At 62.2% G+C, this 60,948-nt stretch overlaps 7 protein-coding genes across 7 annotated transcripts; 2 read left to right on the forward strand and 5 right to left on the reverse strand.

Moving 5' to 3' along the window:
* Window positions 1-8,396: 8,396 nt before the first annotated feature.
* KAZALD1 (Kazal type serine peptidase inhibitor domain 1) lies at window positions 8,397-12,053 on the reverse strand (the record flags this gene model as incomplete). Its single annotated transcript, XM_084264526.1, has 4 exons — window positions 8,397-8,482; window positions 8,681-8,828; window positions 10,161-10,321; window positions 11,552-12,053. The coding sequence occupies 4 exons, from the start codon at window positions 12,051-12,053 to the stop codon at window positions 8,397-8,399; spliced, it is 897 nt and encodes a 298-aa protein (XP_084120652.1).
* Window positions 12,054-20,344: 8,291 nt separating this feature from the next.
* On the reverse strand, window positions 20,345-24,526 carry SFXN3 (sideroflexin 3; the record flags this gene model as incomplete). Its single annotated transcript, XM_084264780.1, has 10 exons — window positions 20,345-21,251; window positions 21,573-21,620; window positions 22,069-22,118; window positions 22,274-22,323; window positions 22,432-22,559; window positions 22,938-23,023; window positions 23,440-23,515; window positions 23,741-23,839; window positions 23,999-24,169; window positions 24,363-24,526. 10 exons carry the CDS (start codon window positions 24,524-24,526, stop codon window positions 21,155-21,157), a joined length of 969 nt encoding a protein of 322 aa, XP_084120906.1. The 3' UTR covers window positions 20,345-21,154.
* Window positions 24,527-27,450: 2,924 nt separating this feature from the next.
* On the forward strand, window positions 27,451-33,967 carry PDZD7 (PDZ domain containing 7; the record flags this gene model as incomplete). Its single annotated transcript, XM_084264835.1, has 16 exons — window positions 27,451-27,643; window positions 27,826-27,966; window positions 28,376-28,550; window positions 28,868-29,044; window positions 29,195-29,342; window positions 29,583-29,643; window positions 30,018-30,473; window positions 30,900-31,103; window positions 31,299-31,340; window positions 31,534-31,691; window positions 31,876-31,967; window positions 32,114-32,205; window positions 32,309-32,380; window positions 32,774-33,268; window positions 33,564-33,664; window positions 33,818-33,967. The coding sequence occupies 16 exons, from the start codon at window positions 27,451-27,453 to the stop codon at window positions 33,965-33,967; spliced, it is 2,757 nt and encodes a 918-aa protein (XP_084120961.1).
* A 268-nt stretch (window positions 33,968-34,235) lies between these two features.
* Window positions 34,236-38,074, reverse strand: LZTS2 (leucine zipper tumor suppressor 2). The gene is made up of 4 exons (XM_084265447.1): window positions 37,631-38,074; window positions 36,738-37,253; window positions 35,930-36,199; window positions 34,236-35,839 (listed from the first exon to the last, which is right to left on the reverse strand). Exons 1-4 carry the CDS (start codon window positions 38,057-38,059, stop codon window positions 35,159-35,161), a joined length of 1,896 nt encoding a protein of 631 aa, XP_084121573.1. The 5' UTR covers window positions 38,060-38,074; the 3' UTR covers window positions 34,236-35,158.
* Window positions 38,075-42,976: 4,902 nt separating this feature from the next.
* On the reverse strand, window positions 42,977-47,368 carry TWNK (twinkle mtDNA helicase; the record flags this gene model as incomplete). Its single annotated transcript, XM_084265774.1, is given in 6 exon segments — window positions 42,977-43,524; window positions 44,190-44,331; window positions 44,577-44,684; window positions 45,356-45,596; window positions 46,077-47,331; window positions 47,333-47,368. Coding segments are annotated over 6 exon segments (2,040 nt in total). The 3' UTR covers window positions 42,977-43,266.
* Window positions 47,369-47,509: 141 nt separating this feature from the next.
* On the forward strand, window positions 47,510-48,434 carry MRPL43 (mitochondrial ribosomal protein L43). The gene is made up of 3 exons (XM_084265775.1): window positions 47,510-47,699; window positions 47,931-48,037; window positions 48,204-48,434. The coding sequence occupies exons 1-3, from the start codon at window positions 47,569-47,571 to the stop codon at window positions 48,416-48,418; spliced, it is 453 nt and encodes a 150-aa protein (XP_084121901.1). The 5' UTR covers window positions 47,510-47,568; the 3' UTR covers window positions 48,419-48,434.
* Window positions 48,435-48,460: 26 nt separating this feature from the next.
* SEMA4G (semaphorin 4G) lies at window positions 48,461-56,144 on the reverse strand (the record flags this gene model as incomplete). Its single annotated transcript, XM_084264636.1, has 15 exons — window positions 48,461-49,278; window positions 49,361-50,973; window positions 51,071-51,132; window positions 51,322-51,473; window positions 51,818-51,933; window positions 52,019-52,241; window positions 52,320-52,464; window positions 52,620-52,789; window positions 52,918-53,084; window positions 53,282-53,395; window positions 53,618-53,711; window positions 54,692-54,790; window positions 54,871-54,933; window positions 55,527-55,675; window positions 56,123-56,144. The coding sequence occupies 14 exons, from the start codon at window positions 56,142-56,144 to the stop codon at window positions 50,117-50,119; spliced, it is 2,433 nt and encodes an 810-aa protein (XP_084120762.1). The 3' UTR covers window positions 48,461-49,278; window positions 49,361-50,116.
* Between the last annotated feature and the right edge of the window lie 4,804 nt (window positions 56,145-60,948).

Raw genomic sequence — 60,948 nt, forward strand, 5'->3', positions numbered from 1 at the left:
CCCGTCCCAGGATGCACAGTGCCACCCCAAGCCAGACTGCCATGCCCTCAGACATCAGTGCCCAGAGGGTACTCACACCTCGCAGAGCTGCCGCCCCCTGCAACGTGAGCCCTGATCACCAGGTGAGATGAGACCCAGCAGCTCGTTACATTCAGAGTGTAGCTTCCTCTCATACCCCAGGGTATGAGACAGCCAAGGACAAGGGACCCCTTCCGTGGGTCCAGACCCACAGGGGACCACATCCTTCCGCATCTCTGACCTGCGGCTACAGAGGCCACTCCGCAGCCAGGACACCATGGTCACGGCCTCCCAGAGCCTTGTTCGCAGTCAGTGCTGGCTTCCGCCTGTCGCCAGCTCTGGTCCTTGTCAGCCCAAGGAGGGGAAATGCCCTGCTCTTGCCCAGGGCAGATAAGGGAGATGGATAAGGCTAAGGGCAGAGGGGAGGCTGAGCACTTGGGTAGCCTGGCTGGCTCTTAGGAGAGCACTTGCTTTGCTGAGACCTGCAGCTTAACCCTTCCTTCCCTGAGGCCAGGGCAAGTTGGTAGTGGGGGATAGCTGGAGTTTGGGATAACTCCTGAAGACATCAGCCTAGCATGCTCAGTCCTTTCAGCCATCTCCCCATGGTTAAGGTGAGCCCTGCTGAGCTGGCATCAGCAGTACTTATTTCTGGCTCTTCCATCCTTGTCCGGGACAGACAGCATCTTCCCTCCCAAAACATTTGAGGGAACAGCTGCTCCCATCCTACAACTGCAGCAGCCTGGTGTCTGATGGTTTTCTATCTACAGACATGGGGGTTCAATCCACTGGCTGCAGCTGTGCTTGCAGGACAAACCAGGGCTTCCAAGACCCTCTTGGTCCCACTGACCTCAGTCAAGATGCAAGAACCTATTCCCCCCTGCTCCCTTCACTGCCTGAGCTCTCCTAGCAGAGAAGGGCTGGCTCCTGCAGATACCCTGGGGAGATGCTGAGCAGCCACCCCATCCCTCCACTGCATACAGCGATACATGGCTGTGAGCAAGAAGGGTGCTCGTCTCCCACCGCTCCCACCTCTCCTCACAGCCATGGCTGCAAGAGTGAGGTTATTAAAGGGGAGGGCTTAGGCTGTGCTTTGGGTGTGGGCATCCAGCCAAGTGAATATTTGGGGTGATCACTAGTAGCCCAAAGTGGCTGGCCCACGGTCCCCTCCCACGTTCCTAAGCCAGCTGAGCCCAGGCAGCCGGGGAGGCTGCTGATGGGTCCAGACACTTCCCAACCCGCTGGGGCTCAGGGGCTGCTCTGCAGAGACCCCATCACTCACACTTCCAGGCCTGCCAAGTCAAAGGCACAGTAATTGCAAGCCAGATACCCCTCCACTTCCGAAATAGCATGCTCCGGCAGGGACCAGGCAAAGGGGCTCCCATTTCCGCCTGCCTCCGGCTGTTACAGAGCAGAGAAGTGACAGAGAGCAGCCCTGGGGCAGAGAGGGATGCGAGGAGAGACAGCAACCAGCGCTCAGATAAGGCAGGTCCCTGCTGAGCTCCTCCTTGCTTCCAAGATAACCCGCCCCAGGCACTCTCCAAAGGGTACCTGTGCTCTCTGCAGGTTGTGCCCCAGCACAGGTTGTTACCTTGCTCCGGCTCATGCCCCTGTCACCATGGGGTCAGACCCCAATCCCACACTCCAGCCCCTTGCAGAGGGGAAAGCCCGGCCCAAGGGGAGCTGAATATCAGATGGGCACAGAGATACAACCAGGACCACTATCCCCACATAGCACCGAGGGCAGGCCCTGCCCCCAGTTGAACATGAGTGAAGGCCAAAAAGCATCTGCCTTGCAAAGTCCTCATCTCCCACCCCCCTGCCTCCTTCACAGGAAAAGCTGCTGGGTCCCCCTCCAGTCCTCCCTGGGTTGGTGCCACTCCTGGTGGCCCTGCCCAGGGATAGTCACCTCAAAGGGACAGGAAAGTTACCATGTCCCCTCACTGGATCCAGGTTCAACATCTCACTCACAGCCTTGGTAGCAGATGCACGGAGAGTCATTTCAGCAGCCCTTGGGCTTTTAAAGCCAGAGGCAGTGGAGTTTTCAGCAAACACAGGGAAAAGAAAAAAAACACACCGAAACCAAAACCCAGTGCCAAGTTAGCCTTTTACAGGCTCCAGCGAGGCACCAGTGCTAGCAGAAACCAGAGGATATAACCCACCATCAATCCCAGCATGAACCCTCTGCTGTCAACACCAGCTAAAGGGCCTGTGAAAGCTGCCCCATGCGCAGCCCTGCCAGCACTTCAGCCAAGCTGGAGGAAGGAGGCTGCCTGCATGGCTTTATCTGGCTGGAAAGTCATCCTTAAGATAAGGGTATGAAGGAGCTACAGGTGCCCTGGAGCTCCAGGCTATCTCTTGGCTGGACTGGTACAAAGCCCCTCATCTCTCTCAGCCCTCGGGGGGGGGTCTCAGCTGCCTAGTACAGCACAAGCAAAGTTTGCATCCAGGGACCTGCCTCTCCTCAAGGCCAGGGCAGTCATGCAAACCCCATTTCCATAGGCAACCAGCATAGGTAGCCCATGCAGCTCCTCCCAAGACACTGTGCTGGTTTCTCTGGAAGGAGGCACGGTGGTTTGCCAGGACCCTTCCCAAACAGAAATGGTACTGGTAGGAGGCAATTCCAAGGAGAAGGAGCAAAAAGCCACATCACTGGGATAAGTGTCAGCATTCAAACATCCAAGGAAGCCCTCAGCAGGGACAGCGAGAAGGCAGTGCCCAACTCCTGCTAGGTGAGGAATGTGCGATGCTACAACCTTCTTCACTCCTCAGTTGTGCCCAGAGGTATCTTTCCAGCCCTGAGGAGGAGAGAACCTGTTACCTCACACGCAGCTCCAACCTGAGCCACCTTACCACAGAGCAGCTGCCTGTCACCAGCTCTTGAGCAGGCCCAGAGCCTGAGAGGACAGCCATGCAGCCCAGCAGGCACACTTACTGCAGCACCAGCAACTAGCCCCAGACCTTCCACAGCAACACCACCCCCTCACAAGCTCAGCCTTTAAAGGTGGGCCCAGGGGTGGTGAGGGTGGAGGGGGGCAGGGCTGCCCAGGTGGCTCTCAGTTAGGGAGATGTGGGTGAGGACGACTTGCGGGGAGAGGGACTAACCCCAAGGTTTCAATCTGCCCTTACAGGCACACTGCTGTGCCAGGGCAGAGTTCCGCTGGGCTGCCCTGGCTGGCTGGGCAGCTGGAGGGGATGTAGCAGGCAGGGTGCAGGCAGCAGCCTGGAACAGGTAGCGTTTTGTGCCTTACCCACTGCCCATGCAGCAATCCCCACTCCCCCTGGCCTGGCTCACATCCCCGTGCCCTGCCCCAGGTCCCTGCAATCCCAGCTCAGGGGGGGTACAAAGCAACCCGGCTCTGCAGACCCCTGCAGCTGGCTCGGCCAGCGTCCCTCCTCAGCGTGTGCACACCCCCCCTGCTTGCTGTGACTGATACAGGGAACCTGGTGCTTTTATTAAACTCTTTGCTTCCTGTTTTAAGCTTAATAATAAATTGCATGTCACATTATGGCTGTGTTTATTAAAACCCATTGGCGTGGGCTCTGCTCGGCAGCAGCATTTGAATTATTGAAAGCAGCCCCCCGTGGAGACCGATTTGCTGCAAACGCAGGAGGATTTATTTCCATTTTGTTTATCAGATGGCATAAGTGCTGGGTGGAGGCAGGGAGCCGGGCTTGCTCTCTTTATTTTCTCCCTGAACCAGTACAGCAGTGCGAAGATGTGCTGTGCAAAGGGCACAAGGGAAAATGTCACCCTCCCCTCTGAGATGGGGATAGGTTAGGGACAGAAGTTCTGAGTGTAGCTGGCCACTCTGCCCCTTTTGTCTCCCTAGCTCTGGTTGAGTTCCCCATGCCTGGCTGTTCCGTGCCTCAGTTTACCTGTTATCAGAGTGAGGTTACAACCCTCCAAGTTTCCATCCAGGAGTGACCAGCTCAGGCTGTCCAAGGCCACTGCCAGACGTCCCCCATCTCCCATGGTACAGGGGAACCACACGGCAGCCACGAGGGACTTGGACCTTTTTGCAGCCCTGGCTTAAAGCACACACTCCAGGACAGTGGCTGAACATCTCCAAGCTCTGCCCCATCCCACCTGAGCCTGCTACAGCCACCCAAAGTCGGGGTGAAGAGCAAGCTCTGGCTCCTGTGAGCATCCTGAAGGAGTTTAGCACTCGTGTCGCTTGGGTTGGCATCACCCTTCCCAGCAAGGCAGAGCTGCTGCCAGGGGCAAGAGGAGGACATGAAGCAGGCAGGGCTGGATTCGGGGTGTCCGGGTGCTCCAGGGGTGCCCAAGGCCCCGTGTGTCTGCCCAGCGCGGTGGCAGGTCTCGGCGTGGCCGGTGGCTTTGCCAGGAGATGGCACTGTTTAGCGGCTAATCGCACCGGTAGCCCAAATCTAGACCCTGGGATGGAGGCATGACGTGCCTCCTGCCCAGATCCAAACTGGGACAGGTCCCGGCACCCCCGAGGGCAGGGAAGGACAGGGACACCTTGTTTTCGTGTGCACCTGCCCGGCCCGGAGGTTTCCCTGCAGACCACAAAGCCCCGAGGCTCTGGGGCTGCTCGGGGTGCCGGGGGCCAGGAGATCTCTGGGCAGCATCAGGGGGTGCAAGGGAGGGGTGTCAGGTTGGTTGCTCGTGGAGCAGGGCACTCTGGGTCAGGCATCAACAATCTGGATGGCCTCCTGGCCCATGGTGGTCCCTGGAAGGGTCTGAGGACCTGGATGGTGTCCCTGCACTGGAGGCTGGAGCAGTGGGAAGAGCTGAGGTCCCAGTGGGCTGGGTGCAACTCAAACCACGGGTTTGGGGCAGAAAGCAACTGCTTTGGAGGCAGCACACACACACGGGGGATGGGGATGGGGGGTGTGGGGTGTGGGGTGTGTGTGTGTGGGTACTTTACCTGAATTTCCCCCCTAGCACCCAGAGCTGTGAGCGCAGAGCAGAGGTGGCCAGAAAGCTTGATGGTGGCAGGTCAGTGTCCCCACAGGGACTGGGGTCCAGTGGCTTTTTAACTGCAGTTTTGGCTACATTGTCCTGTGTCTTCAGGGTCTTTTGGGTGCCAGCAGGATGAACCCCTCTTTCTTTGTCCCCATCCTTGTGGTGACCTCCAGTACCCTGGGAGATGCCCACACCTCTGCTCACCCTGGGCAGCCAGGAGGTGCCAGGGCCGGCGTGTGCTTGGATCTGAAAGCCATGTTAGTGTTTCCCAGTCCAGCTGACCCTGTCCCTGACGTCAGCCTAAAATTTTGGTCCGTGCTGCTGCTCTGAGCTCAGGCAGCTGGGCTGGCAGGAGCTGCTGGGGCCCCTCCACCCCTGGAAAACAACGGCCCCAGGAATGGTGTGGTGAAGAGTTTTAGTGCTGCATGCTGCTGTTGCATGATCTCTGTCCCCAGGGTGACACTAGGTGAGGTTTGGCTGGGTCCCTGGGACCTTCTGTGGGCCCCCAGGACCCTCTGTGAGCCCAGAGCTAAGCAGAGCAGAGCATCTGTCGCCAGCAGAGACCAGGGGGGCTCTCCTCAGGACAGGGGCTGTGGGAAGCATCCAAGCAGCCGGTGGCAGAGCTGACCAAACGCTTTTAGAGCCAACAAATAACCTCAATTAAGCTCTGTGGCAGTGACCGATTCCAGCCGTGCAGCGATATTGGCCCCTTTAATTTTTAAGTGGCTGGAAATGGCAATGCTGGGAGCTGGGGGGGGGGGACGGGACATGACACACCAGCCCCCCTTGTGTCTCTGGGGCTGCTCTGCCACCCCTTGTCTCGGGGGGAGCAGAGCCCAAATACTGCCCTGCTGAGGACTGAGCTACCAGCCTGCGATGCAGACAACCCTTTCCCACACTGGGGTGCAGGGAAGCTGGGAGATGCAGCCCCCAGTGTGGTTAATTTTGGCCAAGCTCTCCTCCTTTCAGCCACCATGTCCCCACTGCCCTCCCTCCAGGGCAGGAGCAGGGGCTGACAGCACTCCCTGCCAGGTACCTGGGGGGTTACCAAGGGACTGGGTGCAGAGCTGATGGGGGAAAGAGGACTGAGGCCAAAATGCCCACCCATGCACAGGTAGGGCATCTCTCTACAGAACAGACGGAGAACCGAGGATGGGGATCCAACCCATCTGACACCCCTCTCAGTCAGCCCAGCGCTGCACCCACACCCAGTGCGACCTGGATTCGTGCCGGCGCAGGCAGGGTGGGCAGGGTGAGCCAGCCCTGGGGAGGGTTGGCATGGCAGCCCTGGCCAGGGGCCAGCCCCAGGCACCGGCAGGGAGCCCAGCGAATGGCTCTCATCTGCAGGAGCGCTGGGATGCTCTCGGGTTTCCCCACGGCAGCCTCAGCCTGAGCGTGGCCCAGTTCCACCAGCCAACTTGTGTGTGAGGCGGGGCGGGGACCGGGATGGGTGAAAACGCCCTGACTTCTCTGGGAAGCAGGTTTTTCACCCCAGAAAAAAACAAAATGAAAGCCAACACCACATTTCTGTCCCTGGTCCTTCCTGAACAAACTCCAGCTCTGATGTAGCAGCCTCAGGAGGATGCCATCACGATGTAAGACAGAAGGAGAAACTGAGGCACGGGTGGCTTTTGCATTTCCCTTGCCAAGAAGGGGCTTGCTGACAGAGAGGACAGGCAGCCCAGCAGGCAGAGCGGCAGTGCTGCCGGCTGTACCCTGTCAGGCTGCAGCACAGGGGCTGGGGCTGGCCCAGCTTCACTGGCTGCAGGAATTTTGCTCTGCTGCCAACTCTAGACAAATCCCTTTTATTTGCCTGTTCAGGTTTCAATGTCATAATTGCATGGCCTGAGCCAGCTCTGGAGAGAAAGAGGAAGACAAGAAAAAAAAGCTGGGGGGGTGGGGTGGTGGGGGGAGATGTGGGGGGGAAGCAGCACAGCGCCCAAGCCAACAGCTCCCAAGCCAACAGCCTCATCGCATCCTTGCCTGGGGACAAGCCAATTCCTTCCTCCTGAGGTCTGGCTCCCTGCCACAGCTCCAGACCTCCCTGGAGATGAGACTGAGTGACCAGGGATGGTTTGGTCCACAGGGAAGTTTTAAGTCTCAGAAGCCCCGTAAATGTTGCTGGTTTGGGTGGCAAAGCACCCCTTGAGTGTGAGCTCAGCCCTGGGATGCTCATGGGAAGGGTCCTGCCAGCCTTCTCCAGCCACAGAGCAGCACAGCACAGGTCTGGGCTTCCTTCCCACCCTCACCCAAAATGACAGCTTGCTCCAAATCACCTGGTCTGGGAGGCAAGTGGGTTTTCTTTAAATATTGAGCATTTCTGGTGGAAATGGGAACCTCCCTGTCCTCCCCCAGCCAGGCACAGAGCTGCTGTGCCCTCTCTGTGCTGGCAGAGCTGTGGTCACCTGGGTGGAGGTCGGGGGGCACAGGACCCTGGGATAAAAATGGGCAGAGGCAGGATGGGACCCAAACTGACAAGGCTGCAAAGAATCAGCCTGATGCATCCCCACCACACAGGAGATGTTTGGTTAGAGACCCTTAATCCCATGTGAGGTGAGAGGGGCAGGACCCACACCAGGACCAACTGTGAGCACCAAGATGGGCAGGAGAGCTCTTCAACCCAAGCATGCCCACAAAAGACAAAGGAGCATCCACAGTGTTTGCACCCCCCTCATCTCCAGAACAACCTTTGTGGATAGAGGACAGTCACCTGGTCTGCATCAGCTTTGACCTATGTGTGTATTTTAACTAACATCAACTGAAAGGGCAAAGGAAAGAGCTGCTTGGTAGGGAATGCACAGAGTCAGCTGGAAAAGGCTGTGGGGGTGGTTGGGCTGATGTTGTCCAGGGGAGCAGAGATAGTGCTGAAAACCATGTGTTTGGTTTCCTCAAATTGCTACTTTTCTATCCAAAAGCAAACTGAGGATGAAGGGTGTATGGGCAGCAAGTTCCCCAGGGCCCAAGGAAAAGACTGGCTGTCCCCACTTTGGGGGACACAGACCGGCCCTGAGGGTGATGAACTGGGTGTCACAGCCAGGTCCCAGTCCTCTGCTCCAGCTCCCCCCAAATGCTTTGCACACGGCAGAGATGCCCCTGCCCTGGCCTTCCTTCCCCAGAGGCTGCTTCTGCCCCCAGCACCAAGTCATTATCACACATGGCATGGCTGTCCCCACAGCGTCCCACCTGCCACTGCATCCCTGCTTCATACTGGAGGACAAATTTCCCCCCTGCATAACTGTCCCCATTCCAGCCAGTGTCCCCTCCCCAAGCACCCACAGCTCATTCAGACAGGATGTGTCACCCTGTCCCCCAACCCCAAAAAAAGAGGCTGCTGTGCCAGGACTGTTCAGAGAAGGAGTTTTAGGCTGGCAGGTGCTTGGTCCCGAGATGTCCCCAATCCTTGGAAACAGCCACGGTGATCTCTGCAGCCAGACATCCCACCTCTGGGCTAGTAATAGTCCTCCTCACTGTCCCCGTAGTCCTCGGGCACTGTGCGGGGCTTCGGCAGGGAAAAGCCTGTCAGGTTGAGCTGATCTGAAACGGCAGTACAGGGACGCTGTGACATTGCCCCCTGCAGCGCCTGTCCCCTTTCCCACCAGGGCCAAAGCCAAACCGTGCACAGCAACTCACTGAGGCATCCCCAGCACAGCCCTGTGCGCCAGCAGCTCACCCTGCCCAAACCTCCCTGCCCTCGTCCTCGTGAGAGCGCGGGCACACGGGCAGGGTACTCACCCGGCGTTAGGACGGTCAGGCTGGCTAATGCCACCACCTCCCCCACCTTGTTCCGGGCAAAACAGCGGTAGGTGCCTTCGTCCGTCACTCGCACGCCCTGGATCTGGAGCCAGCCTGTCACTTCGTATTTCTGGGGGCCACCTCTGAACTGTAAGGTGGGGGACTGTGGTTAGCAGTGAAGCCAGGAGAGCCACGTGTGGGACTGGGATGAGTGGGAAGGGGGATACAAGCCCAAGGAAACTCTTTGTTCCCCCACCTAAGTACCACCCCGGGGGTAGGCACAGACCACACAGATGTAAGTTCCCTCTTTCCCTGCTACCCAGGGCAGGTAAGGGCATCATCCTGCCTCCACGAGGGCCCAGGGAGCCCTGCTTTGGGCAGGACCCTGCAGCCATGCCCCAGGCTCCCAGCTGTGCCCCAGTGCCACCATGATCCCAAACAGCAGGACGATGCTGGGGGTGGTGTTTTGCAGCATAGCAGAAGCAAGAGGGTTTCTGTGCCATGGGTCCAGCCAGCCTGGAATGGCTCAGAGGAGCCCTGACCTCCCTGTTTCAGCAGGCAGAGAGGTCCCAGGACCACTCTGACACCAACCATGTTATTTTCTCTTTGTCCCCAGAAAGAAATAGCCTTTTCCTGAGCCAGCCAAGCTGCAGCTGTGTTTGCAGGCTGCAATTGTGGTGCAGTGGCTAGGGGTGGAGGACAGCTGAGTCTTCTATAGCCAGGCAGGGTAGCCCTGCTTGGGGTGAAGTTCTTTGGCAGACCCTGTGACAGGCTATGGGGGAATGTGAAGGTCAGAGAAATGGAGGGGGACCAGCACATCACCTTGCAATGGTGCCATGTCCCACCTAGTTGTCTGGCTCCCCCCCTCCATCTCACAATAATTTCCTTCCCACAGTCCCTGTGCCTCTGCCCACGCCCTCTAATAGCTGGGTATGCCTGGCTGGGTGCTATATTTAGGACTGGGTGCTATATTTGGGGCTGAGCACAAGCAGGATGCAGACCCCTGGGTCTACCATGTCTGAGAGGGGAACCCCGCTCAAGGCAATGAGCAGAAAAGGGCAGAGTCTGCTGGTGGGAGCAGAGGATGACCCGGGCTGGAGGGCACCTCAAGAGCTGTCTTCTCCTCCAGGCCTGCTGGTGGTGCTGCTGGTGAAGCCAGCAGGCAGAGCAACCTAAAGCCAGGCAGGTGGGAAACTCCCTGCTGCAGGGCTCTGCACATCCTAAAAAATACTCATACATTCAAAAGCTACTAGAGAAAATTGCAGAAGAGAACTAGGTTGATGGCTCCTGCCACCAAGACACCAGCCCTAGCTCAGCCAGTCCTCATGGTATGCAGGCTCAGGTCACTCCTCCTCACCCCCAGACAGCCAGGCTTGGCCACCCCCTAAGGATGACCATCCTCAGGTCTGGTTGCCCACAAGCTTTGGGAAGGGCTGGGTCACCCTAGGGCCATGCCCAACGTATCAGGCACACCACTCACCTGAACAGAGATGTGGGGGTCATCTCCAGGCAGCAGCATCTCCATGCCATCCTTCCTCCACTCAATGGAAGCCATGGGGTAGGCGAAGACCTCGCAGCCAAAGATGACGTCCTGCCCGGTGACGTTCCATGTGTCATAGGGAGGAGAGGTGATCTGTGGCTCTGGGAAGGGTGGACAGAAGAACAGGGTTGGCTTATATGAGGTCCCACAGGCTCTCCTGGGCTGGTCTGAGCTTATCCCCTCTTGGGTGGAAGCATTTGCCTTCACATAGAGGTACCACGATCATTCCCACACCCCTCTCCTTTCCAACCCATGGCAGACCCTCCCTCCCCAGCCCTCTGGCCCATGGGGGGCTGCCATCCCCCCTGGTCTCGCTTTCCCACCTGCGCAGTGAGGCTCAGGGACACACAGGCAGCAGGAACTGTTTGATAACAGCAATGCTACAAAGTAAAGCTCTCCTGTGCAAGCAGAGCATGCCCCTCCTGTGCAATCACAGGAGGAAAGGCCATAGGGCACTCATCAGCCTGAGCCTGGTGGGGATGGATGGGAATGGGTGAGGTGGATGGATTAGGCCTCTACTCTGGCACCAGGCTCATGCCAGCAGTGGAGACAGCAGTTCCCTGGATGCTGTATGGACCCAATACCCCCAGGTCCCACATCCCTTCCCTGGAGGGATGGAGTGAGGATGACCCTTCCTAGCCACACCTGCTCCAGGATCTGGCCCGTAGCATGAGCCAGCAGCCAAAGGAAAGTCTCCACCTCTGAATACCTGGTGGAAAAACTCAAGGATATGCTGATCTACAAAAAAAATAAAGTCAACCTTGATGCCCTGTGGGCTGTAGGTGCAACTCCACAGGGCAACCTGCGCAGACCGGACAGGCTGGGGCAGGGACACTCTGCCACCCCCCCTCCCCGGCCCTGCCTTCCACCTCACCCCAGCCTCCTCCTGAGTTTCAAACAGGAGATGGAAATCGTGCAGCCAAGACAAACCGACCCAGGTTTCCATTTGCAGGAAGCAGTCACATTTCTCAGGAGCGCCAGGCCAGCATGAGCCCAGCACGGCCGCCAAGAATTCGCTAACAATTCCCTGGAACTTCCCCATCTGCTCCAGCAGGATTTGCTGCTTCCCATAAACCCCACTCCCACTTGGCAAAGCTGTTTCCAGACCTCTCCAGGCGCTGGAACTGCAGGGGCTGACACAGAGCAACAAGGTGGGGGGACTGGGGGACGACCTGCACTCTGTGATGCAGCCTCCCCCAGTGACATGTCCCTGGGGATGCCATGGGTTTGGTGCCAGGCAAAGTAGTTACAGCCAGACCCCACTGCTTGTCCCCTCCCAAGAGGTACAAGCCTCCATCCTGCCGCCTGCACGGCTGCTCTGGGGGCACTACCTGCCTCGCAGGGACCCTCGTGGGCCACGGTGAGATTGGTGTCAGGGTGAGCACGTGCAACCTCCAGGAACCTGCAGATCTGGGCGTAGGTTTTGCCATCGGAGCCGCAGAGAGCCAGGTGGGAGAGGCAGGCACACTGGGGCTCGGGCACCTCTCCGTGCTGCAGGTCCCCGGTGTCCAGTCGGCACTCCAGGTGCTCCCCACACTTGCCATAGAAGTGATTGGTGTTGTCCAGGTCGCAGATCTGTCCCTCCAGGTTGGCACACTCCCAGCAGCAGTCGCAGGCATCCCGCACCGTGCCAGCCAGGCACCCGCGCGGCGCCGGGCACTCCTCCAGCCGGCACTCGGCGCAGCCCTCCCCTTCCTCCAGCAGCCGCTGCCAGCCCCTTTGGAGGTAGTCAGAGGTGCTGGGAAAAGCCTGGCCCAGCTGGAGCAAACCCCAGTGCAAGGAGAGCAAGGAAAGCACGAGGCAAGAGGAGCTCAGGGTCTTGGCTTCAGACATCCTCACTGCAGCTCCTCTATCCTAGTCCCACCATCACTTGGACAGGGATCTCTGGAACTGCCCTGGCTTCCCCGGCTAGATTCAAGGAGCCATCCTGACCTGCAAGGAGGGAGGACAAGTGTTACCAGGGCAGGGAGTTTCTCCCACCACTCTGGCTCCCAGCTGGCTTGCCCCAAGCTCAGTGCTGTGTGATTTGTAGGGATGGGCTGGTCCCAGCCTGAGCCCCGCTGCCATGTCCTTTCCCACCCTGGGGGTCCCCAGCTTCTGCCAGGCTCCTTGACTAGCCCCCATCCTGAGCTGCTGAACATCCTCCAGTGGGATGGGACTGCTGACCACAGACCCACCGGCTTCCATCCTTTTTCCCTGGCAGGAGAGCCCAGCCCCTGGGCTGGGAGCCATCGGGGCTGCTGGGGGCCAGACAGGCTGCTCCCCACTGTCATGGATCAGATGGTTTGTACCCCAACTCCTCGGCTCCTCTCGGGGAGCCATTCTCCAGCCAGATGCCCCTTTCCTTTCCCCATTGCTTTGCAAGAGTCACGAGCCATTTTTTCCTCTGTCACCATCCAGACAAGCGCAGCAGAGCGGCTGATCCTGCAGACAAGGGGCTCTTTCCACGCTGGAGGCAGCCAGCCGAGAGGAGCCGGGCCAGCAGGATGCTCCCAGTCATGCCTGGCTTTTATCCTCCTCCCCTCCCTGCTCTGTAACCCCTCTTTTTAGGTACCTCTACACTCAAACAGGAGCTGAAATACCACCCCCCCCCCAAGAGAGCTCCGTGACCCCTCCAGTTATCACACAGGCAACTGGCTGAGTACAGGGGAACTCAGTGCACAAGTCAGCACACTGGCAGCAGGCCCAGCATGGTCAGCCTGTACTGGCACAGTGGGGTCCCTGTCCCCAAACCTCAAGCCCACATTACCTTCCAGGTAAACGAAGAGGCTGATTTATCCCTGGGTTTCCCATCCCAGCTGTAAAGATCCGTGGGGTCTTGAGGCCCATCCCCAGAGGGGTGATGATGAATTCAACCCCTTTATTGAGGGCACCCCAGCCCCCAGTTACACTCTGGCTGCCTTGTCTGAGGTGGAGTAAGGTTAGTGTGTGTGTGTCCCCATCCCGTCTCTGGGCCACCACCCAACAGCCTGGCTGCCCCCTCCCCTCCTGCTGAGAGCTGCGTGAAAGGACGGTCTGCAGTCCCCTCAGCTGGACCCTGCAGACACCCCTCACCCCCCCCCACCCCTCCCCCCACCCCCCACCGCACACCCAGAGTTAAGGTGATGGGGATGGCCAGGTCGGCGGATTTGCAAGGTTAAACACACGTGCACCCCCCGGCTAACGAACTGCAAAGCTCTGCCCCGTTCAGTGGAGACCACCAAGCATCCCGGGGTGGAAATGGTCCCGGTGCCAGAGCCCCCTCCCTACCCGGGGCTGTACAGAGCAAGGCTTCAGCCCCGGGGTGGGGGATAACTGCAGAGCTGGCCTCTGGCTCCCCAAGTCCGGGATGCAAGGGCTGGTTCCCGGGGCGCAGAGTCCTCCGGGGTGCCCCAGGAGACCCCTGCGGGAGCCACCCCGCTGTAAGCCGCTACTTACCGGAGGTGCCGGGGCCAGGGAGGTGCCGGGACCAGGGAAGCCGCGGTTTCGGCGGTCCGTGCGGCGGGGCTGCTGGCCCCCGGCTTCTCCGACACCCGCCGTGATGTCAGCGAAACGTGAGTCCTCCCGCCCCTCTCCGGCCCATCCCTGGACCGGGACCCAGGCTGACGGGCACCCCTTCCCTGCCGGGTCCTGCCACCCTCTGCACCCTGGCCCCAGGGCTCTGCCCTCCAGTGCCCGGCACCGGCACACCTTCCCCCCCCCCGCCCCCCCCCGCAGACACTGGGGTCACCCTAAGTTGGGATGATTCCCCGGGGGTAGGAGGGTAGCAGGGGGCGGGGAGAGGGGAAGGGCAGAGAATAGCTCAGCTTTGCAGGGATCTGTGAGGACAAGTGAACGGGAAGGAAAAAGCCAGGGGCAGGCATGCATGGCTAGGGAAGTGAGTAAAAGCATCCTTCAACCTGTATTTCGGGTGGGAAACACAGGCTGGAACACTGAGAAGCTGCTGGAATTAAACGGGGGGAGAATTCCTGGGGATACCTGTGATCACCCCACCCCAGGAGCCAGGTACAAAGAGGGAAATGGGGTACAAGCAACGGCATTACCTTGACTGGAGCGGAGCTGCCAGGAGCAGTGTTGGGGCTGCTCCATGTCACAGCAGTGCAAAGCCTGAGTGCATGGAACTGGGGGTCCAGAGCCCTCTGACAAACTGCCTCACTGCTCCTCACCTCAGTTTCCCAAGCTCTGAGGAACAGTGGATCCAACATGCCTTTGCAGCAAAAACACATCATGCATTTGCATCTTGCTCCTGCTGCGGTGCCGGGGGAAACCCACAGCCCACTCCCTTCCTCCAGGAGAGGAATTTGTGGGTTTTACTTCCCCGGTAAAGCTCAGGCAAAGCAAAGCTGTTGCAGGACCCCTTGGAGGATCTGGTTTCCTTCACCATACTGCAAAAATCTGCTTTTGCTTTCCAACACCCTCCTGCAAATTCATTCCGGGCTCCACAGCTTTCACTCAGTCACACTGTGAATCTGGTCACAGCCAACGACAGAAAATGTGCCAGGTTTCAGCCCCCCTAAATCCACCTTTGACAGCCAGACCCCCCTCCAGCCCCATGCTGCAGAGGGGGGTTTCCTGTTGGCTCTGCCTTTGGCCTCGTCTTCTGCTCCCTCTCCGTGGCCCCCAGCTCCCCTCACTCACTGCAACTGGCTGCAAGCTCTCAGACCCCACAGCGATGAGCTGCAGAGCAGCTGGGGGCTGCAGCTGCCTTGAGCGTGGGGGAAAAGTCAGGGAGGGCTGAGGTTCCCCACCTGGATCTCCCAAAGCTGGTTCAGAGGCTGAGCAAGGAGGAGATCAGGCTGTAGGTGACCCAGAGGTGGGTGCTGAGTACCCTAGGCTGCTCCTGCTGTGCCCTGCTTTGGGTCAAGGCATCACCCATGTGTTTGGATGTCCTTGTGCCAAACAGGGGGCAAAGCAGTGGGATGAGCCTGGCCTCAGAGGCCACCTTCAGCACACAGAAATAAGGCCAGCACTTAAACCTCAGGCACCTCTGAAAAGTGGGGCCAGTGATGGTCCCTGTTTATTTGCTTCTTTTGCCCTTGACAGAGGGACAAGGGCGGGGGGGGGGGGCAGGGCAGACCCCAATGCTGCTGGGCCCCAACCCTGGCTCCTTCTCCCTTCTCCCAGGCACCTGATGTGTCCCTGTCCCCACGTAGTTACCATGACCTCTGAGAGGCTGAATTCACCCAAACACCACTGCAGCATCTACCACTTGCAAACTGGGGAGACACCACACATCTGGATGGAGAGTCCATGGCCAGAAGTGAAATCCCACCACAGATCTGAGCAGGGGAAGCTCCAGCTATCATGCAACACAACTCAGCACCTGGAAGCCATGGGCTGCTCAGCTAAACAAGATGGAGCTCCAACCTGGCAGGTAATTAACCTCCTGCTTAATGAGACTATTGAACACGCTGGTAAATAGTGACAGCTGAGAGTAAGGTGTGAAACTTTAACCTGTGCTGAGCAAGGGCTGTGCTCAGTCACCCCTTGATTCAATCAGCATCCCCAGCTACATGGGAGACAGATCTGCTGGGGACAGATCTGGGGAGAAAAGGGTGGTTGCAGCCCTGCATGACCTGGCACTGGAGTAAATCTTGTTCCCAGCTCTTTCCCTGTGCTGGCCAGTTATCCCTCCTTTCTCCTCACTTGTCCCAAGCCCAGTTTGCTTGGGCAGCAGGTCTCAAGCATCAGAGTCCCCTCCTCCTTTAGCAGGTTGCTCTCTGACACCATTTTCCCCTCCTATGATGGTCCCACTGCAGCCAGGAGTCTGTGGATGCTCCCAGCAGACCCACGACTGTGGCATCCCTCCAGAGCTTTGTCATCAGATGTGCCCTGATGGCAGAGCTGTTGTGGCCAGTCTGGGGTGCCTCACTGATTTCTTCCTCCCTCCTGTCAGCCCTGGGCTGGTCTCCTGGACCACCCCACAGGGATCTAGGGCTTCCAGCGGTCAAGGCCAAGGAAAAAAAAACACCCTGGAAAAAAAGCCCTGAGCCAAGTGACTCAACACACGTCATATCAGGGAGGGTTGGCGAGCGGTGTCAGTGCTGGTGAAGATGGAAATGTGGGTTATGTCACAGCAGAAGCAACTTCACCAGGAGATGCTGGGACAAGGGTGCTTCCAGCACACTGCCTGGGGCTGCAGGGGTCTCATTCTGCTAATAAACCAAATATTCCTAGTTTCAACTGAAACCTGCTGCTCCTCTCCATTTCTTGCTGTTCCAAGCAGCCTGACACAGCTGGGCTCTGGCCAGCACAGCTTAAAGCTGTGTGGTTCTCAGTGGGTCCCATCCACATCCCGAGGGTCCTCTGTGGGGACAAGCTGGGCAGCAGGCACACACATGCCAGGCAGGACCCGCGCTGGGAAGCGGCCGGGCTTAAGTTTCTCCAGGATTTCCCAGAGCAAATTCCTCCCTAGAACAAACCCGTCAGCAAATTCTTGGGGAAACAGTGGCAGCTGCGAGCAGGAGGGACGGGGGGAGCTCTCAGGCCGGCCCCGAAGAGTGGCGGCCGGGTGGCGAGGGATGACCCGGTCCCCGGGCTGCCGCGGGGTCCCCGGCCCCTTCTCCCGTAGGAGCTGCGGCTCGGCGGGGCGGGATGCGGCTCGGCTCCTTCCCCGCAGGAATCCCCCCACACACACACTCCGCTTTCGCTGGGGTTTTCCAAGGGGCCAGGAACCAAGCGGGAAGCGGGGGCTGCGTTCCCGGGGGTGCCGCACCTCCGCCCGCCGCCCAGCCCCCCGCCTGACACGGCCGTGCCGACTTTGACACCCCGGGGGCCGCGTTAGCGCCGTTCCCACCTCTCCGCGACATGCCGCGCTGCCCTCCAAACAAGGGCACCCTCTCAGCATCCTTACCCCTTACCCTCTAACCCCTCCGCCCGCGGTCCCTGCCCGAGAAGCCGGCCCGGCGGGGTCTCTGCTGCCACCTCCAGGGCGCTGCGGGGCTCGTCTCCGTCCCGCTGCCGCCACGCTGTCCCTGCACAGCCCGGAGCCACGCACAGGACCGTAGAATCACCTGGGCTGGAAGAGACCCTTAAGGGCATCGAGTCCCACCGCAGCCTAATCCTGCCTGGCCCATCTCCAGGTCGTGTCCTTAAGCACTTCATCCACGCGCCTCCTAAATACCCCCAGAGATGGTGTCTCCACCGCCTCCCTGGGCAGCCTGTTCAAATACCTGACAACCCTTTCAGTACAGAAATTCTTCCTGATATCCAACCTAAATCTCCCCTGGTGCAATTTCAAGCCATGCCCTCTCATCCTATCACTTGTCACTAGCGAGAAGACCAACCCCGACATCTCTGCAACCACCTTGCAGGTAGCTGTAGAGAGTGATAACGTCTCCCTTCAGCCTCCTTTTCTCAAGACTAAAAAGCCCCAGCTCCCTCAGCCGCTTCTCACAGAACTTGTGCTCCAGACCTCTCACCAGCTTCGTCGCCCTCCTCTGGACGTGCTCCAGCATCTCAGCATCCTTCCTGTAGTGAGGGGCCCAAAACTGAAGACAGTACTCGAGGTGCATCCTCACCAGAGCTGAGTACAATGGCAAAATCACTTCCCTACTCCTGCTGGTTACACTATTCCTGACACAGGCCAGGATGCCCTTGGCCTTCTTGGCCACCTGGGCACGCATGGCCACCTTAGCCATGTTCCACCCTCTCCCCCCACACACACTTCAAAACAAGCCACCCCTCCATGAGCAGGCCCCCACCACAACATTGTGTCCTGAGGGGCTTGGGGACCCTCCTGAGCAGGAATCCCCTGCTCAGCCATCCTGGCTGCACGGGGCTGCTCAGACCCCCAGCCAGGATGGGTGGTCCTCAGGGTGCTGCTGGCTGGGTGGCACGGTGCCTTGTGCCCTCTGTGTCCATGTCTCCCCAGTCTCCAGCAGCACCAGCAAGGCTGGGATGCAGCTAGGGAAGGTGACCCACTGCCAGCGCCCCAGCTTGCTCTGCCACAGGGGTGGGCACTGGGGAGGGGAAGCTTGCCCACCCCCTCCCCATAAGAGGCTGCCCATTTCCAGGCGTCATTAAAGAGCAATTAGCTGGAAATTAAGCTGAGAACAAGTATTGATTAGCTCATTAAGGCTGGGGGAGCCGTCTGTGGCAGTAGGAATTGCTGCCGCTCGCCCTCATTATGGGCAAGGTTAAAGCTTGCGGTCGGGCAGCTCATTAAAAATGCCAGGGACCAATCAATGTCCCCGGCCTGGTGCCGCCCAGCACCCCTGGGGGACACCCAGCCACTGCTTTTCAGAGACTGGCCCATGACCTCTGCGATGAGCTAGCTTGGGAAGGGACCAAGCATCCTTGCTCCTCTGCATCCACAGCTGCATCCTGTGCTCCCCTGCAGAGTCAGTGGTGTTGCCTTTGGGCTTGTCAGCACCCCAAAACTCACCAGCCAGGGGGTCGTCTTTTCCTCCAACCAGAGAACTCATGGGGACAGGTCCCCTCTAGCCCAGCAAAGAGACCAGGTCCATGGGGTCACAGCAGTGCTGTCAGCACCAGGAGAGAACAGCCAGTGTAGCTGGTTTGCAGGGCAGCATCCCAGACCTGCTCCCCACCAGAGCTGAGTTTGTCAGGTCTCATCCTAGCAGTGCCAGCTTGTGTGGGTGAGGGACAGACCAAAGGGGATTGCAGGGATGGGATGAAAGCAGCTGAAGACATGAGAAAGACACCTGAGTGCTGCCATGCCACCCTGCCCTGCACTGTGGCCCTGCAGCTCTGGAGCTCTTGGGGCAAGCCCAGACCCTGCCAGGCCATCCAGCCAGACCCAGCCACCACTGTCCCCTCCAGTGTCCTTCCCATCCCCATCTCTGCTTCTGGCTGCTGCCAGCATTCCAAGGCCAGCTCTGAGATGATGCACACACGGGGGGTGTCCCTGCATAGGCTGGGGAGGGGGGAGGGGGGGGGCAGGTGTCATCATTATTTTTGTTTTCTTTGCACTGCCCTGGAAATGTATTGTATTCTCAGCTAATCCCCTTCAATTACACCACAATAAAACACATAATAAAAACGTAATTCATTTTTCCCGAGCGCTCCATCTCCCTGTGTCTTGGCAAGCTATTAAAAATTTGTCTTCATTTTTCTGGCAAGAGCCTTGTACCTTTTCATCTTTAATTTATGAGAGCAGAATAGCTACTGACAAGCCCTTATTGCACGGCGAGGGGCTGCATTATTTATAAGCCGCCAATGGCTGGCTCAGGGGAGATATTTGCAATATGCCGGGGCCGGCAGAAGGAGGGGGGCAGATACCCAATGCGCCCATCCCAATCCGCTCCCCCACCCTGGGTAGGTGCTGGGTGCAGGTGTCCTCCTGGCTGCCCCCGGGGAGGGAGCACCCCTGGTTGGAGAACACACAGCCTCTGCCAGCCCCTGCCTGCCAGGGAAGCTGCTGCACAGGGTGGCTCCTGGCTGCCTGGTCCTTATCTCGCCTGCTGCTGTGTCTGCCCATGTTGGGCTTTGCAGCAGCTCTCATGCCTCCGTCCTAGCTCAGTGCATGGGCTCTGCACAGTGTGCTTGCCTCCGTTCCTCCTCTCCTTGCATGGACATTCATTGCTCCTCCTGGCTGCCCTGGCCTGCGGGTGACACAGCTGCTGCCTTGCAGCCTTGCCAGTGTCCCACAACGGTGATGTGGGACGACAACACGCTCTCCGATAGCCATGCATAGAGAGTGGGATAAAAATATCCTTGTTGGAGAGGCAGGCACAGGCCTGGGGCCGGGGACAGAAGCAGGGCGCCCTGTGAGTGGGCTGCGAGAGGGGGTGGGAGTGTGGGCAGAGCTGGGAGCGGGGAGATGACGCTCCAGCCTCTCCAAACCAGCTGCATCCAGGGCAGCAGCTTAGCAGAGCCCTCTGCGTGACTGCGAGGTGCAAAGCTGGCTGTGCTAAAAAAAGCCCTCCCGACAGCTGGATGAGCTTAGCCACACGCCAGGCCAGCCAGAGCTGCTGCAAAGGCAGTGGGCTGGGAAATGGGAGCAGAGCCCAGCCCCGGGGGGGCACCGAGGCACCCAGCAGCCCTCCCCCCACTCCCATCCCAACCCCCCCATGGCAGTCCCTCTCCACCATACACAAATTAGCAAGCAACACACTTCTCTTTGCTTTGGGTTTCGTATAAACAATCTGCCTTTATTATCTGGTATGTATAGGTACGTACTATGTATATCAAAAATAACTAGAGGAAACCAGGGTGCACTTAAAGCTATTTGAGAAGGTCCACCTGAAAGCAAGCGCTCCAGGAGAGGGTAGTGACCCCTCAGGGGGAGCCCAGCCCTGAACAGAGATGACATTAAAATGGGAATAAAAAAGGGGAGCTCTCTGCTGGGATTAAAATATGCCCTTTGCTCTGGGGCTGGAAGGAGCAGAAAGCCAGATTAAATCCCCAGAGGAGAGCTGAGGGTGAGCTGAGAGCCCCCGCCCTGGTTCCAGCTGCTGCGTGCGCTTGAAATCCCTACACTGGGTATGGGGAGGTTTCCTCTGGGAAAGCTGCTCTGTCATCCCCCAGCACCGGCTGCTGAGCCACTGGAGTACATGGGGTGCGTGGGGTGCCTGTGGACAGTGCAACCCTCAAACACCGTGATTGTCTGCTGCCTCCTAAAGCTGGGGAGAACCTTCTCTTCCCCGCCCCACATCCCTGCTTGCAGGGTGGCTGGTGCTGCTGCCCACACTCCCCCCTGCACCGCACACAGCTATGGGCACAGGCAGGGTGAGCACAGGAGAAACACACAGGGGTGCCAGCCAGGTCCCCAGAGCAGGGCTAAGCCCAGGCGTGGGGACAGGGCGCGGGGTGGAGCAGTGCTGCGTGGCTGCAGGCATCCCGGGCAGCGGGGCTGAATGCCTGGGACCTACGGACACGCGACAGCCAAGGGAAAGCGGCATCAGCCCCAAGGGGATCTGAAGGGCGAAGCTCCGCGATGCGCTGGCCCGGCGGCTCCGCTGCACGCATCTCAGCTGCCCTGGGACCCCCGCTCAGAGCCCTTTGTTGAAGTAGACAGTCTCCAGCTGTGGGTCTTTCTCCCGGATCCGAGCTTGGACTTCAGGCTCCAGGTGGCTCACGGGCATCGAGCTACCAAGGGGACACGGATATAGAGGATGGAGGGGGTGTACCCATTGGCAGTCTCAAGTTGGGAAACCACCTGCTGCCACCCCTTCCCCATCTTCACCCTACAAGGACACTGTCCCAACAGCCCAGCAAAGATCTTTGCGTCTGCACCGCTGCCTGTGCACAGGGACGTGCATGTGCACCCCTTTTCAAGCCTCTGACTGCTCTGGGAAGCAAAAGCATCTCTTGGGAGTCAGAGAGCACAAGGAGCCCAAACATCCCCCACCTGCACCCCACACCCTGCCCCACAGGAGCCACACGTGTGTGTGAGATGCTCATCCTTACCTTTTCTGTGGGAAGAGTGCACAGCACAGCGGGGTGGCAAACACCAGGCTGCAAGGGGAAGACAGGGCTACATAAATCACCCACTCCCACCCATGGAAAGAAGCAGCCCAGAGCTGTGCTGGGTGCTCAGCCAGGAAAGGGGTAAGGAGATACCCTCTCTAAACTCTAGACCCTGCATTTACTTCCCAAAGTGGGGTAAAGCCTGTCCCTGTCACTGTGGGGGAACAGCAATACTGAGTAAAAGCTCATGGCAGGCTTGAGAGACATCAAGATGGAGAAATACAGCTCCCAGCTGCAGGACCACGTACCCCATCCCATCTGCCACGGGGACACCAGCCTGGGTAAGCTCTGGCATACACCTGAGGAGCTCTGGGATGGCTCTTACCCGCCCCCTCCCCCCCCCCCCCCCCCAAGCAGAGCCCCCTGCAGCACTGCCCTGTACCCAGGCTCGGTCTGTGCCCAGTGTGACAATACCCCTTGGCAGAGGATGACTTACCAGAGTCCCACCAGGCCGACCTGAAGAGGAGCGTTCAGGTACGGGTACCGCTGCGGGGGACAGGGACAGGCTGCATGTCAGTGGGGCAGGTGGGGCAGGAAGGTGCCTGTTCCCCAACGGGGTGCTACCCGCGTGGGGCCCCAGCCCTGTGACAAGTTAGAAGGGTGTCCCCTTGCCCACCCTCCCCTCCCAGGACCAGCAGTACCTTCAGGAAAGCTCTCTTCTCCAGCGCATTCATGATCACCGGGGGGATGGCTGGGACAGAGGGGAAGGAGATGAGCTCCCAGTGCTCACAGCCCCCCATCCCACGCTGCTGGGCACCAGCTGCAGCTCCCAAATACAGGTGGAGGAGAGGACACTCACCCATGGCTGGGGCAGCCATCCCAATCCGGGACACCACCACCTGGAAAATGGCCTTCTGGGCTGCAGCTGTGGATTCACCCAGGCGGTTTCCATTCTCATCCGTGACAGGGATCCCCAGCTTGAGCTCTCTGTAGGGAGAGTGGGGGTGAGGGGACCCCCAAGGCATGCAGGTAGGGGGATCGAGGCAGAGGTCAGGGACACTGCACAGGGGCACATCTCCAAGGGAGGTTGTTGTCCTGTATTCCACATACGCTGCAAGCATATGGGGGTCTCAGCTGGACCCACATTCACACTTGGGGGGTCCTCAGCAGGGCTGAGGGAGACAGAGAGACAGCCCTTTGGGATGCAACCAGGTGCTTCTACCCTTGAACCAACCCCACAGTGTAAGGGATGCCAGCAGGACCAGGAAGGAAGTCCCCTGCAAGCCCAAAACATTGCTCCCCCCACCCCCACCAGAGTCTGGTGAACACCAACACGAGCCCCAGCACCCCAGCCCAGGGGCTCACCTCTGCCTCATCAGTGGGATGTTGATGCAGTTGGCAGCAGCCACGGCCGCAAAAGGCACGTACCGGCCGATGATGGCTGGCAAGTGCTAGAGGGGAAGCATGGAGCATGTCATGCAGAGCTCACTGTCCCCAGGTCTGCCACCATCTCCCTGAAAGACCCTGAGGTGTCCCAGCCCTGCTGAGGAAAATCATCCCTCCCCCCCTGCAACTCCCAGTCAGTGAAAGTTGTAGAACCCAGGGGATTCGGGGGGTCCCACATCCCCTCCCAGCCCTGGAGGGAGGCCAATGGGTGAAAGAAGCCTGGAGAGATATAGCTGGGGGTGGACTGGGGTGGAGGGACAGGCCACCTCTGGAGCCATTGCTGGGGAGAGGGGCTGCCTTGTGTGGGTGTCCCCTGAAAACCCCTTTCCTCCACTTTCTCCCCAGCTCAGCTCAGACCTTGGGGAGACCCCATGGGGAGGTCCCAGGTGCCCCAGCCAGTGATGGCCAAGGGCTGCCTTACCTTGGTGAGAGATTTGAGCCCCAGCGCTGTGACAACTGCCCCTGTGGTTGCACTCACATAGGCCGTCCCCAGCTGGCTGCAAGAGCAGGAGGTGACACCAGTAAGCCAGGGTCCCCCTGTTCCACCATCCCCACAAAGGAAGGGACAGCCCTGACAGCCCCACTGGTGAACATCTCTGGCTGCACCAGGTCCCCCTCATCTTGTTTCACACACACACCCCACACACATATTAAAGAAGCTATTCAAGGCAGTCCCCTGGCATTTTTGGGTGCCCTGAGGATCTGGTCAGAGGGGTGCTTACCTGGGGGTGATGGGTGCATCCCCGCTGCGGTTGGTATAGTTGACGATGGCGTTGAAGGACTGGTTGACCCACTGCCAGAACAGCACAGCCGGTGTGGTCCTACCAGAGAGAAGAGGTGCCGGTGGCACCAGGGGAGGTGACACGTGCTCCTATTGTATGGGATGTGCCCCCTCTTCACCCAGAGCCAGGAGGGTGCTCAGACAGGGAAGAACCACCCCAGGCACCCTCCTGATCCTGGGGTGAGGAAGGAACAGTTACCTGTAGAAGGTCAACATGCAGCCGGTGATGGTCATGTTCATGGGGACCTGGGCGGACATGCGTCCCACGAGGAGCATCTTCTCACCCGTGTCAGGATGGAAAGCCGAGTCATAGATGTACTTCGCCCGCCACAGCTGGTCCTCTGTTAGCCCAGGGGGTACTGTGCCTGCCCTGCCAGGTAAGGGTAGCACCCATCAGGAGACCCTCTGCCAGCACCCATGCCACACCTTGGGGGCCAGCCAAGACATCTGGGAGGCTGGCTTTTGCCAAGGAAGGCCAGTGCCGCTCCCATTCCCACTCTGGGGAATAGCCCTAAGGCCAAACCCTGCCCTGGTACGGTGCTGGGGGTACCTGCCCTAAATACCTGTAGTCTTCCACCACCCGGCGGGCCTCCTCCAGCGTGGCCCCTGACAGCAGCAGGTTTCGGGGGTCGGTCACCATGAAGAAGTGCTTGGCCCGGCCCTGGAAGGTGCTCTGGTCCCAGCGGGGCTCCCGGATATTGATGGTGGCGGGGAGGGATGGTGGCATCTTCTGGAGGTGGGGGCAGTTATGAGGGTGCAGTGCCTGTGTGTGTCCCCCCACATCCCTGCTAGGGCAGCTCTGGCGCTCCCCCAGCCTGGGGGAACAGGGAGGGGGGCGGGCACAGGGAGCCCCCTTGCAACGGAGCTGAACTGGGACCCCTGAGCCCACCCAGCAAAAGGGACAGCTCACGGGTGGGGTGACCCCAGCACGATGGCCCCCTCACCCTGCAGCCTACCAGGGAGAGTCTCACGAATCTGGCTTATACCAGGGAGTGGTTAGCCCCCCCCCCCCCGCCCCGCGCTACCCAGCACGGCCCCCCGGGAGGGAACAGGGACCTGCCGCCTCGCGGGGAGAGCTGCTGCCGGTAACGGGGGGCGAGGAAAAGCACGGGAAGGAGGAGTATCCCCCCGGGAAGGCACTGACACACACGGCACGGCCCCGCGTCCACGCCCGCCCGTGCCCGCGAGGAGCGGGACTCTGCTCCCCCACCCCGGGACGAGCCTCCCTCCCCCACGCGTGACACCCCCACCCAATAACGACGCGCCCCCCCCGCACTCACGGCTTCCCGGGCAGCGCCCTCCGTGCCCGCGCCTCCGCCGCTGCCACCGCCCCGCTCCCGCCCGGCGCGCTGACGTTCTGCCTCGTCACGGGGGGGGGGCCGGCCCCGCGGCGGGGGGAGGCCGGGCGGCGCCGCACGGGGGGCGGCGGGGGCCACTCGGGACCGGGCCGGCAGCGGGGGGGGCCGGTACGTGCCAAGCCGCACGCGGCATCTGCCCCCCCGCTCCTCCCCCCCGGTTACGCGCGTGGGGGCGGGGGCGCGGGCGTACTCGAGCGTGGGCGCGCGTCCTCACGCGGGTGTGCGCGCGTGTGCTCACGTCGGTGTGCGCGTGTACGCTCCCGTGCGTGTCCGTGTCTGTGTCCGCGCGCGCCGGCCTCGCGGGTGCGCGTGTGCTTTCACGTGGGCGTGCACGGGCGCGTTTCTGCGCGTGGCTGCGCGCGCGAGGGTGCCCCCCCCTCCGCTCCAGTCGTGTGTATCCGGGGAGGGGGGGGAGAGGGGGGGGCTCACGCGGGGGGGGTGTGGACGCCTGTCCCACGCGTCGCGTCGGTGTTCGCGCGTGGCACGGCGTCCCGGCACGCGTGGCTGCGTGCTCGCGCGTGCTCGCGGGGGGGGGGGTGGGGAAGGGGGGGGCCAGTGCGTGCGCGCGAGCCGGGGCCGTGTAATCGCGCGCCGTGGGTGTCCGTTAGCGCGCGCGCGCGCCCGGGCGGCGCGGCCGCGCTTGCGGTGCGGACACGCATGTCGTGGGCGTGCGGGTGCATGGGGTGTATGTGCGTGTGGGTGCGTGTCCCCACACCCGCCGTGCCCCCCCAGCCCCTCACCCAACCGCTCCCGTGCCCCGGGGGGGCTGCCTCGGCGCGCGGCGTGGACCCTCACCCGGGGGGAGTGGGGGGACACCCCCGCTCCCGCCGCCCGGCCTTAGCCCCCCCGAGGCCCCCCCGGCCGCCGCGCATCACCTGAAACCGCCGCGGTATCGGGTTCGCGCTGGCGGCGCCCGGCCCCGCCGAGGGATCGCGGCCAGCCCGGGGCGTAGGCGATGCCCCCCGGGGAGGGGGAACACGGGGGGACACCGGCTTGCATCACCGGAGTGAGCGGGACACGCGTACACCCCCTCCCCTGGCCGTGCCTCAGTTTCCCCTGTGATCCCTCGGAGTGCCCCGCTCCGATGAGGGGCTCGGGGCCGGGGGAGCACCGCACCGCACCGCACCCTTCGCCCCACGCAGCCCCGCGGAGAGACGCGCCTCCCAGAGCCCCACAACGCCGTGCCGGTGGGGGACACACGCAGGGCTCCCCCCCGCCGCCGCAAGGCCAGCCCTGGCCGCTCTAGATTGACGGCTCCCGCGCCCGATGGCCACGCCGGTCCCGCAGGGGCAGCCAATCCCCGCGGGCGAGGGGGCGGGAGGCGGTGCTGCCCCCCCTCGGCCTCTCCATCCCCCCCGCACTGCCGGGTGTCTCTTTCGCAGGTGGCACCATGGGGACAGGTGAGGAGGGCACGGGCCGGGGTGGGAGGGGAGCGGCAGAGGGGTTCCCAGCGCCCTTTCGGGGAGGGGGTACCACCGGCTGATAACGGGGGGACAGCGGGGGGCGCGCAGGAGTGGGGCTGGCAGGCGGCGGGGACACCGACGTGTCCCCCTGGCTGGGGCCATCACTTATTTATTGAGGTCAGGCTGGGGCGAGCGGGGGAAGAAGCGGGGGGGCGGCCGTGGTGGCGTTTCACCCACACCTGGAAAATCCCCCGGACACCGCGGACCCGTCCCCAGCCCCACGGCGGCTTCGGGCGGTGTAAGTCTGGAGGGGGGCCGGGGCGGGTGGGGGCAGCTCACCCCTCCTCTTGCGACAAATCCTCCCTCGAGAAGGCCGGCGGGTCCGGGACCTGCTCTCAAGCAGAAGCAGAGGTTCCCCTATCGCCCCCCCCCCCAGCCCTTCTGGACGTGTGCCGCCAGCCAAAGCCCCTTTGCACCCCCTATTCCGGATTTATGCTGCCAGGCAGAGCCCCTTTGCACCTCAGCATCCTTGCCCACGGGCAGGACAGACGGTGCCTGCTGCCCTTGCAGCGGTACCCAGGGACACTGGAGCAGTTTGGCCCCTAGGACGCGATTAGGACGGGAGGGGACAGGGCTGGAGAGGGGGGCATGAAGCTTCTTGTGTCACCCCCCCAGGCTGTGCTGCTGTGCCTGGGACCTGTCTTGCCAGCGCCGAGGAGTACCCACGCCAGCCGGCCCCGGCATCGTGCTAAGAGGGAGCAGTGTCCGAGCCCGGGCATGTGCTGCTGGACTATGCCATGTCCCCCCGCGGCCGGCCGGCAGCCCCGGCCCTGTGAGGACACGGCCAGCCCCGACCTGGACGCCAGGACACCGGGGTGCCCAGCGCCGCCATGGCCCAGGGCTGGGATGCGACGCTGTCGGGGATGACGACAGGCAGCCGGTCGCGGAGCTCCAGCAGCGAGGCCAGCCTGGCTCCCCGCTGCCTCCTCAGCAAGCAGAGCCGCCTGCTCAATGGGACCACCCGCGTCAGCCGCACCGCCTCCCCCATGGGCCGCGTCATCCTCATCAACACCCCCATTGAAGGTGCGTGGGGTGCCCTCCTGTCCCTCTGCCCACCCACGTGGCCTGGATGGGCCGGGACGCCTGGGTTGTCTGGGTCTGGGGACAGGGAGAGTTGTTCCAGGACGAGGGGCATCCCCAGCAAAGACAGACACCTCTCCCTTGCACTCAGCCTGAGTGACATGTCCCATCTTCTGTCCCCACAGCCAGCAGCAATGAGAGTGATGTCATCAATGCCATCACGGTGGAGAAGAGCATGGATGGCAAGCTGGGCTTCAGCGTCCGTGGTGGCTCTGAGCACGGGCTGGGCATCTTCGTCAGCAAAGTGGAGGAGGGCAGCGCTGCTGGTAAGTGGGGCAGGGTGAGGGATACCAGTGGGAACAGGCAGGTGCCAGCAAGACCCTCTTGGGGAGCTCCCAGTGACATGGTACCACAGCAATGATGCCACCCTTCACGGTGGCAGGCCAGTAGTTGCTCCCAGCCACCTCTGGCCATGGAGTTTTCAGGCTTCCCCAGGAAAAAGGTGGTGTACAGGAGTGGGCAGCCCCATGCCAGTGGCTCGGAGCTCCATCCCCAAGCCACAGTCAAGTGACCAGCTCCCTGTGCTTGCTGCAGCCTCAGTGCAAATGCCAGGCTTCCCTGCCTCTGTTCCCATGGGGTTGGGATCAGGTTGGGGGCACGTTTTGGGAGGGAACACAAAAAAAAAAAGGCATCAGTGCCAGCTCAGTGCCCAGCCAAGCTGTACACCCCTTGCAGAGCAGGCTGGGCTGTGTGTTGGTGACAAGATCACGGAGGTGAACAGCGTGAGCCTGGAGAACATCACCATGAGCAGTGCTGTCAAGGTCCTCACTGGCAACAACCGCCTCCGCATGGTGGTCCGGCGGATGGGCCGTGTTCCAGGCATCAAGTTCTCCAAAGAGAAGACAGCGTGGTGAGCAGGGTGTCCCCCATGTCAGCATCCCAAAGCCCAGCTCCATGGAGGACACAGTGGGGAGACCTGGTGGAGGATGGTGGGGGACGTTCAGAGTGTGGGGACATGGGAGTTCCTCAGTGAGGGTGGGAAGAGCCCCAAGGTGGGGCACAGGATAGGATAGGAAGCTATGGATCAGGCAGGGTGGGTGCAAGCCCTATCATGTCCATCCGCCATCCCCATCACGCTCATACACTGGGTGACACCAGTGTCCCCATCCTACTGGAGAATGAGAGCCGGACCTGCGAGTCCTCCCCAACACTGTACCCATGCTCCAGGGTGGATGTGGTGAACAGGCGCCTGGTGGTGGAGAAAAGCGGCTCAACACCTTCGGAGAGCGGCTCCGAGGACGGGCTGCGGCGCATCGTCCACCTCTACACCACCTCTGACGACTACTGCCTGGGCTTCAACATCCGTGGCGGCAGGGAGTTCGGCCTCGGCATCTACGTCTCCAAGTACGGCTGGCCCTCCCTGGCTGAGCCCCCCACCCTCACCACATCTCCTCCATGGGTGCTGGGGCACAGGGCCACCCGGGAGGAGGTGTGGGGGAGGAGCAGGGCTCCGGCAAGGGCTCAGCCCCATCCTGTGTCCCCCTGCTCCCCTAGGGTGGACCCCGGGGGGCTGGCCGAGCAGAACGGCATTCGGGTGGGAGACCAAGTCCTTGCAGCCAACGGAGTCAAGTTTGAAGACATAAGCCATAGCAAGGCAGTGGAGGTGCTCAAGGGGCAGACGCACATCATGCTGACCATCAAGGTACCTACCTCTGCTTGGCTCTGTGGGACCCCTGGGTGAGGTGGGGAGGGGGGGGGTCGCGTGTCCCCGCGCTGGCGCAGCCCCAGCTCGGCCCAGCGCCCACGGGGCTGGCACGGCTGCCAGCTGGTTGGGTTTCAGGCAGGTGGGAGGGGGATGCATTATTCATGGCTGGCACTGGATCGGGTTTGCCCGGGGCAGCCAGCGCACACTGACCCCCACGTCCTCTCCCCCTGTGCCTAGGAGACCGGCCGGTTCCCTGCCTACAAGGAGATGGTGGCCGAGTACTGCTGGCTCAGTCGCTGTAAGGGCAGTGCCTCACCGGTACCGGCAGGGACACGGGGCTGATGGGCAGGGACATGGGACACTCCCACGCAAAGGGCATCCGGCCCCGGTGGGGAGGGGGGAGGTCCTAATGCCATGGGCTTCCATGACATTGGAGGGGGCATAGAGCTCCCTGTGCAACGGTCAGCATCCCCACAGTCCCCACGGCCTCGCAGGGTCCCGTTTGTCCCCATCCTTGGAGGGTACATGAAGAGCCCCATGCCATGGCCAGCAGGCCAGCAGTTCCCCTGGCCCTATGGGTTCCCGGGTTCCTATGTCCCCTGTCCTTAGCGGGGGGTTATGGAGCTCCCCATGGCCCCACAGTGTGTCACCCTGTGTCCCTGACCTTTGCAGTGACCAACGGGCAGCTGCAGCAGATGTCTCAGGCCTCGGAGACCAGCTCCTCCATCTCCTCCTACTCCTCGGGGCCAGCGCCAGGGGCAGTGAATGGGCTGGGAATAGCCACGCTGGGGACAGCCACACTGGGGACAGCTGCTCCAGGGCCCCCAACTCGCACTGTGGATGTGGCGATCTCCACGGAGGATGGGCCACGGCGGAGCTGGGCACGGGAGCGTGCTGAGCGGGCCATGCAGACTGAGCCAGCTGCTGAAGGGCTGCCGGAGATGCGGCGCACGGTGCGACCCCCTGAACTGCTGCGGGACACGGCCATCCGGGGACAGGGTGCCCGTGAGCCCCCCGGCACCCACCCACGCCGGACCTTTGCCCACTCACCCAAGACGGCGCTGCTTCTGGCGCTGAGCCGGCCCCGGCAGCCCATCACGCGCTCCCAGAGTGACCTCACTGTTGCTGGTAGGCACCAGGGCATGGCCCCATCTGTGGGACTCTGGGGTTCCACTCCAATCCCATGCCCCCCAGCCCTGGGCATCCTATAGCTCAGCCCCTACCCCACATGAAGCCTCTGCCCCGCACAGATACCTGCCTTCACCCCCCATAGCCAAGTCCCTGGGCCCTACCCCAGCACCTGATAGCCCCCACCCAATACGGACACTTGGCCACCAGCCCTGGGCCTCCTATAGACCTGAACAGTCCCAGTCCTGTCCTCAGGGCTTTCAGGCACTCCAAAGCCTGGCCCCACAGCTGCACACCACAGCAAATATCTTTTCCAGTCAGTGCCTCCCAGTAGCCTATACCACACCCTCAGGTTCCCAGCCCCCAAGCACTATTTGGGGTGGCATCCCCTGGCCCCTCCATTCCAACCTCCAGCTCTATCCCCAGAGGAGAAGCGGAAGAAGGAAAAGCCGGAGGGACAAGGGGCACAGGGGGCCCCCCCAGGGCTGCACCGCTCCAAGACTCTTGTCAACCTCTTCTTCAAGGGGGGCCGTGCCACCAGCCAGAGCTGGGCCCCCCCGAGCCAGGAGCCCCCTACCTCCGACCGCCAGGCACGCGCCAAGTCCCCGGGACGCCCTGATGGGGACAGAGGTACCGGGCTGGGGGACAGGGCAGGGAGGGACCCAACCTGGGACCAGTTCCCCCTTCCACTGGCACTGCAGCCCTCTCATGGCATCCCTGGCATGGAGGTGTGATGGGGAGGGGGTTCCTGGGCATGCCATTTGGGCGATGAGCATTAGTGCCACTCACCCCTTGGGCACTCACCCCTTTCCATCTCCCTTGCAGTAGGCGCTGTGCAGAAGTTTGTCATCCGGAGCCTGAAGCGGGGTAACGGGGGTGCCCGTGTGCCCGGTGGGGGGGCTCTGGGGTAGGCTCTGCATGCGCCTGGCCCCACACTGCATGAATCTGTCTGACTCCAGCGTGGAGCAAGCTGGTGGGGTTGGGGGGCGTGAGAGTGTTTGTGGGGTGCAGGGGGTGGTCCTTGCCCTGCTGGCCACAGCTCCTTGCTGTGCCCCCCCAGAGAAGAGCCGGCGTGCCAGCATCCTGGGTCCCATGAGCATCACCGCCCTGCAGCCCAACAGCAGCAACCCCGAGTCCCGGCTCCCGCACATCCAGGACACGGCTGCACGCCTGCTCAGCCCCGATGAGGTGACGGCTGTGCTCCGCCACTGCTCCCGGGTACGGCACTGCGGGCAGGGTACGGGCAGCGGGTGGGCAGGACAGTGCTGGTGCTTATCCCTGGGCAGCTCCTACAGCCTGGGGGCACCATGGCCAGCAGTAGGTGCCCACATTAAGCTCTGGGAGGTAAACGGAGGCATGGGGGGTGAGCACCCATCTGCTGACACCCCTCTTGCACCCGCAGTACCTGCATGAAGGCAGCGTGGAGGATTTGGTGCGGCCGCTGCTGGCCATCCTGGACCGGCCTGAGAAGGTTCTGCTGCTGCGGGATGTGAGGTGAGTGTTGCAGGGGGTACCATGGGGTACCCGCATACTAGCCAGCTGGGTGGGATGGCTGTGGAGCTTCATGAACCCCTTCAACCCTGGTCATGCTCCATCCCAGGGGTTGCCGCAACCCGATCCCCCCCTCTTTGCCTCCGCAGGAGCGTGGTGGCCCCCACGGACCTGGGCCGGTTTGACAGCATGGTGATGCCCCTGGAGCTGGAAGCCTTTGACGCCCTGAAGAGTCGCTCAGGTAGAGCCTGGCACCCCCCCCCCCCAGGGACCTTGGTCCAGGGGGCAATAGGCAGGGGTGGGCACAGCTTAGGGGGGTGACCGGTGGCTCTCCCTGCCTGCAGTGCGCTCGCCTGCTCTCCGCCCAGCCCACCATGACGTCACCCCCAAGAGACACCTCATCACACCAGTGCCTGGTGAGTGCCACCCCATGGGGTCTGCCTGGCCTCAGGGCTGCCCTGTGCGGGAGGAGGCACCAGGAAGGGGTGGGAGGTGGAGGGGTACAGGGGCAATCTGGAGGAGAAGAAGGGGAGATGGGATACCTGGGTACAGGGAGAGGGGGTCTGGTGTCATTGGGTGTTGGAAGGTCCTGGAGTAGCAGGATCTGTGGATCCTGGGAGCAAGGGGGGTGGAGGACCTGTAGTCCTTGGAGAGAGATGGGGTACCTGAAGGAGGAGGAAGATCTGGGGCCATTGGTCCTGAGGAGGTGAGTGGGGTTCTGGAGTCCTGGGGGGAACCCTGGATTGCGAGGATCCCAGGGAACAGGGTTTTGGGGTCTCAGAGGGATTCTTGAGCCCTTCTCTTTGCAGACTATCGGGGTGGGTTCCTGCTGAAGCCAGCGGGAGCCCTGGAGCTGGAGGAAGCCGGGGGGCCACAGGCGAGCCCAGCCTGGCCACGTGCCTCCCCCAGCCCCCGCCGGCTTCACCCCCGCACCTACACCCCGCTCCCCGACGTGCCAGTGGATGCCTACGCCTGCACCAGCCACCCCTCACCTGCCACCAGCCCTCAGCCCCCCAACTGGCTGCTGGCCGAGCCCCCCATGGGTGAGGGCCGTGGGCGCTCACGCAGCCCCCGGCCCACCTGGCACAAGGAGCCCCCCGGGTCAGCACCCGATGGAGGGGCTGAGGTGGTGGGGAAGCCCCGGCGGACACGGCATCCCCTCGCACCCCTCTTTGGGGGACCAGGGGGTGAGGCAGGGGCTGGAGCAACCACCAATGGACCTGGGGATGCTGGCAGGGAGGAAGAGGAGGAGGAGGAGTACCAGCTGCTCACCGTCACTCTCTCCAAGCTGAAGCACTCTCTGGGTGAGTGGCACGTGTGTGGGACCCTAGGGGTGGGGACCTTCTTCTTGGCACCAGCATCATGGGGATGGGTGGCATCCCCTTGACAAGAGGTATCCCAGTTAGGGAACAGGGGAGCAAAACCCTGAGCACTCATCCAAAACTACAAGGGGAGAAGAGGAACTGACCCTGCCCCAGCCCCTTGCCCACACAGGGCCCATCAAAACAGAGGCACGGCTGCCTGGGAGGGGGTGCCATGCCTGGGAGTGGTGGGGGTCTCAGCCTACCTGGGTGTGAGGATCTTATGGCTGTCTTGCAGGAATCAGCATCTCCGGCGGCATTGAGTCAAGGGCGCAACCGGTGGTGAAGATTGAGAAGATCTTCCCTGGGGGAGCCGCCTTCCTCAGTGGCGTCCTCAAGGTACAGGGGACCTTGGGGGACCCAGTGCACCCCATGGGGTGGGCAGGCGTCTGGACACCCCCATCTCCTGGTCCTACTGGGTACTGGCAGCAAGCCCCTGGTACCCCAAAAGTGGCTGCACTTCACCACGCTGTCTTCTCTTGCGCGGGTCAGGCTGGGCAGGAGCTGGTTTCGGTGGACGGGGAGAGCCTGCAGAATGTCACCCACCAGCGGGCTGTGGACATCATCCGCCAGGCCTACCGCAACAAAGCCAAGGAGCCCATGGAGCTGGTGGTACGGGTGCCTGGAGCCCCCCCAGAGTGATGCCGCACCCTCCCTGGAAGAGCCATCCAATGCTCTGGAGGAGCCAGATGGCTCACTCCTGCACTGAGCTGTGTCCAGTCTCAGCACAGCCAGACGGGGAGAGCCAGCACCTCCCCACGGGCACAGAGGAGCTGCCTGCAATGGGACCCGAGCTGAGGGAGCAACGCTGGCGATGCAGGAGCAGGGCACGCAGACCCTGTCCCTGCTCCAGACACACGGACACAGCCCTGAAAAACCCCACAGCCAGGGGCTTGTTTTTAATCAGCGGTTCTGGGTGGTACACGGGGAGGGGGGGCTGGGACACGACCAAAATAAAGTACAAAAATTCCCCAACTTAAGCTGGGGGCGACCAAGCCAGAGCTGGGCACAGCCAGGCTTTTCCTTTGGTTTGACGACTCCTGGGTACCCAGTTGGGCCCCCCAACCTCTGCCCACCCCAGGGGTGTCCCCAGGGTGTCCCCAGCTGGCACCCCAGCACTGTGCCCCTCTCCCCTGGCAGGCCAGGCATCACCGGGGCACAGGCCAGGCTTTTTTCATTCTTTCTTGGGGAAACAGAGGGATACTGGGGGTGTGGGCACGGGAAAGGCACTGAGCGCAAGCTGCCCCATGGCAGGGGTGTGGGGGCACAGACAGGGGCAGCGTGAGCTGGGAGAGAGTGATATGTTTTGGTAGGTCCTATAAAAATAGAGTTATTTTAAATGGCACAGCAACAAATCCCCTGACAAACACACAAGGTGGGGCAGGAGGGTTGGTGGTGGGGAGACCAGTATGGGCAGGGATAGGGCACACACTCTGCAAGTGGCTGGGTGGCAGTGCCATCAGGGAGAAGAGGGAGGGGACAAACCAGCCCTCCCCCTGCCCAAGGTGACCCTGGCTGAAGCCAGTGCCGCTAATCCCCTGGGCGCTAAGAGGATCAGCGGGAACGAGCTCCAGGCGGCCTCGAGGCCAGGATCCAGCATCCACCTGGCCCCACATCTTACCAGGACCCCGCTCTGCAGTGGGTGCCATCACACCCTCACCCCAACACCTCCAATGCAGGGGAGGGGTCAGCGCCTGCAGTTCCCTCTGCCCCCTCCCAGTGCCAGCGGTCTCTGCAGAGCCGGGAGAGCAGGAATCCCCCACGACTCCCAAAATCCCAGGGGCTGGAGGCCCCTCTCCACCCTCCAAGCACAGGGTGAGAACACACAGTGTCTCAGATCTCAGTAGCCGTGATCTCCTCGAAAGGTGGGTCGGGGCTGGGAGGGTTGCAGGGCTCAGGCGGGGGGTCCTCGCCCTGCAGCCGGAGATGCTGGAGCCGCTGCTCGAGCCGCCGGTTGCGCCGGTACATCTGGATGTAGCTGTACTGCAGCTGCTTCTGGTAGCGGATGACGCGCTCCTTCTCACCCTGCCACGTGCCGCGCTCCTGCTCGAAGGCGTCCCGCTGCTCCTGCCCACGCTGCCGCTCCAGAACCACCTCCGCCCGCAGCCGCTCCAGCTGCCGCCGCAACCCCGCGCTGCCCCGGGGTTCCTCGCCGGGCTGGGGGCATCCCTCGCCGGCGGGGGGACACCCCTCGCTGGGTGGGGGGCATCGCCCGTGGGCAGCTTCCCGCAACCCCGCCACCTCCTGCTCCAGCCGCCCGGCTTTGGCACGGAAGAGGTCGGCCTCGCTCTTGCGGCGCTGCAGTTCGTTGGCGCAGACCTCCAGCTCCAGGGCCTTGAGGCGGGCAGCCTCCTGCAGCCCCTGTGCCCGCCGCTCGCCTGCCTGCAGCTGGGCCCGCGCCTCCCGCAGCTGAGCCCGCAGCCCCAGCAGCTCCGCGCCCCGCTGCGCCAGCTCTGCCTGCGCCTCCTTCAGCTGCTGCTTCAGCAGCGAGATCTCCCCGGACTTCTGGCACACCTGTGGGGACAGCGAGGCTCAGGTGCTGGCCAGGACCCCTCCCGACCAGAGCCCATACCCCTCGACTTGCCCAGCACCATCACGACTTACCTCCCACTTGGTCTCCTCCAGCCGGGGTGCCAGCTCGGTGCGCTCGCGCTGGAAGGAGGCGCAGCGACGTTCCAGCAGCTCCCGCTCCTGCAGCAGCTGGGCCAAGTCCTCCTGCAGCTGCTTCTTGTCCTGCTGCAGCTGCAGCACCTGGAGCTGCAGGACCTGCTGCCCTCTCTGTGCCGCCTGTGCCGCCTGCCGCGCCTGGGCCGCACAACGCTGCCGCAGCCCCTCCAGCTCCTGCTCACAGCGCCGCTGCTTCTCTTCATACACCTGGGGGGGAAAAGGTGTGCTGAGGGGCAGGGCAAGGCACCCCCCACACGCTTCTGCTGCCCTCCCCGGGATGGGCACCCTCTGCTCACAGGGAGGCAGGTGGCATGTTATCCCCCCACTCTGAGCAGAGGAAGCATGACCAGGGTCCGGAAGGAGTGAGATGTAGCAGTGCCCCTCCTGCCTTGTGTCGGTCCCCCCCTGTCAGCACCCCCAGAATCTATAGGGCTCCTCCAGCCCCACCACCAGCAGGGAGAAGCTCCAGGTGCATCCAAGAGAGGGCACCCCAAGACCAAGACCAGGCATCCCAGTCTGTACAACTGGTCCCCCAACCCACACTAGGGTCCCACAGGGACTGTACAAGCCCACCCAGGAGTGGGAAAAGTCCCTATTCCCAGACCCACAATAAAAAAATATCCCCACACAAGAGTTCCCAAAGGGGCACTTCCACCTCCCAGCTGTGAAGGACACCCACCCACCCAAGGTGCCCCAGGGAGGGGAAAGAGGACAGGGACAGGACAGCGGGACACCAGAGGCTTACCTGGCAGATGGCCACCTCGTTCTCATCCAGGCTGTTGCGCAGGAGCTGCAGCTCGGCCTCCCTCTCCCGCAGCTTGTCCTCCAGCTCCCGCACCAGCATGGCCTCCTCACCGGGCAGGGGCGAGCGCCCGCAGGAGCCGCTCTCCGAGGAGGGCCGGCCCCGGCCGCTCAGCGAGCCCGTGCTCTTGCTGGAGGACGAGCGCCCGCTGTCCGAGTTGGAGGGGCGGCAGCCCCCTGCGGGGTCCGGGGGACCGTGGGGGGTGGTCGGCAGGGTGCCTGCCTCGGGGTGCTGGCTGCAGCCTGTGCTGTAGGTGGGCAGGCTGGAGAGGGAGTTGCGTCCCGAGTCCGAGAGGGTGCTGGCGCGGCAGCTCAGGGCGCCAGGCTTCTCGGCACCCAGCAAGTGGGTGAGGCTCACCTGGCTCTCCGAGAGCCCTGGGCGTGTGGCCGGCTGGGCGCTCCGGAACTTGGGCACCACTGGCTTGAAGGCCATGGGGCGGATCAGGGTCTTCTCCACATTCTGCCAGGGAAAGAGGGGAGAATGAGGGGTGAGTGAGGGGAGCCCACCACCCTCCTGGATGGACTGCCTGGGGCAGTGACAAGGGGGTGCCCCAGCCCCAATGCTTTCACACCCGGAAAGAGACAAGGGGTGGTCACTGTTGGATCTGGCACTGTCCCTCCCCTCCACAGGGTGCCCAGATGTGCTCCCACACACACCCAGGCATAAAAGAGGGTACATCAAGGGCACAGAGACCACCACACCCCGAGGGACACCAAAAATGTGGCCACGTGGCCCCAGACCACATGTCCAAGCCAACAGCCCCAGAGCAGCACGGGGAGCAAAGCAAAGACCCCAGCACCCACCCACCCTGCTGCTGCCCACCCCATCCCCCTCACCTCCTCCAGCTTGCCAGAGACGGGGATGAGCTTGGGGGGTGGCCCCTGGAGGTGGCCGCTCGGGGTTCGGTCATCACGGGCCTCATCCGAGTCACTGCAGGGGCTGGCAGGAGAGGGGGCATCAAGCCAGTCGCCACAGAAGCCTCCATTGGCATAGGCGTGGACGATGCCAGGCACGGCTGTGCAGGGCTCCTCGGGGGACGGGGCATCCTGAGGGGTGGCCCTGAGCAGCCCCTCCTGTTTGCGGAAGGAGGCGGCAGGCGGTCCCCCGTCGCAGGGCTGGCCAGCGCGGTCGTGGCGGGGCCGGCCAGGCAGGAGGCTGCCTACGCTGCCCATGGCGGCGGGGGGCGAGCTGGCGGCGGCACGGAGCTGCGCAGCCCCCTCAGCGGCAGCCTCGAGGGGCACCGGCAGCGTCTGCACGATGGCCATGGTGGGCGGACCCCCGGCAGGGAGGAGCGCACAGGCAGCCTGCGGGCAAGGGAGATGGGGTATCAGAGAAGCGGGCACCACTGGTCACGCCTTGCCAGCTGCCGACTTCCCCGGGTGGACACAAGGGTATGCCCAAACCCCATCTGCCACCCCCAGCCGCGAGGGTGCAGGCTGGCCCCCGGGGAAGCAGGCAGAAGGAGATGTCAAATGAACCAAAATAAAACCAGGATTAGCTAGGGGGGCAGCACCAGCACCCCCCAAGCTGGGCTCAGCAGGGGGAGCAGCCCAGGGGTGCCAGTGGCGCTGTGGGGTAGCGGTGATGCGGTCCTGCCCATCACTGTGTCCCAACATGACCCCGACACGGGAAGCGTGCCAGGGCTCAGGCGAATCTCGAGAGGCCCACGGAGAGCTGGCTCCTGGGCAGCCTGTCTGCCTGCCTGCCCTCCGGCACTGCCTGCCCCCCAGCACCCACCAGTGCAGCCCACACAGAGCTGGGGGCAGCCCCACACACTGAATAGCCACTTCCTCTGCCTCCCACCCCCAACCATCCACAGCAGGGCATGGAGTCCCTCAGGGTGCCGTCCACCCCCCAGCCTCTCTGCTTGCCAAACCCCTGCTGCCCAGGGGACCAGACAATGGAGGGTCTCTCCCCAGATCCACCCCAGGGTGGGGGGACCACAACATGCAGCCCCCTCTGCTACTGGGTTATCAGGCAGGTGGGTTGGCACCCACATGGAGCAGCACAGGGGAGGGGGCTCTGCCCCAGCCACCCTGTGCTCAACCCCTGCAGGCCTCCCCCTCCACTGAGGGGGCAGCTGTGGGGCAGGCAGGTGGTCCAGGATGTGGGTACCAGGCTCTTTCCCAGCCCCAACACACGGGTATCCCTCATTCCTGCCCTGCATGCCACCCTCCAGCTTGGGGGGGGCTCTGCTAGTACCCCATTGCACAGCCCCCCCCATCCCAACCCACACCATACGCCCGCGTGACGTGAGGCAGCCGATGGGCCGGATCCATCCCCCGCTGCCTCATCGCATCTTGCACATGGCTGCAGCTGGCACAGGGTGCGGGCAGGGGGGGGCTGCTGCCCGCATGGTCTCGCCTGCCGAGCTGTCACCTGAAATCAATCCGCCTGCCAGTGCCGGAGGGGGGACAAGCAGGGGAGAGATGCCGGCGAGCCAGTGCCACCCCCACCACTGCCAGCCCCATCGGCATGGGTGGCCCCTGGACACCGTGACCTCGCACTGCAGCCGTGACACCCCCGGGTGGGAAGGTGGGTGACCCTCCCCAGCTCCACTCACCTCGCCAGCCGCTGCCCATCCGTCCGGTCCACTCAGACCCCTGCACTGTGAACACGGCCCTGTAGGTCCCTGGGAAGGAGACAGAGGAGGGGGTCAGGGTGCCAAATGGCACCAGGGGTTCTTGTGCCCCCCACAGCCTGCCCTGCCCAAGCTCCCCAGCTGGCAGGACCAGGACAGGTGGTACCATCGTGGCACAGGGGCTGGACAGGGAGCCTAATGTCAGGATCCCAGGACCTGAGGATGGCTGTGGCCACCCCAGGAGCAGTGGGGACAATGGGGACCCCCTCAGGGCCTCCCCAAAGGGACATCTCGGTCCCGCCAGGTGCAGCCAGGCAAAGCGCAGCACCCTACCTGAGCAAACTCCCCCCCCGGGATATGCAGGTCAGGGGGACACCCCTGGGGACAGTCGAGTCCCCAAACAGCCATGGAGGAGACACTGCCACCACGGGGGCTCTGCGTTTGGTGGCAGGGCCAGGAGGCGGTGGGAAGTGACTCCATCTTCTCCCTCCCACAAACCCCTACAGACCCCTGTCTGTGTCCCACCACCGCCCAAAAGGGACAAGCATCTGGAAATGGGGGGCAGCAAGCCAGTCAGCCACCAGCACCCAGTGAAACCTCCCGCCAGCCACCCAGTAAAACCAGTCAGCAACTGGGGTGGTGTCACCACCAGCTGCTCCGGCCAGAGCACAGTGAAGCCAGATCCCACCGTTCCGACCCCAAAACAGCAAGGGAAAGCTCGGGCCCTGCTCGGCTGGATGCCCATCCTGAGCCACTGGGTACTTTGGGCCCCTGGGGGCCTCTGCACTTTGGCAGTGTCTCAGGGTCCTCCAGGGCAGAGGGAAGCAGCCCCTCACCCCTCCCCAAGTACCCAGCTCATGTGGGGTGGACAACCCCCCATGCCTAGCTGTGCCCCCACACCCCACAGCTCCCAGGGTGATGCTTCCTCCCTCGTTCACCACAAATCCTCCTTACCCCCTTACCCTCCATGCACCCCATGCTGCCCCACTGAGCCCCACAGTACCCAGCCTGCCCCAGTGTGCCACTGTCATGGTTCCCTTAAGTGCCCCATGGCACCGCCAAGGCCCCCCTGCCCCACAGCTCACCCAAAGTGCCCTACGACACCCTCTGAATTCTCATGACACCTCAAAAGTGCCCCACAGAGCCCCAGGGTTTGTACTGACATTCCCCCCCTCCCCCCGCCCCGAGTGCCCCAAAACACCCCCAAAGCACCTCACAAGAGCTCCTGGGCTTCTGCTGCCCCACAGCTCCCCCAAAGTGCCCCTAAAGCACCCCCAAAGTATGCCACAGTGGCCCTGGGCCTCTGCTGCCCCACAGCTCCCCCACGGCACCCCTAAAGCACTCCCGAAGTGCTCCAAAACACCCCTGAAGTGCCCCACGGGCCCCTGGGCACGTGCTGTCCCACAGGTCCCCCAGAGCGCCCCTAAAGCACCCCCAAAGCGCCCCGCGCCCGCCCCAAAGCACCCCATGGAGCCCCTGGGCCTCTGCATCCCCAGGACACCCCAAAGTACCCCTGAAACACCCCCAAAGCGCCCCACGGCACTCCAGGGTCGCCGCCGCCCCAAAGTCCCCCAGAGCGGCCCGGACCCCCCCCCCAAAGTAGCCCCCGGGGGCCTGGTCCCCGCAACCCCCCGAGCGCCGGCAGCTGGTCGGCAGCTCTCCCGAACCTTCCTCCAGACCCTCCCCCGGAGCGCCCCCCGGGGCCCCCGCGCCTCGGGCCCCCCCTCCCGCAGCTCTCCCCCCGGCACCGCCGCAGCCCCGGCCCCACGGGACCCCCCGACCCCGGCCCCCGCACTCACCGCGGCCCCGCTGCCGCCCTCCCGCGCCGCGCCGCGCCCCGCCGGCCCGCCCCGCGCAAGCCCCCGCCCCCTCGCAGACCCCGCCCCCGCCCCGGGCCCCCGCCCCGCCCCCGGAAGGCCCCGCCCCCAGCGGGAAGGGAGCGGGGACGGGGATGGGGACTCCTCGGCTGGGTCAGCTGCCCTCGGCCCGGCCGCAATCGCGTCCCTTCCGGGAGCCATCCCCTTCCTCGCACCAGCCAAGACCTCCCTCCCCACCTCAGGGCTCTACGCCCCCCAGAGCAGCACGAGAGCCGCGGGGTGGAGGTTGTCCCTGAGGACCTGCACCTCCCCCAATTACTTGGGAGGCCTAGCAGCCCGCCAAGGGGCCCTGCCCCGTTTGACATCGCACCCCGCACCCCTCCGTGAGACGTTGTGGCTATTGTCGCCCCTGGCTCACTCCCGGGGAGCTCCAAACTGGGGGAAAAGGGAGCAAAACCAAACTCACGTCGCCCCACCTGCAGCATGGGGAGCCGTGGGTACCCACCTGCCCCCTGGGCCTGGAGTCACCCACGGTTACTCTCCATCACCCCCCCCAGCTCCAAGGAGGGCCAGGTGGGAGATGGGGGTCCTGGGCTTCCATTACACATCCCCCTGACAGCACCTGCCCTGGGCTGGACTGGGGGGAGATGGGGACCCGGGAGCAGGAAGGGGCCCCTGGGCTGCAGGGGACACCCACGACCCACACCCATGCAAACCCTGACCCAGCTGTGCTGGGAGGTGAGGCCTGGCTCCCCCCACCCTCCTGTCCCCTTACCTCCACTTCCCCAGGACCTTCTTCTGCCATCAGGCCCTGCCTGCCCCAGGGGGGCTCACACCTGTGCCGACAGCACCCAAAGGCGCTCTCCGGATGCACGCCAGAATCCCGGGGCTGGGTGTGTACCGCCCGCCCCGGCCCCTCATTATGGCTCAGGATGAAACTATGCCCGGTGCGGAGGCCGGTAATAACCCCTGTGCCAGGGCTGGGCTGGGCTGCCAGGCAGCAGGGACCTCCCCTGGCACTGCATCCCCCCACTCCAACCAGGGTCATTCCCCAACCCTGGGGTCCCCCCCTCTCTGGGAAAGCGGCACAGAACAGCACTCACATTTACGCTTTAATAAAACGAGGAAGGGTAGAAAAACACACAAAAGGATCGGACCAAGATCCAGCTGTGGACTCATCCTACCACAGCGAGGACTGTCCAGGTCACAGTATTTGCAGCCCGCAGACCAGAGGGCACAGGGTTGGCCAAACCCTATCCCCCCCCCAGCCCTGCAGAGCAAGACAGGGCTGCTCCACCCGAGGTTTTACTGCTGGTGATGCCCCCAGGAGAAAGGGGCCAGAGGAGACCCTGAGTAAAGGGGGCTGGGTCAGGCACTAGCCAAGTGGGCAGAGCCACATCTTACCCACCAGTGCAGGAGGACGTCAGCACGGCCTTCAACCCCCTGTGAGCAGCAATGTCATGGGGGTCCAGCTCCCACAACGTCCTGTGGGGAGCACACAGCTCTAGGGCAGGAGCCATCCACCATCTCTCACGCTTCCCCCAACCACCTTCCTCTTGCTGGCTCCATCCCAGCCTGGACTGAGCCCAGAGATGCCCCCACCTTGAAGGGGGAGTTCACACCATGTGTCCCTCTGCACAGTGCCCTGCCAAGTGTCCCTCCCACGACTGAAAGCCTGGGATTTTGGCTCCATTTTAGCTACAGTTTAATGACCTGGCCCAGGTCCCTGGGCTGCAGGTCACTGCCCCCTCTCCCTGCCATCACCCAGCCCATGCTGACTCGGCTCTCTCCCCACTGTGCTCCCAGCACGCAGCACCAGCACAGAGACCAGTGTTTGCCAAAGCACCCTTCCCTGGCTGCTATTCTCTGGCGTGAGCCCACTCCTCCTCTCAGTGGCCCCACATCCCAAGAGACACCACACCGGCAGCCAGGAGGCTTGTTTCTGCAGGAAGAGAAAAGGGCCACAGTGGCACGTGGCCACTGCTTCTGGGGAGGAGGAGCTAGTGTACCCCAGCCCCACTCCCAGCACCAGTCCCCGTCCCTCCTGACACACAAAGGAAGAGACCTGCCAGGCTCACGGCTTCTTGGAGGCTCCCGAGCCTCCCTCCAGATTCTTCTTGGATGAAACAGCCTTCTCCTCCTTCACCTTCTTCACCTTGACCTTGTTTTTGCTAGAGGACGAGAAGGTGAGCGAGCCCTTGTTGAAATCCATGGGGAAGATGCCCACGTCCCCATCAAAGCGGTTCTTGGACACCTGCAGGTAGCGCTTCCCTGGCCCCGTCACCAGCTTGCGATCCTGCAGGATGAGGACGTTGTCGGCCTCCTGGCTGGCCTGTGGGAAGGAAAACAGCTCCAGGAAGGTGCTGGGATGCAGCCAGAGTCATAGGGCGCAGAGGTCATCATAGGCTGCCTGCCCGGTTCCTCTGCGCCCCATTACAGGGCAGCCCAAGCCACAGCAGCTCCAGCACCTCTCCAACACCAGCCCCTTGTCTTCCCCTGGGACATGCTGGTGACCTGCCCAGCAGACTGGCTTGTGCTGAAGCCACAGCATGTCCCGGGAAAGTGAGTGAGTACTGGAGGGCTGTGCTCACTCATTGAGCACCTCTTGCACAGCACAGGGTCATTCCGCACCACAGCAGGGACTGGAACAGAGAGCCCATCCCTGCACACTCCCTGTGTCCTTTAATTATCTCATACTACATCCCACTTGCAGTCAATAGCCATTAATTAACTACACCTAAAGCCCCAACAGAGCTTTAGCTGGCAAAAGGGTTGCTCCCTGCCTGCATCTCCCTACTGAGGCCTGGCCAAATCGGGACTCTGCACATCTTCAGCAGGTGACTGGAGACATCCTGCCCCTCACAGAACCTTCCAGGTCCCCAGTGATGACTCTGGGTGCTGGTGAGAGCTGGGGACAGTTGCCTAACATATCCCAGTCCCTTCCTGACAAACACACTGTGCCCAAGGGCCAGGAAGGGCCACCCTGGCCCAGCTCACCTTGGCAGAGCCAAAGATGGAGGCCGTCTGCAGCTCCTTCTCATCATCCTCCTTGCGGGGATGGATGACCAGTGTGATGTGGCAATTGTTGTCTGTGGCAAACTTGCGGAAGGCACCAACGATGTAGTCCTGGGCAGCGAGCCTGCCAGGGCAGTGAGAATGGGGTCAGTGGCTGCTCAGTGCGGGAGGCAGCAAGGTGCTGCCCAGGTTCAGCCCCGCAGCAGGAAGCACCCAGGGCAGTGGTCACCACTTACAAAACAGGGCTGCCAGACAACACTAAAGAAAGGGGACACCCTACGTGGGTCCCCAGCCCCTGCTGTGACACCCAACAGGACCAGCTCCATCAACAAGGGTGGCAGGAAAAGGCGGGGGTTGGAAAAGAATTACCTGTCTGCAGAGATGTGCTCATGTCCCATCATGAACTGGAGGTTGTCAATAACCACGTGGGTGATGTCATACATGTAGACGGCATGCTGCATGGTGTCAATCACTGTCCTGGGTGGGGACAGAGGGGAATCATCCATGGGCATGAGCAGAGGTGAGGATGGGGATACTAAGCCAGGCACAGGGATGGGGAGAGGCAAAGCAGGGAGGCACCAGGCTGGTGCCACACGCTGCTGACCACCAGGCACCAGTCATGTCCCAGCTCCACACCTAGCCCCCACAGGTAAGGGCAGCTGGACCAGGAAACCCAACTACTGCCCCCACAGCCCCTGCCCAATGTCCTGCGATCCCCCCAGCCTGTGGGGACCCCCGGTGTGCCTGGGGGTGCATTCAGGTGCCCTAGCACCTGGTGAATAAAAGGAGCTGGAAGCGCCTGTCCTCTCTCCCTAGCAAACAGCAGCACTACCGGCTGAGCAGGGGGTGGGGTGACACATCCTGTCAGGGGCAGAGGCTGGTTTTAGATCTGCCACCAAGCACAGGGACAGGTCCCCTCCCTTCACCCCCACCTCAGAAGCAGGCTGTCGCAGTCCCCATGACAGCGGGGATGCAGCCAGTTGAACCACACAGTCCCCATGTGCCAATCCCGGGACTTGACGAGCCCCAACAAGCCTCCTGCCAGCCCCAAATCCGCGACCCACTGTAGGGTAAGAGCCCTCCCCAAGGCCCCGCAGCACACGGTGTGAGGGGTAAACTCCACCAGGCATGAAGGTGCGTGACCATACTTGATGTTCTGCTGGCCGTGGAAGGTCATGAAGTAGAGTGGGAGGTCCTCGAAGCGGTCGGCCCACTCGTCGTACAGCTCCAGCTGGTCCTCCAGGCGCTGGGTGGCGAACTGCGTCAGCATGATCTTGGCCAGGCGGATGTTGTTGATCTCGAAGCTGCCCCACAGCGTGCACACCCCCTGGATGCACAGGTCCAGTGCATACTCGCTGATAAACGTTGTCTTCCCACTGCCAGTCGGGCCTGGTGCAAGGACAACAACAGGAAAAATTAGCTGGGGGAGAAGATCTGACCTGCCCTGAACCCACCAAGGGTAGTTTAGAGGTGGAAGCACTGGGGAGCAGACTAAGAGTGGCCTATCTGCAGCACTCTCACCATAAACTAGCGGTGCCTCATGCCAGGCTGCGTGTCTGGGCACGTGTGTCACCTCCAGCAGCCGGCAGGTCCCTGGGTGATTGGTGGGTGGGCACAGAGAGGGCTCAGATGGGATGGGGGCAGGGGAAGTCCCTGTGAGGTTGCAGGCACAGAGCTCATCCTCGCATCAGCGTGCCTGGCCCTGCTGCAGCTGGGAATGCAGCCCAGCCTCTCACGCTCCACCATGACAACCTCAGCCAAAGCCATGAGCAAAAGGGACCAGGAAGACTCATGATGTATCACCCCCAGGAGGACAAAGCCACCAAGGAGCCCTCTGCTCCTCCCGTTCACCAGCCATTTGCCCATCACCTGTGAAGATGGTGAGCTCCCCTCTGCGGTGCCCTTTGAGGAGCCTGTTTAGCTCGGGGAAGCGTGTCCACTTGATGCCGGCCACCTGCTCAGTGTTGACCAGCTCCCCGAACACCTCATCTCGCAGCTGCTGGAAGGAGACGATGGATTTGTGGCTGGCAGGCAGGGCGGAACGCAGGGTCTTGGTGAGGTTCAGTCCCTGGTTCAGCGCCTCCAAGGGCCGGGGCTGCAGGTTACCGGGGCGCACCAGGGAGCAGCGCCTGACATTCAGCTTGCGGGCAAAGAGCTTGGCGGCTTCCCAGGAGCGCAGGTCCTCACCCAGCCACAGTGTGATGCGCTTGAACTGCTCCAGGTAGGGGAGGAGGGCAGGGGGCAGGCAGGTGGTGCCCCGCGGCAGGGCCACGCTGGCCACCCCTGCAGCTTGGTGCAAGGCCAGGGCATCCAGCTCCCACCCGGTTAAGACCAGCTCTGTGTCTCGGCGGCCTATCAGAGGCAGCCCAAAGAGGTTGTGATACCAATCGAAGCGGGGTATGGTCTCTTCCACATACGTTATCGAATCCCCCTTCTTCTCCACCCTCACGAGCTTCAGGCCCTTCAGGGTGCCATCGCGGGGGCTGAACCATGGGAAGACGAGGGACTTGGCAGTCCTCAAATAACGCACCCCAAAGCGTTTCAGGGTGGCATCTGTCACCCGGGAGATACCGAACATGGCCTTGGTCTTGCTGGTCTCATCCTCATCCAACAGCTCCCAGAGTGGCAGCGCCCGGTCCCAGATGCAGCGGGCATCCTCATGGGCCTGGTGCACGTCCTCCTCCAGCTCCTCTGCGCTGGGAGACTCACCGCGGTGCTGCAGCTCCACGTTGGCCTGGAAGTCCTGCCAGGTGCCCTCGGCCAGCGTGGCCGTGCACAGAAAGCTGCCCGTCATCTTGTCGATGAAGAGCGTGTAAGGAGCGCCGGTGGCCGCCGGGCCCTTGCCGCTGGCGAAGAGGCTGGGGGCGTGCAGGCAGCTGTACCCGTCGTGGAAGGGGATGCCCTGGGCGCGCAGGTACTGCCGGATCTCGGTGATGGAGACGGAGGGCACGGGTCCCTGGGGGGAGGGCAGCACGTCCTTCTTGTAGCGGCGCTGGGTGAGGCGGCCCGGCACGCCGGGGATCAGCGCGGCTCCCTTGCTCCTCACCCCCCCGCACAGCAGCGGCAGGAGGCGGCCGGCGGCTCTGCAGGGTCGCGCCAGCGGCACTGCCGCCATTCCGCTGCCGGCCCCGGCGTACCCCCGCTCCGCTGCCGGCGCGCATCGGCCGCGGCCCCGCGGGTGCCCGCCGGGGGTCCCCCGGCCCGCCGCCCGCTCAAGCCGCCCCCTTCACGTGGGTCTCCCCGGACGCCGCCATTGCCTGACACCCGCCGCCGCCGCGCTCAGCGCGTCACTTCCGGCAGGGGCCGGAGGCGGAGGCGCTGCCCCGGGCGCGCCGGTTCGGTTCCGGGTGAGGGCAGCGCCATGACGGGACGCGGGACGCCCAGCCGGTTCCTGGCCTCCGTCCTGCGCAACGGCGTGGGCCGCTACGTGCGGCAGCTCCAGCGCCTCCAGCTCATCTTCAGCCCCACAGCGGCCGACGCCCGCGGCGCCAGGTACCGCCGGAGACACCCGCTGCTGCCGCGCCCTCCCGGGCTGGGGGCGGGCGGAGAGGCCCGGTGACCCCCGAGCGGGGGCCTCTGCCCGCTTGTGCGGTGCGGGCCCCTGGCCGGCCCCGGGTGGGTGGTGATCCCTGAACTGGAGGTGGCACCGTGACCCCACCTCTGACCTCGGTCCTCTCCCCCCCCCCGGGGCTGACCTGTCCCCCTGCCCGCCCCCCCCCCCAGGCAGTTCGTGGAGGAGGCGGCGGTGGACTTCGCCCGGCGACACCCCGATGTTGTCCTCTATGTCAGCCCCCGCTTCGGCCAGGCACCAACACTGATGGCAGAGTACTGTGAGTAGGGGGATGCAGCGGGTTTTTGGGGGCAGGATGGGGATGGGGCTCTCCGTGGCTGCTCTGTGGGGTGGGGGAACAGCAGCTGCCTCTCAAGGGGGGGGGAAGAGGTGGGCTGCAGGTTGGGGGAACCTCAGCCTGATCCCCCCTCCCTGCTCTGCTGCAGTGAACGGGACAGTGCGGGAAGAGCTCATCGCCAGCAAGACGAGCGAGGAGATCATGCAGCTGGCCACCAAGCTGGCTGGCCAGTCCGGCCTGGACATCATCCGCATTCGCAAGCCCTTCCACACTGACAACCCCAGCATCCAGGGCCAGTGGCACCCCCTCACCAACAAACCCTCCGCCCTCACCGTCCGGGGTCCGCGCCTGCAGGCGCAGTAAAGCTGCTGGCCCCTGCCTTGCGTCTCTGACTCCATCTCTCCTCCTGCCCACTCAGACACACCACGTCCACATAGAGCCGCGTTTATTGCTGGGGGGATGTGGGGCTGTGCACAAGGGGTGCCAGACACAGTGGGTGTCAGTTCCCTTCCTCTGGGAAGGGTGGTGCTTGGTGGTAGCTTACCCCCTCCTTGCAGCAAAACATCGGGGGGCAGAATGGGAGAGCCCAGAAGTCCAACTCTTGCCTTTTCCTGCTAATCCTTGCTCTTCTGGGGCGGGACAGCCCAGGCTCCAGCCTATTAGGGACCCCAAGGGCTGCCACCCTCTTCCTACACCCTGGCAGGGCTGAGCTCCAGGCAGTGTCCTGATCCTGGCAGTGCCGGCAAGGAACAGAGAGAGGACACACCCCCCATGTCTGTCCCTCCCTGGCTTCTCTGGTGTCACTGCTATGTCACCAGGGTATGACTCTCTTCTCGCCCCAGTCCTATGGGTTCCCGCACAAGGTGGCAAGAGCAGAGGTAGTTGGGGGGATTTAGGGGCATTGGTTGCCCCTGGAAAGTGCCATGAAGAACATGAGGGTCCAGAGGGAGGCAGGTTCTGGTCTGGGATTCCTTTTCCTCACTGTATAAAGACGTTTCTCCTCCCACACATTGTCACAGGGTTCAGCTGTGCCTGAACCCCAGGTCTCTCAATGGTGCCATGCAGGATGGCAGAAATGTGGTGTCCTGGAGGTGGGCGGCACTGTGGGCACATGGGTGCTGCACCAGTCCCTTGTCACAACTGTGGCATGTGGCAGTGGCTGCTGGTCCTGTTGCTAGTGCATCTTCTGCCCACTGCTGCATCCTCTCTTCCCCTGCAGCGCCCTGGGGAGAAGGGACAGAACCCTGTCAGGGTTGGAGGCCTCAGGGGTGCCACATCCCCAGGACACCCAGACCTGAGCTTCACCTGGGGCCTCCTCACAGCAGGCATACACCGCTCCACCAGCTGCTCCAGGACGATCGGGAACATGGACTCCTCATCCCTGCTCAGTCCCTTGCCTAATCGTCCTGGATAAGAGACCCTGGGGAGCAGACGTGGGAGAGCGGGAAGGGGCTGGCAGCCACCAAGGCTGCCCTGCACAACACAAGATGTGGCCACATCCCTTCGCTGGCCTGCAAGCAGGCAGCTGGGGGTCCCACCCCCCAGCCCTGTGCGAGGAAGGGATCCTGCACACTGCAAGAGGTGCAGGCACCGTGTGGCAGCCCCCAGCCCCGCTCCCTGCTCCTCACCCACCTCTCAGCAGGCATCCGGCTCCGTGTGCCAAAGTATGCCCAACGGGGCAGGCCAAGTCCACGCGTCCACAACATCCACAACAGTGTCTCTCTCTTGCCTGGACAGACAGACAGACAGAATCTCTCCCTCCCCCCCGGTGTCCACCTTTAGCCAAGCACCAGTTCCTGCCTCCAGCTTGTGGCTGCCATCGGTGGGTTTTTATATATAAATAGATCCGCCCAAATTTAAATAGATTCTTCTCTTTGTTTTGCTTCCGTCCTACAAGTTGCAAAAGTGAGTGAAAAGCTGAAAAAATGGCCGAGCCTGGGCCTGGCCCAGCTCTGCCACTCAGGAGGTAGTTTGGCTGCGTCTTGTAACACTGCTGGCAGGGGGTGGGAGAAGGGGCCAGAAGGGAGGAGGGTCCCACTGGTAGGACCCTCCTCCCGGCCCCTAAACGGAGCTCTCGTCCAGCTTCTCCACCAGCTGACTGTGTTTCCGCTTCTCCAGCATCTTGCTGAGCTCCTCTGTGAAGGACACGTTGTACAGCGGTGAGGGCAGTGGCTCCTCCTGCTGCTGCAGCAGCATGTAGCTGTTGCCATTCATCTTGCGGAGGACATTGGGCAGAGACCCCACGCCGTTGGTGAGCTCAGCCGGCAGCGGCGGTGGTGACGGCAGCGGGGCCACAACAGGTGGCAGCTCCTTGACTGGGGAGGTGGCAGCCGTGGGTGCCTCACCAGGGATGATCCGCAGGCAGCCGTCCGGGTAGGCGAGTCCTTCCTGTTCCTCTTCCTCCTCCTCCTGATGTCCCTTGCGCAGGCAATTGGCTGAGACAGTCTGCAGCTCCATGCTGGCTGGCCGTTGGGGCCCCAGGACGTACTTGCCCTTGCGCTGCTTCAGGCAGGACACGTAGAGCAGGACAATGCCGAGCACAACGCACAGCACCACCAAGGTGACGATGGCAGAGATGTAAGCCACCTTCATGTCACTAGCCACCTGGCTGGCAGTGTGGGGCTGGGGGGCGGTGGTGGAGCTGCGGGGCAGCTCGGGCAGCACGGTGAGGCTGTAGGAGGCCAGCAGCGTCCGGAGACCCCGCTCCTCGCCATAGCAGCGGTACATGCCGCTGTGCTGGGGCAGCGTGTCTGTCACCAGCAGCCCGTCCACCCCCACGCGCAGCCGGTCTTGCCCCGTGCTCGGCACCTCACTGCCGTTCAGCAGCCAGATGGCTCGTGCCAGGTTGGAGCGCTGGTCGCAGGGCAGCAGCACGTCATCCCCCTGCAGCACCGTCCGGTTCTTCCACGGCAGGATGCCTGCAGGGACACGTACCGCCTCATACCCATCCCAGCCACCCAAAGGGATGCCAGGCAACCGCATCCCCTGTGGTACTGAGGGGTGGCACAGACTCACCACGCCCAAAGCTGGTCCGGCATCCATCCTTGCCATTCAGAATGTCCTGCACCAGCCCTCTGCTGCAAGACATGAGGGGCTTCAGCTGTACAGCCCCTGCTGAGCCCACCCTTGCAGAGTCACCACCACCGGCAAACCCACCGCTGGACATTAGACCCTTGGGGGTGGCACTGGGGTGACTGTGCCACAGGGTGATGAGGCGGGTGGAAAGCTCGCAGGGACCCTGCTGGGGACCGGCGGCCTGTCCCTACCTGTCTGTGGTGGCAGTGGCGCGGCAGGCCCTGCCGTCCCAGGCACAGTAGGGGTCCCGGGCGAGGATGCAGTCGTAGCACGAGGTGTACCTGGCGCAGGAGGCCAGGGGCACCTGCAGGATCCCACTGGCTGCCCCCACATACAGGCTCCTCTGAGGAGAAAGGGCTGGCTCAGCACTGCCCTGGCACAGCACAGCCTGGCTGTGGGGTGCCCCACAGTGTCCAGAGATCCCCACCAGCCCCACAGTACGGCTCTCCCTTGGTGGAGATGCACAGGGAAGGGCCCCCAACTCCAGTCAGTGCCAATCACTGCAGCTGGCACCTGGCAAGGAGGCAGGGGCCAAGCCAGCCCCTTCCCCCCAGTTGCCTTGCTGGCATCCAGCACGTATCCCGGCAGTCATGGTGCCCCAGGCCCCCAAACAGCCCAGCACAGCTTGGGCTTTGCAGCACAAGTGCACCCCATGTGTAGGGCCCCCCCACTTCTTTCACCCCTCACCTGGGCATGGGAGATCACCAGGCTCTCCACAGGCTGTGGATCCTTGAACACCTGCACCTCCTCCACGATGTGGACGCTGGAGCCCACCACCACGGCTTTGTGGATCCATCCGTCCCCTGGAGAGCGGAGCAGGGGGTCAGGAGGGAATGTGGTGTGTCTCCCCTGCACAGCAGAGACCCAACCAACCCATCCCACGCTCACCCGTCCCCATGAAGAGCACATCATAGGACTGGCCATTGAGGGCCCACACCCTGTCCACGGCTAGCTGGCTGTACGCCACACTCTTCTTCACTAGCAGCGGCTCCCCATCTGCCGGCTTCACCTCCTCAAACATGAGTGGGTGCACCTTGATGAAGTCCAGGACGCTGTTGGGCAGGTCCTGCGAGGAGTTGTAGCCCTTCCTGCGGGAGTGGTCGGTGATGCACTGCCCAGGGGAGATGGGGGTCAGGGGGGGATGCGGCTGCCCCACGCTATCCCCTGCTCCACACCCCCGGGCACTCACAGAGCCAGGCCGGGGCTCGGGCACCGCACCATCGTAGCGGGACCACTTGCGAGCTGAGTCCTGGTACTCCATGTAGGGGCCCTCGAAGGCACGCTGCACCGCTGAGATGCTGTAGCGGCACACAGCTGAGGCCTCCATGCTCCTCCTAGGGGGCAAAGCCCTGCCTGAGCCTGGGCAGATGCAATTGTGCTCCCCACCAATGCACCCTCAGATGCTCAGCGCCCACTTGCACATCCCTTTGAGCATCTCTGATTCCCCCTGCGCAGCAGGCTTCTAGCCCCAGGCATTTCAGCTGCTCACCACTGTGCTGAGAGAGTGAAGGTGGCATAGAAGACGGTGCTGGCCCAGCTGCCCTCATCCAGGCTGCAGACACTGCGCAGCACCTCGTAGTAGGGGATGTAGCAGACCAAGCGTGCCTTCATGAAGGATGTCCACTTGCGCTGCAGGATCTTCTTTCCCCCCATGTCACTCTGGGAGGGCACAGGGAGCATTTCTGCACAGGCTGGCGGAGGTTTGTGTACCCCTTTGCCCGTGACTCAGTTTCGCCCAAGGTACAGACATGCAGCACTTTGCTCCCTGTGTCTGGGGACATGCCTACCTTGCAGACACGGGCCACCCGGGCCACCCGGGCCACCTGGCTCTTGTCGAAGAAGGATGTGGTCTCCTCACCCGCCCGCTCCGTGAAGAAGTAATAGATCTTGTCATCATCACCCACAGGGCTGTCCTTGCTCTCCCGGACCAGCATGGAGGCCACAAACTCAGCATCTGGGGAATGCAGAATGAGATAGAGACTGGGGACCCACCACAGGATGGGGGATCCCTCCCTGTCTCAGTTTCCTCTCATGGCAAACCACACAGGACCCCGTGGCTACCCTCCACCCCTGCTCCATGCTCGCTGAGGCAATGCACAGCATCCCATGGCCCATGACACAGGTCCCTGGGGGATGGCAGTGACATCTCACCATTCAGCCAGTGCAGCGGGGACTCCTCCATCTTCAGTGGCCGCTGGTACAGGTTCCTTCGGATGTCGGGGAGGCTCCGAAACTCGTAGCGTGTGGCCGTGTACAAGCCGCCATCTGGGCAGGGCAGGCAGCCGTCAGCATGGCCCCGCATCATGGGGACAGCCCCAAAAGCCCCCAGCATCCCCGTGCCCCAGGCAGAGAAGAAGGACCAACTCCTGGCTTGCTGTGGTGCCACACAAAAAGGCCACCCAGCTGGGGACCCTCTGCAGGGGTGCTGGGGATGGGGCCAGGGTCGGCAGCATCCCACAGGTCCGTGCCCGCCAGGGTACCACTTACCCACGATGAGGCCGGTGTAGCCACGGGCAGGGTCGTAGGGGCACTTCTCCTTGCCTTCCTCCAAGCGGGCGGGCAAAATGAACCTGTTGGCATCCTTGGGGGGGACAGGGGACTGGGTCAGGCAGGAGGGGACAGACCCGCCTTTCCTGCCAGCCCCAGGCTCTCCACAGAAGCTGCCAGCAGGGACAAGCGATGCCCATGGCTGTGCCCTTTCTATTCCAAGCCCCGCCAGCACCCTACTTTGGCACTGTGTGGGTGCCAAGCAGGAGCTGGCCAGTGCAGCCAACGTTCCTGGGCTGTGCAAGGCCAGCAGACGCTGCCCAGCCGGGCTGGGTCCCCCGAGGTGACGTCCCAGTCACAGCAGGAGTTATTTTCTTTGGGGTTTGCAGTTCAAAGCACATTAAATAATGACGGGGCCCTTCCAGCTCATTGCTCCCAGGGCGTGCAATGGCCAAACCGGACCAGCGGCATAGCCATGGGAACAGACACAGCCCCTTCAGGACTCCCTGGCCATGCTGGGGACACAGGCCCCGGACCCTTTACCCCCCAGCTCAGGGATAAAGGTGGGCAAAGTGCAGCCAAGCCATGGAGAGCCACCGCACGGGGGTGAAAGTCCCACTGCTGGGGGATATGGCTGCGCTCAGCTGATCTGCCCTGAGTCACAGCCACATGTGGCCTGTCCCGGGAAATCCCTGGGGAAGGGCCACTAAGCCAGCTCTGCCACCTTCACCCTTCCCGGCGATGCTTGCCACTGGCCACGAGGCAGGCTGCAGCTCCTGCTTGGGGAAGGGAGCCTGCAATAGCAGGACTGTGGACCAGCTCCAGTGTTGTCATGTCCCTCCCTGCTGAGCCCACGTGTCCCTCCCACAGCACCAATCCCACCAGCCATCTCACTATGGGGACAGAGTCCAACCCCAGCTGCAGGGTGGGACTTTGGGCATCTCTGTCACAGGAACAAAGGGACGAGGGCAAAAAGGCATCAGGGCTGTGGGTGGAGATGGTGGGAAGCGTTGGGGGCTGTGCCACCCCGAGGTGACACAGTGGCAGGGGGTGGGTGACAGCCATGGTACTCACGATGGTGGCACAGAGCGGGTGGAAGGCGTAGGTCCCGCAGGCATAGAGGTGGGTGCTGTTCAGCCTCTGCAGAAACCGCACGTGGTTGAAGCACTCAGTCTGCAGAGGGGGAGGACAGGTGTCACCACCCAGGGAGAGCAGCGATGGCCCCCCGCCCAGCACCCACCCGCTGGCTCCACCTTGTTGTTTTTGCCCTTCTGCAGGCAGTCCATCTGCGTCTCTGGGGAGGCATCCCAGTGGATCTGCAAGGGGAAGAGGGACTGTCACTGAGTGACCCCCCATTATGGCGTGCCCCCCCCCATCACTGCAGGCTCCAGCCTCTGCCAAGAGCCATCAGAGATGCTAACATCCTCTCTGTTATTTAGAGAGCTGCTCACAGCACAAGATGGCACTCTGCCCACATCCCCCCAACCCAGGGCACGAGCGGTGCCACACCCCAACCTGTAGGCAGAAACCCCAGAGCACCCACAGGAGCTTGGCAGATTTTGGGGTGTCCATCCCAGAGGGAGCAAAGGGGTGCTCTTCCTCCCCTGTCCCTCATCCTGCCGGAGCATCCCCAGAACAGGCAGCTCTGAGCTTGGGGATCTCCCACTGCTGTCCCCACGCTGCCCAGCTGGGGAGAAGAACTAGGGATCCACAGGGAAACTGGGGACAGACCTGGGGACAGCCCCTCCAGGCAAGACCCGAGATGGTGAGCGGGAGGCTGAGCAGGGACAGGGTGCCCGTGATACAGGCAGGGACCGGGCAGCGCGGGACAGGAGGGAACAGGCAGCTGGGGGCGGGCAGAGGGACAGGAGGGAACAGGCAGCTGGGGGCGGGCAGAGGCCAGGCTCACCGTGCGGTGGGAGCCGTCGGCCACGTCGCTGGAGTTGAGGGCGAAGATGGCTCCCCTGGCGCCCACGTAGAGGATGCCCCGGTCGTCCTCCAGCAGCAGGGTGCTGTAGTTGAGGGTGTGCGTGCTGAAGCGACGGACACCTGAAAGCTCTGCAAAAGGAACAGGGGGCTGAGGGGGGACCCCAGGACAGGCAAGGTGCCAGCCACTGGGAAAAGACAGAGGAAGGAGCCGGGAGGGGGCAGGAAGGCACCCACCGAGGTTATCAGACAGATGGTGTCAGTTGCCAGCGGTTACAGCAGGAGGAAAGGAAAAGGGGAGGTTTGGTAGGAGGCAAAAGGCACTAATTGGGCTCAAGCTCACAGGGGAAGTTTCTCCTCGCTAATTAAAACAGCAGCTCAGAGGTGGGAGCTGCGATTTTCGTGTCCACCACGGACCTGCCTTTGCTGTGTGGGGTACCGCTGGAGGAAGCAAAAACACAGCAGCGCAACCCCAGCTCCAAACCAAACACCCAGCCAAATACAAGGGTGCAAAAACACTGAACCAAAGCTGCCATGCAAGGGAAGCTTCTGCAAAGAGCCTGGGAGATCCCTGCCCACCAGGCTGGAGAAACCATTCCATTCGGGGTGCTGAGAAGTATGAGTGGGACCCCAAGCCAGGCTCAGACCCTCCTGCTGCAGGAGGGGAAAGTCCATGGGGCTTGGGATTCCCCAAGGCAACTGGGGAGACAATGATCCCCCAAAAGGAGGCACTGCCTGGAGAGAAAAGAGCACCCCAGCTGCAAACAAAACCCTCTCCTGCCATCAGCCACTGAGCTGGGTTTCACTAACGAGGTCAACGAAGTCGCGTGGATGCCCCAGGCATGATGACACTGCAGGGCTGGCTGACAGTGCGGAGGCTGGAGGCCAAGAGCCCCGCGGCAATTACAGACAATCATGGAAGCAAGCTCCCTGCTGAATATTTGGGCCATGAAAGCCCAGCCCCGGTGTGATGCCTGGCTCAGAACACCCTCCAAGGGCTGCTGGGCAGGGCCAGGGCTGGCCAAGGATGGCTCCCTGCACATCCTTGTACCCCCTGGCTTTCAGGGAAATGCCTTTGTCCCGTTCCATCCCTCTGGGCACACTGACTCCGGGCAGCCAATGCAGACAGCCATGCAGGCTCCGATTTCTGGAGCCCAAGGGTCCAGAGGCCCCCCCTGTAGCCACCCTGCTGTGCTGAGACCCCCGCTCTGGGGAGGGCTGGATGCAGTCACGACACACCAAACCTGGTGCCAGTAAGATCCCAAACCGCACCGCCACCACCACCAAGACCCACACCCCCTTACCATCAAAGACCCACACCCCCTTACCATCAAAGACCTGTACCCCCTTACCATCAAAGACCTACACCCCCTTACCATCAAAGACCTGTACCCCCTTACCATCAAAGACCTACACCCCCTTACCATCAAAGGTGACTGTTGTCCTGGGAGTGGCATCCCGGTCGGTGGCAGACCGCCGTGATGGGTATCCCGTCACCGCTGTCACCACGAAGAGAGCTGTCAGGAGATGGGCTGTGCCTCTGCTCATCTTCCCGCTCCCCTGGCAAGGGCAGCCGCCCAGCCCGCTGCCGCCGGGCCAGCACAGCTGATCCTCAGGACAGGATCCCCAGCTCCCTCGGACAGGACCAGTCGCCGAACCCTCCTGAAACACAGAGCACCAGGTCAGATGCTCCCACTCACTGTCCCCAGCACCTCAGCAGCAAAAAGGAGCTGAAAGGAGCCGGCTACGCACATGCACGGACACTTGACTGGGCATGGCCTCAGCCTGGGGATGGCTTCAGGGAAAAGGGAAAGGCAACCCCTTGTTTGCCAAAGGGGAAGCAGAGGCATGGCGCAAGGTGTCGAGCCTGCAGCCAGCATGGGGCAGGGAGAGGTTTGAGCAGAATGACCCTCCACAGTATCCCCCTAGCTCAGTGTCTGCTCCGTCAAAGCGGTGGCAGGCACTTGCTGAGCGCTTGGTTCAGCTGCTCAGAGGCTTGTTTTCCTCCCAGCCTGGACTCCTCCCTCCTTCGCTGCCGGCCATCTCCTTCTGCAGCTCCCCGTGACTGAAGGATACACTTCAGTAGAGCCAGTTGATCCCCCTTTGCATTTTCATCCCCAGAGGCAGGGGGACAAGCCCCTCTGTGGGTTCTTTGGCACAATGGAGTTCTCCAAACCTCGGTCCCCAAAACAGCTGTGGTGGGAGAGGCACTGGAGGGCTCCCAGGGAGCTCAAGGGCTCCACTTCTCCCTGAAAGCACAGCTGGCCATCTCCTGCCATGCAAGACACTTGTCTCCAAGTTTAGCCTCTCCCAAAATGACAAGACTCCCAAGCACAGAGGCGTGGGGGAGGATGCTTCAGGCACGCAGCGACGCAAAGGAAAACCCAAGCAGGAGTCGCTTGGCATCTTCACCAAATCTTTTCAAGCGAGAACATTTTATCCCCCCCGAGTCTTTTTCCATGAGATTTCAGTTTCTCTTTCATCCCAAGCTGCCTTGAAGCTCAGCATCTACCTCAGTTCTTGCTTTCATGCATCCAATCCCTCCCAAATAACCCCTCACCCCGCCTTTCCCAGCTGCTTTGAGCCAAGCTACCAGTTCCTTTTACAGGTGCTGAGGAGAAAGGAGATGACTGAACGGAGAGCTCCCCAAAAGCAACCAGTGCCTATATGTTTGCTTAGGTGTTGGGGTTGGTATTTTTTTTTAAATACATATATAAAAACCAAATACCGGGTCCTGCAGAGAAGCTGTTCAAACATGCTTGCTGCAGACAGCTTCCCTGAAGCAAATACCTCCCCAAGTCTCAGGCAGAGGGGGGTAAAACCAAAGTGAAACGAAAGCAGAAAGGGCTTTGGAGCTGAAAAGAGAAGCGAGGGGCTGGATGTGGGATCCAGCCATAGTTCTGGAGCCTGTGTCAACCCACTCGTTCCTTTGTGGGGGTTTCGGACCCAGACCTTGTGCCTGCACTGGCTGCTGCCCTGGAGCATCTCAGGAATGGAGCAGGGGGCACATGTCCCCCCAACTCCCTCCCACCTCACTGGTTCCCAGACACCGGACCAGCACAAAGCACCCAACCCAGGGGGTGGCGGGGTGGGGGGGGGGGGTGTTGCCTTCACCCCCCCTGGGGCTCCACTCCCTAGGGACAGAAGGATGGCAGCCCAGAGCATCCTCCTTCCAAGTAACTCCTATTCCTGGGGCAAGCCCCGTCCAGAGCAAAGGTCTGTCCATAGTGCAGGGCAATGCACTGCAGGTGAGCAGGGAGAGGTCCATGAGGAAGAAGTTGCTTTGGTGGCACTGAGTGAGCCAAACCCAGCAGAAAGCTTTTTGTGCACATCTGCAGCACCAAAGCACCAGAAAGCGCTCTGGCCAGTCCAGTGCCAACAACTCTCCATCCCACCAGTGGGACCAGGGCCATCCCCTCAGCTGCAGGGACCCTTCCCCAGGCCTCCGAGGAGGGACACACACCTGGACTCACGCACAGGCCCCCAGAGCTGCAGCGCACCTGGGCTGGGAGAGCGGCGGGGAGGAGGAACTTTCTTACCACAAGGCAAACAACCCTCTCTCATAAACGTGTTAACAGCCCTGTGAGCTGCTCACATGCTGCCAGGAACCGTCACCTTATCTCCCCCTCCCCGAACAAACAAGCCCTGAACTTTGCCTGCTGCCCCCGCTCCAGGCACATCAGGGATCGGAGCTGGGAGCGTGGCTGGGTAGGGACGCTGCTTATCACGGGGCAGGCGCAGAGCTGCGAGCCAGCCCCAGCTAACATTTAACCAGTGCAAGCACCCAGCCAGCACGGGGGAGGGGGGGAAGAATAGTAAGAATAATAATTAAAAACAAAGCAAAAAGATTGTGGGGCTGTGCAGGTTCCCAGCAAGACAGGGGGGAGCAGCCTTCCCTGCCACCAAGGCTGAGCCCCTCTGTTTTGCAGGGGAGCAGCTACACCCATTTCCATGGACTCTTTTCCCTGAGATCAGATGTAACTTTGTCCTAAAGGACATTTAATCAGCTAGGAGAGCCAGTTAATATTTTACTCAAAAGGGAAGGGCTGCTCCAAGCTTCTCTATGCATTATTTTTTATTTTTCAAACCTAGAGTAGGGGAGAAAGGAAAAGGGAACTGAAACCATCCTTAGCCCTGCTCAGAACATCACCTTGGGCTGCAGCTGCACCAGACACCCCCCAAAACCAACATTTCCCCCTTTCAGCAGGGCTAAAGTTCAAAGCTCCGGGCAAGGGCAAGGGTCAGGGCAGGAGGCAGAGGAGGTTCCAGACTGTGGGACCCGCAGGTTGGGCTGGGGGTGGTTGGATTGCTCAAGCCCAGCTCCTCCTTGGGAAAGGGCGAAAAGCCAGGAGGGGGAACACCACAGAGAGCTTTCTCCAGGGAAAGAGAACAAAAGGGGGAGAGGAAGAGGCTGAAAACCAACAGCAGCTCTGATGAAATCTGGGGTTTAAGAGAAAAAACACCCAGAAAAACCCATCACATCCCCAGGAGAAAGCTCCCAAGCCCCTTGGTGCCTCACCTACTTCCCAGCACGGGGGTGGTCGACATAAGACCTGAAAGACGGCCCCAGCTCCCGCCCTGGCCGGCGACACTGAAGAAGAAGGCTGGTGGAGGCAGAATCCAGCCACGGGACTGACGACGAAGCCAGGAAGCAGCCGCTCTAATCACAGCAGCCAAAGCTCGCCCTCCTACTCCCCGCCACTGGGGCTCCCACGGGATGCAGCTGCGACTCCCCGGCACCGAGCCGGGCGAGCCTGACCCAGGCGCTGGGTCCCACCAGCAGGACGGGTTTGCTGGTCCCCGGGGAGCGCCAGGAAAGCAGCGGGGCAGCGGAGGCGTGCAGGCGTGCGTGAGCGCGCTGCGGAGCGAGCGAGCCCCGGTCAGGTCTGACTGGGTTTACTGGGTCACGACGGAAGCTCTACGAGCATGACTGTTCCGGCCTCATCCTCCCACCGGCAGCCAGCCGGCAAAGCACACCCAAACGAGCCGGCCCGGTCGGCACCTCCTTAAAATCCCCAGGACCAGTGTCTCTGGAAGTGCAAAAAAAGCTTTTGATGAGTGAATTTCCCAGCGGCAGGTCTCACCAACCTGGATCCAGCCAAAGGAACCCGCCGTGCCACATGAAGCTGCCACACCCCTCGGCAGCCGCTGCGCCCGGAGCTTCTCCCAGACACGGTGGTCCCCTCCTGCTGCCTCGCAGCCCCCAAAATCTGGGAGCAAGAGCTGGCGGCAAGCTGGGGTGAAGGGAAGCCATGCTGTCAGGGGGCTGGTAAATATGGAGGGACCTCAGCTGTGAGCCCCATGGCTGTTTCCTTGGTGGCACAGCCAAAACTTGCATCGGCTTTGTAATTTAATGGGAACCCATGAGAAAAAGAATGGGAATGTTGGGTGGGAGCAGCCTTTCT

Source organism: Gallinula chloropus, assembly GCF_964237585.1.
Source record: "Gallinula chloropus genome assembly, chromosome: 5".
Taxonomy (NCBI): Eukaryota; Metazoa; Chordata; class Aves; order Gruiformes; family Rallidae; genus Gallinula; species Gallinula chloropus.

Coding starts and splice junctions, on each gene's coding strand:
- LZTS2 (XM_084265447.1), bottom strand. CDS start 38,059: ATGGCCATCGTGCAGACGCTGCCGGTGCCCCTCGAGGCTGCCGCTGAG. Junction 37,254..37,630: donor TCTCTGGCAAGCTGGAGGAG/GTGAGGGGGATG, acceptor TTTCCCTGGCAG/AATGTGGAGAAGACCCTGAT. Junction 35,840..35,929: donor TGGAGGAGACCAAGTGGGAG/GTAAGTCGTGAT, acceptor CTGTCCCCACAG/GTGTGCCAGAAGTCCGGGGA.
- MRPL43 (XM_084265775.1), top strand. CDS start 47,569: ATGACGGGACGCGGGACGCCCAGCCGGTTCCTGGCCTCCGTCCTGCGC. Junction 47,700..47,930: donor GCCGACGCCCGCGGCGCCAG/GTACCGCCGGAG, acceptor CCCCCCCCCCAG/GCAGTTCGTGGAGGAGGCGG. Junction 48,038..48,203: donor AACACTGATGGCAGAGTACT/GTGAGTAGGGGG, acceptor GCTCTGCTGCAG/TGAACGGGACAGTGCGGGAA.